The sequence below is a fragment of the Ambystoma mexicanum genome, chromosome 2p (assembly GCF_040938575.1).
Source record: "Ambystoma mexicanum isolate Mex_15411 chromosome 2p, UKY_AmexF1_1, whole genome shotgun sequence".
Classification (NCBI taxonomy): domain Eukaryota; kingdom Metazoa; phylum Chordata; class Amphibia; order Caudata; family Ambystomatidae; genus Ambystoma; species Ambystoma mexicanum.
Window position 1 is genome coordinate 572,491,399 of NC_090923.1, and position 72,089 is coordinate 572,563,487.

A 72,089-nucleotide genomic window follows, 5' to 3' on the forward strand; every position below is an offset into this window, starting at 1 on the left:
AACTCGTTGCTCGGAGAAGCGACTGACCCTGAGCGAGTTGGAGGTGGATGAGCGAAGAGCTCGAGAGGGGAGATATTTAGGAAGAGAGAGTTGAAGGTATTGAGGCCCTAGGGGCCAGAAGGCCTTGTGGACGATGCAGAGGGTTTTGAACTTAAACCTCGCAGCCACTGTCTGTTGTGATATAAATAAAGTAGATCTTTTTGATACAACCTTGACTGGACAATCCCTTTTATCATTGGATAATAGTTGTATTTTCATGTGTTGCAACTAGCAAACAATCTACAACCTTTCGGAGATAAGCCTGCCGTTCCGTCCAGGTTACCAAAATTGGATAAGGAAGTTTATAATTTGCTTGTTTTTCCAATCTGTTCAGATCCCTTCTGGTGTAGAAACCGATATTCAATCCTGGACCGTTGGTGCCCCGGAGGTTTATTCTTCACACAGAGTCATGAATGCTTCTATCCAAATATTGCTTTATCTTGAGGAAGTGCACACAAGAAAGGAGCTGTGGGCCCTTTACTATTCTACCGTGAAATGATATGGGGAAGGGTTAAGGCCACACCAAGAAGAGGATATATGGCAGTGAACTGGGATTCATTTTCAATGCTACTCAGGGATGGAGCAGGAATTAGCCAGATCCATTGAATTGAATAGATTGCAGATCCGGTTACATGTCTTTATAACAAATTATTTTAAAACAAATGAATATAACAAAAATGATATAATGAAAAAACATAACATGTTCCCACAGCGTAAAACCCACCCCAACCGTTTCTCCGCAAGATTTAACCCTTTACCCCACCTCCACATACATTTTTGTTATTTTTTCCATTATATAATATAAATAGTCATTCTTTATTAGATTTTCATTATAAAGACTGTATACCGCAAATGCAAGTGTGTCAGTCTGGTTGTGATCTGGGAGAGAATGACTGGGTGCTTTTGGGGTAGGGGCATTTCGATTCTGGGCTTCCTCTATGATATTTCACAGGCAATGCATTTTGTGAATGTATGTATGTATGTATTGTGATAAATCATTAATGACCCCCCCCAGCAACCACCCCCCCAGAAATCTGGCCTGGGACCCTTCTCATGTGGCCAGGGAAAGGCAGACACTTCCTGATCCCAACACTGGAAACAAACAAACAAACAGTGTGCTGCGGGAGGACCACAGGGGGGGGAAGAGGCCAGGAAGACTGGGAAACCCCCCGTTTAACTTTCCCCATAACCCCACACTTGTAATGGCTATTTGTAGAACAGAAGTAGTTAGAAAGTCTAACTTTGTTGTTGTGGATTGCAAGTCCCATAATCCCATAAGTACTGGGATGTGGAAGAGGGCTGAAGTCATGCTGTAGAAGTAGTCCAGCAACTAAACCTGATAGCCCACACCTGAGGGAAGCCGAGAGGCTTAAAAAGCCCCCTCAGGATCAGAAGGATCTGGAACTGTGACTGGAGTGTATGCTGTAGTAACAGAAGTAGAATGAATCAGGTAGAGTGTTGGCAATCCAGACAGAAGTGGGAGAATCGAAGAGGCGCTGGGACTCTGATGAAGCAGATCTCACCTGCTTGTCCTGTGAGGGTCTAGTTCCCCCAATCTCTGATATGCAGAGACTGCGCAGCAGAAGCCATGCAGGAAGGCTGGCTTTCCCCATGTGAGCCTAATTGCAGAGATTGTGCAGTGGAACGCGTGAAGTGCAAACGCTACAAAAAGCAATTGTTAAACTTTAAACTTTGTAAAACACATGAAGGAGTCATTGTGTGTGCCTAATTAAGAATCTACGAGGAAGAGTGACCTCTGAATCTTTATTAACACAGTCAAAAGTTGATACCAAAGAGAAATCAAGTGTTTAAACATTGTATTTGGAGTCGAAGAGAGCAAACACTGCCCAAGCCAAGTGTGAACAAGGTATTACCCAATTGAGACTGAAAATAGCCTTTCTCAAAGTTAGAGAACAGTCTAAACCGTACAGTGAGTCAAATAGAATGGCAGCATTTACCAAGATGCAAGTGTGCAAGCATTACCTGAAGCTAAGACAGTGGCCACTAAGCTTCTGGGTAAATGTTCTGGATAGCCATTGGTAGAGGGATAAATGCAAGGTTGGGGAAGGGGAACCTGCTACTCAAACATTTGTTTGAAGTTGTCACAACTTACATTGCCAAAGACAGTGGGCGGAAGAGAGAAGTGTGTGTCAAAAGCAGTTCTGGGTTGTTATTGGCAGCAAACAGACAATAAAGGCAACAGTGCTGCCCCTCTGAAGAGGGAGGTTCAGAAGAAGAGTGCCTTGTCTACTTGAAGAGGTTGAAGTACCTGAAGTTAATCTTGTTCTATCTGAAAACTATTACAAAATTACAAAGTACTGAAGCTTTAGTGGTGGCACAAAGTACTGAACTATGGTGGTTTATTTGGTTGTCAGTAGATTTGAGACACCAGTAGCACACGTGAAGGTGGAATACTATAAGGCAAAGGAGTGGGCCCTCATGGTAAACTCTTGTAGAAGTTGAAGTTGTTGAAGTGGAAGTAGATGTGCTGTGAAGTCATCTTGACAAAGATATCTACTCTGACTCATAGTCTTGTAACCACTGTTAACCAAGAACTGTGTTTCATTAACCTTTACAGAAGCTATATTTCCTTTGAACTGTGGTAATTTGTCTCGGACAACTGGAAGTTGTGGAAAAGCATTTTGACTGGAAATGACATTGATGCTATTTTAGTGAAGTGGAAAGTCTCATCACCCAGAGGAGAAGCTTTTCTGTTATTGGAACTTTGGATTATACAACTTTGCTTTGGCATTGAAACAACAAGAACTACTTTGTGTTGAACATTAGACGTGAGTCTACCTTGAATCCCGGGGAAGGGGAGATCATCCAGGTTACTAGGTGGTTGTCCAAAGAGACTGACTGTGAATATCATTGTTTATGTTAATTGAATTGCCATATATTTTCTTTCTGTATTTGATGGCTAAGTGTGAGGGTCAGACATCCTGTATTAGAGTGTTTCCCTTTAGTTTTGATAGGCAGGGGAATCCAAGTCAGGGTTCGGATAGTGAGGCATTTTAAAACATTTTTAATTTAATAACATTTCATATTTTGAACAATTATAGAAGAAAAGTTGTCTGCCTCGCATTGTTGACCCCTCACACTATTTACTAACTGAGTACATTTGTGTGGATAGACAAATGAAGAATTGTGCATGGGTGGGTAGATGAAGAGATTGTGTGCCGACCGTTGAATGGCTGGAAAGATAAAGAGTTCATTTATGGGAGGGCTGGATTAAGGAATAGAGAGCTTGCATGGTGTGTTGATGACTGGTGTTTATTTTGTGGATGGGCAGGTAGTTTGCTCATTTTTAGGTGTTAGATGGATAATGTGTGTGTATGGGTGGGATTATGCATGGTGAGTTTGTGTGTAACAGTGCAGGGATTGGGAGTTTGTATACGTATAGTTAGAGGAGCAGCTTTGTAAAGATTATTTTTAAGTAATTTGACTTACTTTGGAAGCGTACAAAAAAACAAAGCAGTACAGAAGAGTGACGAAACCCCATAGCATGGCAGTGAAGAACATGGTACACATTTCATCCTGTTAAATCTATAATGGCAAATCAATAGCAGTACAATTAGGAGCACCAGAGAAGAACAGACTACATACATGACACATTGATAAGGCGGTCCACAGTGAAAGTCAATATAGAATGAAGTGGATGTAGGCGACTATGATATGAAGCGGCATTTGCAAGGTAGCTTCGGAAACAGGCACAGGAGTACTGGGGATGAAAAGACAGTACAGTCCTTCCTGTTCATACATCACGTGAGGTCTCACTGCCTTTAGACAGTTTTACACTTTGGAGCACATTTTCAAATGAGCCGTAACGTCAATGTAAGACTACGTAAAAGCCATGCGTAATGTATGAATTTGTATTCATTTGCATGGCTGAGAGGAGGGCAGAATACAACTTGCATTTCTGCCGCCTCCCTTCCTCTTTGCCATACAAATGCCCCAGCATTCGCGCTAGCATGTGTTTTCATACCTGCGCAAATGCTGGGAATCCCTATGGAGCCCGCTGGCTTTATATGCCAGCATAAAGCAGACTGACCCTATGGGGATCCATTGTAAACACAGCCTACCATGCTCACATGGCAGGAAGCATTTACAATTAAACGCTGCCTACCAAGCCTGCATGGTAGGCAGAAATGATTTTTAATTGTAAACGCTGCGTGCCATGCGAGCATGGTGGGCAGCGTTTACTCATGGCAAAGTGCAAATGTGCAGGGAAAAAGTGTTTGCCACCTTTTGCCCTGCATATTTGTACTTTACTGTGTAAATGACAAAAATGTGGCTGCAGAGAGCTGCCTACGTGTATGTCTACACGTAATGACTCCCGCAGCCAAATTACGTTTTTGAGCAAAACAAGCTCTTATGAGTCGCTTAGCAACCAAGGAGGCTATTCCTAAAATTCTGCACACAGGTTTGCAGTAGATGAAAGGCATTCAGTAGATTAAAGGCATTCTAAAAGACATCTCGTAGGTAGGGACACTTTTAAGCCTCTTATGATAAGACATTTTCTCCCAAACTAATTGGCAATATTTTTGTATAATCAGGAAAGACTTCCCTAGTAATTGCCCTGCTCATTGTGCCCCCATCCCCACCCAAGTACAGCGAGGGGGTCTGATTTCATGTGGGTAGAGTCACGGTCGTGGAATGATCAGCATGGCCTAGCCATTGCGTTCGCTGCTGTAGTGGAGAGTTGGGCTTGTCTTGATGCAGTATTTTAAGCTTGAACAGGAATAGCATTTGCTGCCTCATTTCTCAAGAGCTTTTTGCAAATCAGCAGGGCCAAAGTTCGAGAAAATCAAGATGCTGGCCTCATCATATACGATGTCCTCCTATCTCTCTAGACACCCTTAGAATGAAATTGCAGTCTATGAGGTTACAAATCCAGGCTATCGTTGGGATAGGGGGATGGCTTTTGGGGACCTAGGGTACAATGGCCGATGAGCTCTCTCCACCAGGAAGAGTTGCAAAAGAAATGGTCTCACATTTTTAATATGACAGGCTACTTATTTTCTTAAGTTTCAATAATGTAATTCTTTTAATCGCTAGGAGTTATTAAATCGTCCCCGATTCGTTTACCAAAACCAACATGTGTAGCTCATACTTAACTGAACCAAGTATCACAAAAACCTTATTTTTATTATACAACACAATCATTTATGAAAAAAGATTTTTTTTACACCTATTCCACAATATAAAAAATATTTCTTAACAATGAAGATTGCCCATGCTGAGAGCCCTGGGCAGTCGTTATTCTATTAAAGATAATGCGTGTGCCCAATTCTATGGCGAGACAGGAGGCGAGCATTATGCTTTCTTACTTTATTACTGCCAATCAGCACTTTCAAATTCAAACACATTTCTTTTTTTTTCTTTTTTTTTTTTACAAACTTAACATTTTGTTCATGTTCCTTTTCTTGAACTAAAAGGGTTGATAGTTTATGCTCTTTCCCAAAAAAAAAATGTCTTTGGACCACTAACTCCCATGCTTCCCTGTTTTCTTGTAGTCTAGCCTGAAACCGTCCGTTGTCCAATCAGGCTCTGTCCTCTGCTATATGACTCTCTTCCATGAGACAATCCTCCTCTTTCTTTGGTGATGAATGTCTAAATAACTTGAACAGCAACTGCCAAATTCAACTGACTGAACTGCAGCCCTTGTCTGAACTTTAACCTTCCAATGGAACTAAACTCGACTTCCAGATCTTGATGATGCAGATCTCTCATGTCTGTTTCTGATCTTCTCCTGTAATCAATAGATAAATAATCATAAGGGTGGGTTCTACATCTTCAAGTCATCCATGTTGCACAGCAATATCCAAACCTTACTTTACGTATCTAATATCAAGTATAACCGGGTGGGATATAATGCTCGTCTCCTTGTCTTTAACAGAATCAAGACTGTCCAGCGCTCTCAGCATGGGCAATCTTCATTGTATTGCGAGACAGGAGGCGAGCATTATGCTTGTTCAAAGCTGTCAATTACTGTATTCGCTATCTGGGAGATAGGTTTGAAATAAAAGGTTTTTGAATGTGGATTCATTAGATCAATCTGCAGCTTTCATAATGGCTTGTAAAGGTACTCCTACTGAGAATGCCCTGGACGCCATCGCGCCTGTCACGGAATGAGCCCCAAACTGCTCTAAATCAATCCCTGCCCAATGCAGGACTTCTCTGACCCACCTAGCTATCGTGGCTGTCGCTACTGCGTGAAATGGTTTCCTACGCACAATTAAGAGCTGAGTAACCCCCGTGGGCCTGTACTGCGCTGTAGCTGCTTCATAATCTTTAATGCATTGCACTACGCATAATTTGGTGTTATCTGGAAAATACGGGTATGATATAATCGATGAGTCTGACTTTATCCCATTTACCACATTAAATGCCACCCCTTCCGGGTAGAATATCCTTCTGTGCACCTCTAAGGCCTTAACGTCTGATACCCGCTTGCAGGATATGAGACACAGAAGCATAGCTAGTTTCCCTGATAGCTGCGATCGGGAGAGTTGATTGTTATGTGGCCATGCCAGGAACAGCGTAAAGACTTTCTGTACATCGCAGGCAACTGTGTACTTGGGACCTGGGGGTTTGCGCATTTTGATACCTTTTAGAAGTCGTAAAATAGTTGGATGCTCACCTATTGGTGCTCCTTCCACTTTATCATGACCTGCTGAAATGGCCGATCTATACACCACAATAGTCCTATATGCTGCCCCTTCCACAAAGCGCTGCGCTAGGAAGTTAATAACCTGTACTATAGGGGCTGAAACAGGATCAATATCAATTCCCTCGCAGAATGCGGACCACCGCTTCCACGTGGCACCATAGCTCCTAATGGTAGACGGTGCCCACGAGTCCCTGATACAGTCGGAAGCAAGTTGCGAAATTTCTGGCAGATGCCATCTCTGCCCGAAACCCTGCAAGCTATCAGACGAAGTGTGTCCCCCATGACTAGTGGATGGAATTGCCCGTTCAGGTCCCGAAGAATGCCCACCCTGCGAGGAATCACTCTCGGGAAATCCATAGAAAGTTCCATCACTTCTGGAAACCACGTCTTGCGATTTCCAGATCGGAACCACTAGAACCAACTCTGCTCGCTCTCTGCGCACTTTCGCCAGAACTCTCATTATCATTGCGAATGGGGGAAAGGCGTAGTGAATCGCTCCTTTCAACTGCTGTAGGAAAGCGTTCGTGCCCGCTGCCGCTGGGTATATCCTCCAACTGAAGAATTTGGGTATCAGACCATTTAGCCTGGATGCAAATAGGTCGGTGTCCAGGGGACCCCATAAGGCTTGAAAACGCTGAAAAACCTCTGTCGGGAGAATCCAGTCGCTGGAGTCTACCAAAAATCGCAAATTCCAGTCCGCTATCGTGTTTTGCACTCCTGGCAAGTACTCTGCTGATACCGAAATTTGTTGCCTCAGGCAATAATGCCAAAAATCGTTCGCCAACTCGGCCAACATCCTGGAGGAGGTCCCTCCCACTTTGTTGATATAACGGACTGCTGATATATTTTCCATTTTCAGAAGTACACATCATTTGGCTCGGTCCTTGGTAAAGGCCTGCACTGCGAAAGAACCTGCCAGAAGTTCCAGGCACTTTATGTGGAGCAATAGTTCCTGGGCGGACCATTTCCCTCCTGTTTGCAAGTAGCCGCATCGCGCCCCCCAACCCGCTCTGCTCGCGTCTGACTCTATGACGATGTCTGGGGTGTCTCCGAAAATGGCCCGGCCATTCCAGGCTTCCATGTTTTGCAACCACCATTGGAGTTCGGTGATGGCCTCCTGGTCTAACTGATGGCATCCTAGCCCTTCTCTGAAGTGTCTTATTTTCAACCTCTGAAGTGCTCTGTAATGCAGCGGACCGGGGAAAATAGCTTGGATGGACGCTGCGAGCAGTCCTACTATCCGGGCTAGGCTGCGAAGAGATACTACTTTCTTCGCTACTGTCGCTCTCAGCTCCTTCTTTGCGATGGGTTTAACTCGGATTTTTCTTCGTTTATGATGAAGCCCAGAGAGGTCATGAGTTCGCACACCCATACTGCCTGCTCTCGCAGGCTGGCGGCGCACTGTCCCAGTATGAGGATGTCATCCATGTATAAGATCATCCTGATCCCCCTCTCGCGGATGGCTGCTGCTACCGGGAGCATGATCTTTGTGAACGCCCATGGTGCTGAAGCTAGGCTGAAGGGTAGGCAGGTAAACCTCCAAATGTCGTCCCCCCATCGGAAACAGAGATATCTCTGGTGCTGAGTTGCTATTGGGATCGAATGATCGGCGTCTTTCAGTCTAGCCTGACTAACCAATCCCCTGTTCTGAGAAGGTCCCGCAGGAGGTGAATCCCCCTCCATTCTGAAGTGTCTGTACACTACCCACTCGTTCAAATTCTTTAGATTGATGGCGGGCCTCACTTTTTCTCCTCTGCACCAGAAACATGTTGCTGAGGAAACCCTTGTTTTGCGATCTTTCTCTTTCTATCGTGCCCTTGTCTGCTAGGCTCTGGAGTTCGCTGCATAGCCGCTGTCACTCTGCTAAGGGCATGTACATCTGCGTAGGTTCTCGCGCTTGTGTGGGGTCGCCTACAAATTCTAGCTGCACGCCTGAAACTGCTTGCAAAACCCATGCATCGCTGGATAATTCTTTCCATGCATTCAAGAACCAACGTGTCCTGCCTCCCATAGGGAAAACAGCTCGCTGGGTACTCACCGCTTGGTGCGTTCGCCTGCCTGTAGGAGCCTCTTTTGTGGTTTCTGGGAAACCTGGATCTAGTAGGAAAGACATTGTCCTGTTGCCGGTTGTCCCAGTATTGGGCTCTGTGCCTTTGAGGTCTTCTGGATTGACCAAAACGACCGGACGCCCGACCTCTTTGCCGTCCGGTCCCAGCAAAAACCCAGCTGGGGAAGATTCGCTTGATTGAATTCTGCGCCTTCTCGAGCGCCGAGTATATCCCAACAAACTGGGACATTTCTTTAGCGAAGGTGTCGCCAAATAGTAGTCCTTTCGCTTCTCCTCCAGCCTCATATGAGGCCAGATCACTCAATTTTCTGTCTATTTTGAGTAGGACACCACTTCTCCTTTCTGCTGACAGGGCGCAGTTAGTGTTACCTAGTAAGCAAACAGCTCTTTGAGCCCAGTTTCCCAGTGCCACATCAACTCCCTGGCTCCTGCCCTAGCTGATTTCTGCAATCACTCCTTCACCACTGGAGTATTCCCACCCCCCCTGAAGCACTCCCTCGTGCACCCTCTTCTTAAGAAACCCTCTGCCGACCCCTCCTGCCCGGCTAACTATCGCCCAATCTCCATCACCCCCTTCCTGGGCAAGCTCCTGGAGAAACTGGCCATCTCCCAGCTCAATCTCCACACTGAATCTGTTGGTTGTCTTCATGACCATCAGTCTGGCTTCAGAGCTGCCAGAAGCACGGAAACTGCTCTCCTGCACATCCGTGAAGACCTGCTCTCCAATCTTGACCCCAACACCCCTTGTTTTCTCATATTACTTGATCTCTCCTCTGTCTTTGACATGTTTAACCATGTCATCCTGCTCAACCGTCTACGTGATAACCTCAGTATCACTGGTCAGGCTCTGGCGTGGCTGACTTCCTCTCAGACCGACCTTCCCAGGTCCAACTTGGGTCTTTCCTCTCCGATATCTTTGTCTCTACCTGTGGTGTCCCCCAGGGATCTAACCTCTCTCCCTGGTTGTTCAACCAATACCTGGTACTCCTTGCCCACCGCATTGCCGCTCTCTGCCCCAACTTTCAGTGCTATGCAGACGATACTCAGCTCATTTTCAGGCTACCCTTGGCCTCCGCCTCTCCTTCCCTCATCTCTGACTGTCTGCCATCCAGGAGTGGTGTGCCGCCAATGACCTCTGCCTTAATGCCAGTAAGACTGAGATTCTGCTCATCGGCACACCCACTCCCTTCTTCCCTGCAGCTCTCTGGTCGGCCTCTCTTGGCCCTCTTCCCGCTCCCACCTGCATGGCTAAAAACCTTGGGGTCATCTTCGATTCCGCACGCTCCTTCTCTCCTCACATCTCTGATGTCTCTAAGAAGTCACATTACCAGCTGCACCTCCTCAGAGGTATTCTTCCCTTCCTCTCCTTCCCCCAGAAGCTCACTGTCTCCAGAGCCCTTGTTCTCTCCAAGCTGGACTATTGTAACAGCCTCTATCTAAATCTGCCTGCCTCTACTCTCCGCCCTCTGCAACTTATCCAGAACAGGACTGCAAGACTTGTCCTTGGCCTCAAACCCAGGGATCGTAGCTCTCCAGGACTGAAATCTCTGCAATGGCTCCCAGTGGCTGCGAGGATTAAGTTCAAAACCCTCTGCATTGTCCACAAGGCCTTCTGGGGCCTGGGGCCGAAATACCTTTGACTCTCTCTTCCTAAATATCTTCCTTCTCGACCTCTCCACTCTTCCTGCTCTAACTCCTTCAGGGTCAGTCGCTTTTCCAAGCAACGAGTTGGTGGTAGATCTCTCTCTTTGGCAGGGGCCTCCCTCTGGAACAGCCTTCCTGCCTCCCTGAAACTTGAGGAGAACCATCTCCGGTTCCCGAAGCACCTCAAAACCTTCCTCTTTGCTTCTGCTTTCACTCCCCCTCTCCCCTGCTGATTCTCCTGACAGTTACTGCACTGGATACCTGGCCTCCCTTCTGATCTTGGGCCCAGGCAAGCCAGTTGCCCACCTGCACTGCCTCCCTGGCAACCCCTGCACTTGGGCACTGTTTTTCTGTATCCTTACAGCCCCCCTACCAGCACTTATGTTCTGCACTTACCATACACTGCCACCTGCGGGCCGTTTTTATTTATCTTATTTATTGTACTATCCCTTGTACTGCACTTCCCCTTCTCCCTTCCCCCGCCGCACGTTTCCCCTTCCCCTTCCCATGCACTTGCGCGATCTGCATGTCACCTGGCCTAGTAGGATCGTTGTCCGTCTTCCCTTTGTTCCCCCTCCCTTGCCTCGTCACGCCTTCAAACACTTGTGTATAGGCGCGTTATAAATGCCATATCATATCTACTGGCTTGCCGGTGTCTGCGGCTTTCTCTGCCAGGTCCATTATTTTAGCGAGCGGGCCTGCCATGTCCAGTAGTCTGTCCTGGCATCCCTGCCACGCTCCGTCTACACCTTTCCTAATACCTTTTGTTGCTTTCATGACGAATGTCACCATCTTTGGATCCAGTTCTGGTGTTTCTGTGACTTTCCCTGGTAACAGTGGCCTGGGACACTCTGCTCTCATCTTCGCCCTTACTTCCTTATCCAGTGCCCTCCTAATGTGTAGTGCCATATATTGCGCCACTCTGGGTGAAGGCACCCACTCAGAGGATCTGGGATGAGCGATCGATTTGGGGTGGAACATCTCTAGCAGCCCCTCGTCTTCCTCCTCTCGCGGTTCTTGTGTGGATGTCGGCTGAGGCATAACAATGTCCTCCTCGCCTTCGTCGTCTGGCGAGTATCCCGCGTCCTTCTCTTCCCCTTCATTGTACACCCCTGGGGTCGGGGGTCGAGAGTCCAGCACTACCGCCCTCATCATGAAGGCTTTTTTAAGCCTACTCATTGGGTCGGCTGACTCTTGAGGTGCTAAACTCACCCCTTCTGAGGTGCTTGGGGGCGTCAAAGAGGGGGTCCTCTTCCGAGCTTTCTTACAGCCCTCAACCTCTTCCTCAGGTTGTCTTGCTGATGTCCCCTCCCCTGGGCTCAGCGCCCTCTTCCTTCTTGGAATCTCTTTATCTGCCTTCTGCTTCTGTAGCATGGCTTCCAAGTGTTCTAGCCTCTGGGCTAGGGGCATCATGCCCTCTGATACTGCCTGAGAAAGAGAGTCTCCTAACACTCTCTTAAACTGAGAGAGAGATCCTCCTCTTCAGCTGCAGGCTGTTCTCCCCATTCTTCCTCTGCACTCCACTCTGGGGAAGTGCTCTGGGAGGCTGTGTGGCTGTGAAAATGTGCCATTATCTATTCAAGCTACAAGTAGCTGCTGGAGGTGACTTCACTTCAGCTAGTGGCAAACATTTTTTTTTCGTGCTCTATAAAGATTGCCACTGGATGGAATGTCTGCCGGTGCTAAAGTCTGAAATATGGCGCTCGCTCACGCGGTGTTTGACGGAACGAAACTGCCTCCTCATGAATTGGTGTCCGTGGGATCCTAGAGACCTCCGCGCACCGTGAGCTCGCTGCGGGGGGGGGAAACACCTTCCCGCGGCGGCGCCTGCAAGGTCCTAGAGGCCTGCGTGGGCCGAGCGCTGACGAGAGGATAAGGAGGTGGGCCGGCTGCCTAATGCGGGTGCGTTCGCCCGCGGCTCCGGCCCCGCCTCCGGTCGCCAAAGGTAAGCGAATACTTGAACGAAATCTTTTTTCTTTTATGTACTACGCGCGCCCATAAGTATGATAACTGCGCTTCGCTAAAGACATTATGATAAAGAAATCATGATAATTCTTCACACACATAGTTATGAAATAATGTTATCAATGGTATCAATTGATAACATTATTTCATAACTATGTGTGTGAAGAATTATCATGATTTCTTTATCATAATGTCTTTAGCGAAGCGCAGTTATCAATGGTACTTAGCTTATATGGCAGCAACAAAGAAAGAGGAGAATTGTCTCATGGAAGGGGGTCATATAGCAGAGGACAGAGCCTGATTGGACAAGGGACGGTTTCAGGCTGGACTACAAGAAAACAGGGAAGCATTGGAGTTAGTAGTCTAAAGACATTTTTTTTTGTGGAAACAGCATAAACTATCAACCCTTTTAGTTCAAGAAAAGGGACATGAACAAAATGTTGATAAGTTTGTAAAAAAAAAAAGTTTAAATTTGAAAGTGCTGATTGGCAGTAACAAAGGAAGAAAACAATGCTTGCCTCCTGTCTCGCCATAGAATTGGGCACACGCATTATATGCACAAGCAATTGATGATCACGGGTCTGCACAATTAATTACAGATCAATAACACACCAAAAACATTAAACAAACAGCATTCTCCCAATAACGATTTCGAACTAGTACCAACAGGCTGATTGTACTTGGGGGACTTGTAGCACTGTTAATTTTCTCGCGAGGTCTCTCTCTAATATTTTATCGTTTTCATCTCTTCCATTTTTTAGTCTGCTCTGTTTTTAAAAACTCCCTTTTAAAATTAATGTTGAAATAAATCCTGTCTCTTTACAAGAAAAACAAAGTTTTATAATCCCTGCAGTGTATTGGGAGAGTGGTTGATTCCCCTTTTGGATAATTAAGGATTTTAGGAGCCAAATTTCCAGAAAGTGTTCGACCCGTCCTCAAACCACTATTTTTGCAAGCCAGCAATTCTTTCGGTATTGCCTTGTGACACAGATTTGAGATCTTCAAATTTCGCTTTGCATTGTTCCATTTTTATGGGGGCCAGTCCTCCATAAAAACTGATCCTCAACTTCTTCTTATCCATCTTTCATTCAACACTCCTATTTTACCACCCACCACCTCTCTGCCCAAATATACAGCAATAAAATGCAGTGAAATTTCCCACTGAAAAATGTGGTGAGTCTGCTGCAGCCAGATGGGGAAACATCTGACAGTATCCATGGACTTGCCCATACATTTCTCATCTTGCCTATGTCACAACAGAGCGGTTTAAACTTGTGCTGTGAGGCATCAACTTTAGAGGCTTGCAAATCCATCTGCTCAGCCACACCATGTATCGCAGTTTTCATTTCCAGGGTTAGGGCACAAAAATCTTTGGCCCTAATTACAAGTTCAGCGGCGCAGGACAATAAAAATTGGTGATAATTCTGTTATTGCCACTTTATTTGTGCGGTAATGGAGTTGCTGCCACTTTTGTCACAACGCCAAACTACAGGTTTGACATTGAAGTGGAGGATTTTCCTCCAGCATCATGCCAGAGATAAATCCACCACTTTGTGGCCAAATATCGGCAGAATTACTGCAGCAGAAATTCACCAAAATCCCCATGGAGTCCTACGGACTCCAAAAATTGGGATAAACAATGCACTTCCACCACTTGTAATTATTGTAATCCTGTGGTAAACCCACGGAAGCAACTGGTGGGAAAATAGTTTGAAGTTAACCTAAAAATACATCATTTATTTATTTGTATTTGTAAAGCGTGCAACAGCCCATAGGCATCGTGGCGCTGGTTACAGAGAGTTGGCAAAACTTAGTCACATGACAGAGCATTATACAGTTTTTACATTTTATCATTTTCAATACATTTCAAGAGTTTACACAATTACATTTACAATAGGGCAGTGGTGGGAGACATTGGGAGGCAAGAGGTACGCAATGTAAAGGGTAGGTGTCAGTTAAAAAGGGAAGTTTTCAGATTTTTTCGAAAGGCAAGGAGGGAGGTTTCAGCTCTAAGGGTAATAGGGAGTTCCAGAGTTTGGGTGCAATGTACGGGAAGCCTAACCTGCCTGCTTTAGCCCTGTTGATGTGCAGGGTGATGAGTTGATTGGTGTAGCGAGTCCTTGTCGGCAAGAGGAAGTTTATCTGGATAAAGTTTCTGATAGATATGACGGGGCAGTGAAGTTGAGGCATTTGTGAGTGATGGTGAGGATTTTAAAAGTAATGCAGTCTTTGACAGGGAGCCAGTGAGCTGCCTGTCTGGCTTGTGTGATGTGGTTCCTTCTGGGGATGCTCAAGGCTGCTCTTAGAGGATTGGTTTGGGTGATTTGGAGTCTATTTAGGTTTTTCATGGAGGTACCTGCTAAGAGGGCATTGCAGTAGTCTAGCTTGGCGCCTATGGGTGCTCTGGCTATCGAGAGACTATTAAGCTTGGTGAGATAAGGTTTTATAGCCTTAATGAGCTTCGTGCTGTGCGCAGATGCTGAGGCAATGGCATTGACTTGCCTATTCATTGATAGAGTAGTATCAATGTGGACACCTAGAGTCTTGACGGACAAGGAAACGGGGATGATGGAATTATCAATGTTAAAGTTGGTGTAGAGGGGGTCTGGTTTGGCTAGCGTGGCTTTTTGGCCAAGGATTAGGAGCTCAGTCTTATCCTCATTGAGGCATAGGTAATTTGCCGCTAAACAGGCTTGGATTGTGGCGTAAAGTTGGAGTAGAGCCTTGGCATCTTGGTCATAGGATCCGGATAGTGGTAGGAGTACTTGGGTGTCGTCAGCGTAGTTTGTATAAGCTATTCCAAGTGCATCAAGCAAATCGAAGAGAGGCTTCGTGAACAGATTAGACAAAGTAAGGGTTGACCATGAGCCTTGCGGGACTCCACAATGGATAGTGGTGGGGGCTGCATTCGCAATGTTTGATTAACAAGCGAATCATCTACATTCACCCTTTCTTTACAGTCGAAAACTGTGCTCTCCTGTATACAGCATTGAAAAATTCCAGACTCGACTATTGTAATAGTCTACTGTCTGGCACTACTGTCGCCAACATTCAATCTTTACAGGTGGCTTAGACCAACGCTGTGCGCACCATCTTCAATCAATCTCATCACACTCATATTTCCACCTTCAGAAAGAAGCTACATTGGCTTCCCGTAAAAATTGCATAACACAAAGTGTTAACGACAACACACAAGTACTTGTCCTTCAGCAATCCCACCCATCTGTCTGAGCATCAAGTCCACTGAAAGAAATCTTCGCTCTTCCACTGCTACTTTTCTTGATCCCCTTAGATTTAAGACAGCTAAATTTGGGGTCACCACCCTTGATGTGGAGGGCCCCCTCCTCTGGAACGCCCTACCGGCTTGGATACGACAGATTCAAAACTATCCCCTCTTTAAGCAAGCCATAAAGACTCACCTTTTCAATCTGGAGTAACCCTCAGTGGTTATGAGCCGATAATTGTTTGGCTGGGTTGTGTCAAGTGTAGGTTTTTTCAGGAGGGGGCGTACCCAGGCTTCTTTGAGGCTGCCGGGAACTATCCCCGTTTTAAAAGAAGAGTTAATGAATGTCGTTAGAAGAGGGGCAAATGCCTCAGCACAATCCTTGATGATCTTAGGTGGGCATGTGTCGCCTTTGCAGAGGGATGGTTTGAGTTTGACAAGGCAAGTGCTGGGTTGGTAGTGCCTTGTAAGGGTCTTGATTTTTTTTTTTGGAGGAGTACTATTTTATTAAGCATTGCTGATTGTATGCTTGCGCACCAAGTTTCGTCTTTAATGATCTCGTCTGGGCTGGTAGGCCGTGTGATGAGCTCATAAAAGATTGTGAACATTTCCTTGGTTTGGCTTTTGGCATTAGATATTCGATCGTTGAATGTGTTAGATTTGGCTGCGATGATGGCCACTTTATACAGAAGCGTGGTCCGATTGAAGCTATATTTGGTAGAGTCATTGTCTTTAGCCTGCCAATTTTTTAGGGCCTGTCGTTTGTTCAAGCAAAGAGCCTGAAGCTCTTCTGTGAACCAGGAGTTGCTGTGTAAAGACCTTATTTCTTTCTTACTTTCGAGTGGAGCTATGGCTTTTACAGCATTGGTGAGTGTGGCTGATAAAATTGTGGTAGGAGGTGGGCCTGATGGATAAGGTATTCTTGTAAATTAGGGCTACTCCCCCGCCTAGTCTGGGGGATCTGTCCTGCCTGAGCATGGTGTAACCGGAGGGCAGTGAAAGGGTGATAGCAGGGCCAGAAGTCTTATGTAGTCATGTTTCGGTGATGCCAGGTAAGTCTAGGTTTTGGCTAGATAAGAGGTCATTTATTACAAGAGCATGGGTGGGAAGGGAGAGCACATTAAGCAGCGCACATTTGAGGAGTGGTGAAGGGGTGTTTTTATCTGCTTGTGGACTTCATGGCTTAGTTTTGGGTAGAATACTCTGAAGCTTGATGAGTGTATAAGAATACTCTGAAGCTTGATGAGTGTATGTGCAGGCTTTTTGTTGTGTGCTGGGAGAGGTGTTTCTTTTAGTGCGTAAGAGGGAGAGGTGTGGGTGGAAGGTGTCAGGAGGGACATACGTGTGCCCAGCCTGAGATTTCTAGATGAGCCAGGGAGTGTAGTTTATCGGGCTGGGTAGAGTGCGGGATCTGAGTCTGGAACTTCTGCTGACTTGATTAGGATGGTGGGACAGTGAGTGGACCATGTCCATGTATCCCGGGAGAGATCCCACTGTCTCAGTGATGAGAGCTGCGGGGGGCTTCAAAGTAGGATATGAGTTGCCATGAGATGCGATGACCTGAGAAAGGTGTTGGTAGGCACGTGGGTATGTGGATGAGTGAGTGAGTCATGGCAATGGCAGAATAGAAGGTGATTATCAGTGTAATGATGGTCGAACACTTATCATTCAGTTTATGTGAGACCTTAAGTGGCATGGCAGTCTGGTCTCTGGTGTTCGTAACAGGGTTAAGGGACTGGTGGGTAAGAGGCATTATAGGAACCTTTGTGGTAAAACAAATAACATTGTGCACAGATACATACAATGGCAGATGGAGTATACCTCATTGGAACAATTGTGCATGCATATATATAGTCTGCCGGGCAGTCCTTGTATTAGTGCCTGACACAGTGTAGACAACCAGAGTGTGCATTAATAATTAATAGGAGTTGACCTCTAAGCAATGCCAGCCCTAACAGTCCTGCTGATAATACAGCTCAGCCAACACGTGCAGCGTGGCTAATGCAAAGCAGTTAAAACTTGAGTGGACACAGTGCATTTCTAGGCATGAAGGACCATCGCTATGCAAGACATATAGAGTGAAAGTGGTGGACCAATTTACCAGTTTATCAGTGAGAGAGGACTGAAATGAGAGTAGCGTGGGGAAGTGACCTCTAGAACAGAGCAGTGGAAAGTTAACACAGTGCAATTAGTATATGGTGCTTCACATTATAGCAGGACAGAGGCCGTATCTGGCGGTGGGATTTACAGTAGCGTGTGATGTGCAGCAGAGCTCCCAAGCGTAGGCACAAGGGTTAAAAAGTGTAGATAGCGCACGTTATCATCATCATGTAGTGGTTCGAAAAAAGAAGTCAGACACTTTGCAGACATTTTTGTATTCTCTTTATTAAACTAAAACACTAAGACTTTTCCCTCCCCATGACAACAGGGAATATCCTACCTATCTAAAGAAACTAAAAGTGCTTGTCAGATGTCGGGAAGTCCAAAGTAACTCTGACCGCCATCCAAGTTAAGCCTCTCTAACCTTACGATTAAACAGAGACGTTTTTATGGGAGGACAAAAGGGGCACTTGCCCAGGGACCCCACCTTGGAGGGGGCCCCACAAGGCTAGCTGATCTGACGAAGTAAGATCCCATTGTTCACAGGTCTTCAATAGCACACTTCATGATATTTTATGGGGTGCTGCTGAGGCTCTAAATCCATTGCCTCTGCTTTGGCAAGTACATTCTGCCTTGATCAATTCATCATGTATTGCTTTCTGTGTTCACTGTGATATACATAGTTTGTGTGTTCCTTATGGCACCACTCTGTAGCATTGTTTCCTTCCTGTGGGAATTAGGTTGCTCATGTGCAATAGGCAATGGTGAAATGCATATTGATAAAGTGTGGGCCACAATGGTTCAGAAGTTAGCTCAGTGTGTGAAGCACCCATTGCAGAGATGTGTGTTCATATGCAAAATTGGAATATCACATTCCAACAAGGCTGGCTGAACTTTTCCTGTGTCTGAAGTTTATAAACCTGCCTGCATATGTACTTGGTTTTGCAGAACATCTGCATTTATCAGCAATGTACCTGTAGCAGATAGGGGTTGCTATAAAAACTAACGTATCATCCGTATGGTGAAGGTCTAGAAATTGGTTTGTTCAGATGGGGTGTTGTAAAACCTAGGCAATCGCCTCCAATGATGGCATACACTGTTAGTCCAAGAGGTGTATAAGTATCCAAATTAAAGACTATGGAACAACAGCGTTCATGTTTGTATCCTGGATTTGCCAGCAAATGATACAGTGATCCTGGTCGAATCATCTAATATATCTTACATCGCTGTGCTGTTTTCTGTGAGGTTTGCCTTCTTGCATGCTGCTGGTATCGTTAAGCCCAGTACATGATCTTTCTTCTTATGTAGGCCATTTGGGTGGAAGGGTTGGTAGGCAGAAGGGAGCGGACCATATGTTGCAGGCCTCAGGCAAGCATATTTAAGGTCTGCTTGTTTGACACAAAAAACGGTTTGCTTTTTGGTAAAAGTCAAAGGTTTTTATGCACGTTTATAAATGAAAATGTCACAAGCCATTGTTTTGGAAGTATTTAAAGATTTAAACTACAAAAGACAACCCCAGATTAAATTTGTTAAATCACATTGATTGGTATGCTGGTACTTATATTCTTCTTTTGATGATGGAGAGAATGAAGCTAGAATCGTTCCCATTTTGCATAACACCCTTCTGTAATATTTTGTTTAAATAGTATCATGTTTGGTAATGTGATTTGTGTACTTTCCAAGTCCGTTTTTTTATAAAATGAGATTGTTTTAGTTCATGGTAAGAACTGGAAAAGAAAGTGTTAAAATGCAGAAATTGCAGATTTGGCACAAATCCCAGCTTCACCCCTTAATCCTGGGCATCTCATTTAATCTTTAATCTTTCAAAATTATCAGCCCTTCCAAGGGATTTCCTTCTCATGGTATAATCTTCATAAAAGCCTTATTCATGGTTTCACTGTGTTAATAGTGAGCATATTTATATCGCACACCACAGGCATTTGTTCCTTTGATGGCCAATGGCAACACTATCTGAAAACCATATCCCACTTCTAATCTCAGTCTGTCTGGATAAAGACACCTACCTGGTAGCTTCTAAACTGCCTCCACTATCTATGCTACGGTATGTGTAGCATTCTCCTTCCTTCCAAATGGTGTGCTCTATCCATGCATGAGCCCTTTTGCATTCTGTGAGGTAGCTAATGGGAGTTCTCTGACTATTATGGGTTACATGTACCTTTTCATACAGTCCTGTATTAATACTACATCTACCTTCCTGGATGTTATTGATAAAAAGTATCCTGTACGTGCTACAACAGTAACCCCTTTTTAGACTGCTAATGTTGGTCTTCAAATGCTACTTGTTCATCATTCGGATTAGAGCAAGAATGAAGCAGGCGAGGGGACTTAAAGTGAGTAAACATGCTTATTATTTTGCGAGACAGCATATCAACCTATAGTTAGTGAGCACAATGGGTGGAGGGGCACAACCAGTATTCTTGATCTCTTAATTCCTTTGGTTTGGTGGAGGGGGGCCCCAAAGAGGTCTGTGCCCATGGGCCCAAAAGTTCTTAAGATGTCCCTGCCATGAAATAGAACTAATCAAAAGTAAGGCCAAGCGAATGTCTTCTCTTCCCTTTACCCAAGTTTCTTGTTACAGAATACATTTCTTAGTACAGTTCATTATGATGGTCTTTCTTATTAGGTGCTATAGTTTTTGACCTTTCTATGGTCCTCTCTTGGTAGTAGTTTTCCCTAAAATTATTTATCCTCTTCGTTATGCCGCATATACGTTCTTCACAATCTTTCTGTTTATGTTTTTGAAAAGTATCATTACTTGTATATCATTGTAGGCTTTTTCAATTGTTCTCTCTGGGACTTAGGGTTCTTTTATCTGCTTCAATGGTGAGCCTTATGTTAGTTCTCCAGTCTCTTAGTTCCCCACCTGGGTTGTTGAAATGTCCGTCTTATCACTTGGGGCTCACTTCCTTTCTTATATGGGCTCTTCCACAATATTTTGTTCTCGTTACTGGGACAAGTGGCTCTTTTCATATAATCCTGAACTTTTTTTACCAGATTATTTATTATGTGTGCCCTTCGATTTTCACAGTTTCAACCATGCAGCTTGGTTATGTTTTCGTTTTTAAGACTGGGATGAGTTGTTTCACGTAAATAATGATTCCCATGTGGCCTCCCACTGTTCCCTATTCCCCTGGTACCTCTCATGATGTGGGAGAAGGGTTGCAGTGCTTGGCCCTCGCTCGGCTACTGCTTCTCGCTGTCTTCTTCGGTCTGTTCTCGGCTCGGCATTGGACGTCTACTCTCTGCATACACTGGGGCTCCAAAGGCATTCAGCTGTCCCATTGGGGTAGTCTTGGCACTATTCTTTGGGCATCCTGCCCACCACTCTGCATGCATGGTCTCGCTACTACGAAGTACATTCTCCTTCTCTTCTGGTTCATACTACTTTACTTCTGGGTCCTGGACACCGGGATCTCAGTGTCTTGAAATCTGCTAGCGAGATTCTTGAAACCTGCAGGCTCTACAATGTACCTTGACTACGCCTCCAGAAGGCATGATGAGGTCAGGGGGCTTCCCCTGCATATCAGGCTCTCCTCTCCTCCTCCTGCTCCGACTCGTCACAGTTAAATATCCATGTTGAGATAAAGAGATATTTTCCTTATTTTCTTCAGATAGATTTCTCCCTGCATTGCCTTCAGCTAAACATGAAGCCTCCATAGTATTCTCCATGGAAGACAGTTCCATATATACAGCTATGGTAGTTCATTCAGGGAGTTCCTCATAGGAACAGGAGTTCTTGTTCCCAAAGGGGGAGTGTCTCCCGGTAAGGTCCCACTTGCCTTTACCCCAAGGGAGGGTCTGGTGGAGCAGGCCCACCTCACTAGCCTCACAGGGTGCGTTTACCCTAAGAAGGGGACAATACCTGTGATTTGTCACAGCTCCTGTTGATTATCCAAAACCATGAAAAAAAATGTGAAAAGAAAATGGCAAAGAAGGCTTAAAACAGCCCCCATTAGTGAAGTTCTAGTAAATAAACCACTACAAAATTGGAACAGACTGTTCAAAAGTCTACAGAATCTACCTGTTTTCGGCTCGCTCTTATGGTTTAGGTCCATTCAAAAGTGCTTTGAGGAACTGGACTTGACTAGCCTGTGGGCTAACCAAGAGGGGCTATTACCTAGCTTCAAGATGATGGCTAAGACAAAAGTGCTGTGATGCCACTGTACAAGAGGGCGCACAGTCTTCTGACGGGCCCATAGGTCAGAGCACACCCTCTAGTACCTGAAAAACAAGATAGCTGCACCTTGAGGAGGTTGGGGTGCAGGATTCACATACTCCAACACAATTCAATAAGGACAGCTCAAAAAATGTGGCAAAGAGACTGTTAAGTTCATAAAGGTTTATTTCATTTCCCTGCCGACACAGAACAGCCCTATCTGCTGTGGTCAAGTTCCCTGCCTCAAAAGAACCCCCTCCCGCATTACACAGAGCTCATTTCTATAGCCAAATATGAGGGAGCAAATCTGCCCCCAACTTTTCCTGCACAGTCTTAGACAACTTCATCGTTAAACATTAGCTCATTGGGCAATTCATTTTAATTGGACTAACCCTTCAGGAAGAAATACGCTCTAGCATGCATGTCTGACTTGTCCTCCGGTATTCTGTTCGATTTATAGTTGCTGCAGCTGGACTCCTCAGATAAGGGTTTTTACCAGGCCCAATTTAATGTCTGGTTTCGGCTCATTAGTCAAGTTTCTGAAAGCATGGTGTCCTTGAACGTCTCAGCTTTAAAATGATCTCATCTTTACACACTTCGAGCACTACTCAGATTCTTCTTATTTTAGCCACATTTTGGTTACATATATTTCCATTAAAGGCATTTTAGCCAGAACGATTTTCTGTCTGTGTATAGAATATCTCATTGTCCATTATGTGCCTTACCACCTTATTACATCATGGTAATGCCATTTTCGACATTATGAACACAATTCCTTTTGAATACTAGTATATTGTAACATTATAAATACCATTTTCGCATAATTGCAACACCACATGAGTCCCTTCAAATTTCTCTGTTTAGGTTTAAGTGGGGGGGGCTCCACTTCATTCAGTTGTTGATTCAATAAACATATAAGTCGGGACCTTCATTACACTCCCCCGTCTTGAAAGTTCAGTTGTTTGTAAAACAACAACTTTAAACCATATTCTATTTCCATTCTCCTTAACATTTATCTAAACATTTCTTAACACAATCTTATAACTTGGCATATACTAACGTATTGTCATACTCAAAACAAACATATGTGTGTCATCTCCTTCCATGTAAGCCCTACTTCCTGTAATTGTGTGCCTTTAATCTAACTGTATGCCTTGGACGATTCACAGCCATTGTGAGACTCAAGAGGTTTGGTCAATCTTTGAGGTAACCCATTAGCCCATTGTCTCTTCGTATGTCACACCTTGTCTGCAACTCCCACCCCAACAAAGTACAATCCCTCCTTGACCATCTTCTCCTGCCCATGAATATCATTTCACTTCGTCCTTCCCTCTTGTCCACATTATTTCCTTTTCTGTATCTTCCGTTGTAGTTGTCATGAGTTTGGCGTTAGTGGACCTTCGTCGCCTTTTCCTTTCCACTGTGCTGTTTTCACAGTCGGTCTCCCAGGTTTCTCTGATGCTTAGACCAGAAGTCCATTGTTTATTTCCTAACCACATGAGTTTCAGTGTTTTTTCCAGAGTGTCTGTCTTTCAAAAGGGTTAATTGTTCAATGAGTCCACAAGAGGGGACGGTTCAGCATGGGGATGCAGGGTTGGGGGAGTCTTTTTCTGACATAATTCAACCTCGGGCTCTCCCTGGGTTTCTCTACGACCTCACTCTCTCCTCACACGGTTTAATGTCAATTTTCCAAGGCATACAGGTCCCTTGACGTATACCTGTAATATAAAACGGAATGAGTTTCTTTTGTAAAATAAAGAGGTCTCTACTTATCTAACACATTTCCTACCAACCTATTTCCTTAAAACCTCTTTTCGCATTTGCTCTCTACCCTATTCCCTAGAAATCGAGACATTCCCTCTTATTTGACACTCCTGCCTCCTAGACAAGCTACAAAACATTTCCTTTTAAACATTTCCCTTTGTGGGTCATTTTCACAACATAACTAAAATACCTCCCATTCCTAGCTCTGTGCCAGCTGGCTTAGAAAATGATTTTTGTTTTCAATACCACTCAATACATCACATCCTTCATGGGACACATTTTCCCTTCCAGGTGCCACATGCAACCCTAAGGAGACAAAACAATTGAAGAAAGAGGTCTTCTTCTTTCCTAGTCTTCTAGGCACGTCTGTAGTAGATGACGGCAACATCTTTGGGGATCCCCCTTGTCTGTAGAAAGTCAAAATAAAGGCAAAAGTCATTCTGGCATGTGTAAGGGGTCGGGTTTTCTTCACGACTTTAACCCCCTTCCTCCCTTTCTGCTATCAAAAAATACTCTCTGGGTCATTCTCCCCTGGTGCACATAAACAATTATTTCCCAACCACCCCGCAGGGATACTAAGTTTCGGCTGGGTTCTTTGCTCAGCTTAGCTGTATTCTTCCAGGTTAGCAGTAAATTCATGCTGGTTAGCAGCACATACTTCTTCAGTTTAGCAGTAAATTCTTCCTGGTTAGCTGCACATACTTCTTCAGCTTAGCAGCCATTTTTCCTATTCTTTTTTTCTAGTTGGACCATGGTCTATGTTTGTGCTTTGTGTTCATCCTAGGGAGATAAAACAGAGGCTTTTCACTGCACACCCTCCCTGTCTAACTTGATCTAGCCTACCCCTGTCTTCTAAGACTATGGCACCAAATCTTACTACGTGCCTCCACCTTTATTTTTCCCATTAATGTTTTGCCTATTCTAATGCTTGCATACCTCTATCAAAACAATCCTTTTGACATTATGAACACAAAAATAATGACTCACCTTCAATTTTACTTCCGTTTTCTGTGGTTGTCTGGAATGGCCATGCTGTTTATTTCTCTACTCTTTCCACACCTGATTATACCTATCTTGGGAAAAACAGCTAACTTGTGAAGACCTTGTGTCTCTTGCTACCTTTTCCTGTTACTCACCTGGATCTCTTACCTTTAGTGTTGATCAATTGCATGTTCACACCCTTTAGGCATGAACTAGTACTTACCTTTTTCTCTTTTCTCCCTAATTTAAGGCCATGCAGACAATTTCTTGTGCTTCCACGCAAGAGTTCCATAGCTTGTCTGTAAAATAAATCAAAATTGTTACTGACATTCACAAGTTGTTTTGCTTACTTCACCATATTTACTTAAAATGGCTTGTGCGAGTTTCCTTCGTTTAACTGACCCAATTTTATCAGCCATACTCCTTTTCTTGGTCTTCATGGTCTCCTGATGTTTTTTATTGCCCAATGCTTCTTTTTTTCTGTTAGCCAGGAAACCTCATAAGTGCTATTTTTTTTCCACCTTTTGCTCTTTTTTTCCATTATGCTTTTGAGTGCATCCCTTATCCTTTTATTCATTTTTTATTCAATATAACCACTCATTTATTTCTGTGACCAATCCTTTTGCGCTTCCTCACCTCTTCTCTGACCCTATCTTCTTCATTTTTTCTTTATCTCTATGTTCATTTTTCCTTTGAACTTCCTCATCCCTTCTTTCACGTACCTTTTGCTTTTCTTCTAACCTTTGCTGTTTCTGTCTGTCACGTTCATAGGCTGCTCTCTGGTTTGCGATCGAGCTGCTTTTCTTGCTCTTCGCAATAAAGCTGTTCTCGCCTTAGCCTAACTTTCCTTCTTATCCTTCCGTCCCTTAAATCCTTCTCTTCCTTCCTCCTCTGTGCCTCATCTAACTTCTCTTTAGGCCTCCCACCATCACTGCCTTTCCCATTGGGTTTCAATGAGATTTGTCCTCCCATCCATTCATCCTTTGTAAATGCTATCTCATCAGTTCTGTCTTCACGTTCTTTCCTCTTCTTTCCCTCTCTCCCCTTGTCGAGAGATGCACTTGTCTGTGGCTGAACTCCTTCTTTATTAACGCATCATTGCATCTCCCCTTGTCCCTTGGCTAGGGATGTGAGATTCTTGTCCTTAACCTTCCCTTGATTTTTGCTACTACTTTATGAAGGCGACTCATAAGCGGGGTTGCTATAACCTGTGGCTGCTTTTAGCTCTCTTTAATAGGCAAAGTCCCTTAAGCTTACTTCCCTCAGTTCCTGTTTCAGGCGGGGCAGGCGTTGCTGCAGGTGTCTCTGCCCCCCCCCCTCAGTGCATATTTTATTTTTTCAACCAAGCTGCTGGAAGCTCTTCCTCCTTTCCTTGCTCTTATATTTGTACAATTTGAGAACAGCATAGCGTTTTCTAACCTCTCTTTTTTTTCTTTATGCGGCATGCAAGTAAATTGCCATGCGTTGTAAAATGGCTTTAGATGAAGACTCAATTTATGGCCACGGCATAAACATCTTGTGGGCGGCACCTTTAGCCCACTCCTCTAATTGGAGTAATGTATTCCGGGCTTAACTCTATTTCTATTGATATCCTTATGTGAGTCCAAAACTCCCATTACAATGAGCGAGCATCAAATGCAGCAAGCTCCAATCCAGTCCCTTCCCGCCAAATTATTTATACCGTCAATTTACTCAAGAACATCAATCTATGTGCGATTCCTTCTCAACTGTAGAATCGCATTAAACTTTTACTTTATTTCAACCAACAAGGAGACACAATTCCTTACATTTGACATACAACAGGACATGTATAACAGACACTTGACAGACTAGACAAACACCAGCTGGACACACATATACCTGCCTTCTAATCAATACCCCGACATGGGGTGTAAACGAAACCCATTTGTGCTGTCTTTAATCGTCACGTAGCCTAGTCGTTCCCTATTATGTGGGCTCTGGGTTCACGTTTCTTCTGACCACTCTTTAAAGCTCAGGAACAAGGTGAATCCTTACATTTTTTCCTCAGGTGCCCCCCTGGTAATCCTTACATTTTTTCTCAGGTGCCCCCCCAGAATTCTTATGTTTTTCTCTCGGGTGCCCCCCCGGAATTCTTACGTTTTTTTCTCGGGTGCCCCCCCGGAATTCTTACTTGAACCACTACTGTCCTTCATGATTCTTATTTCATTCTGCTTGCTCTTTTATCAACTGCCATATTTCCCTATTTTATGGCTGCCTTCATTTTCCTGGAGGTCATCCGTTTCACCTCGTGTTTGCAAATGTTCATAATTCGCAGCCTGCGTCTGAATTTCTAAAATCCATCTCCTTTATTTGTTATTTCTTCACCAGGTTATACAGCTGGCTATATTCATCACACTGCACACATACTAAAATCTTTTACTCCTCACTCACCCAATCTCATTTGCCTTCTGCCACGTTCATGCCTTCAAAATTGCTTGTGTTTAACTAAGGCATGCCCTAAATAATCATGCTTTCCTTGGTACCCTCAACACTGTCATCATGCTTTACGCTTTGTCATTCAAGTCTTTCCTCGTTCATCTAATTCCTACGATACCAGAATCTCAAAAGCTCGTCTCAAACCAAAAGTTTTTCTCCATTTGATAAAAATTTTCTCCACTCTGGCTGACAAGGCCTCAAAATTGTAAACTACCACCCCTGTTATGACTCCATGCAGACTGTCCTACCAGTCACGGTGGAGTTCCTAGAAAAAGCCTTTAGGAGCACCCAAAAACCCCCTTCACTACATGTGTGCTATCCCCAAAATTCCCCAAAAGCAGGTCACAGATGATCCAGTAACCTCTTTTAATTTCAGGGGGCATTCTTAGTAAAAAATGATAGAACGCATGAATGGCAATGGACCATTCAGCTACAGGGCAGTGCCTGCTCCTGCCTGCATGTAAAATCACTTGCTCCTCATCTCATGAAGTTTATCACTACCTTTTTTAATTCTAACACTACTTCTGTAGCTGTAAAATAACCCTTGCTCTTGCCATGCCGGGTTACATGCTACACTGTTTGTTGCACTTTATCGTTACAGTGCCATTGCAGGAACGTCATTTGGGGGTCGCCAGGGGTTGTGGCTGCACCCCCGGAGGTATCCTGTGTTGCCCCACGGTCCCCTTTGCTACCCTAGAAATTGAAAAAATGTTTAAAACTTTAACTATAGTGGTATCATCAGAGGTCAAGGGTCATGAGATGTCACTTCCGCTACCTCTATCATTTTGGTGAGTGACGTCCCTGTGTCATTTCTTCCCTTTCACCATCTCATTTGCTAATGCCTCCGGCCCTTTCCTTTTCCTGCCATACTTACACCACCTGCTCATTAATTTCTCGTCATTATCAGTGTTAAATTGTATTACTACACTGCCATTCTTGCAGGCATCTTACAAAATCTTCACAAGCTCTAAAAGTGTGGAGTGCTGCTGTGCGCAACTCTCAGTATTCATTGAAAGAATACACATGACTTCGCGCCAGATGAGGTGCTCACTGGCTATCCATGGAGGAAAGGCTACTTTTTTAAAGTCACAAATGTAAGTCTTACACAGCGCTGGTATATTTAACTGATGCTGCTGCTAGGGTCAGTTCAGCCCAGTGGCGGCTGGTGACTATGGAAGTTGGTGAGGCGTACATATCTTGGTAGGAATTTGGGAGCGAGCTAGGCCACCTCACACCACTCAGTGTGCCCGTGGCTTCTCCCTCTGCAAGACATTTTGGGAAAAATGGCTTCCAAGATGTGCAATTTCCTGTCCAAGCCCACAGAAATATGACATCACAAATCCTGGCCTAATTATGAGTCTAAACAGCCTGGATTCCACTGAAATATGGGCAATGGTTTTTTCCCAGCTCACGGACGTCTGGACTGGACTCATGTGAAGGCATTAACAAATAATGCATACAAATACAATTTTCTAAAATAAAGCACCTCTCAACACCCCCAAAGGCAGTTCACAGAAAACTGGGAACACTGTGCCGCTGCCATACAAAGCACATACACAAAAAACATAACTAAAAGTCCACATATCAGAAATACAAAGCAATATATGAGCCAAGGTGTCTGCAACCAAAGGGTATGAAAGGCACGTGTCCAAACAGCACACCATTGAGTGACATGTATTAGGCTGGTGGCATTCACAGATATGCACAGACACAGACTCTGCCCTTTAAAGGATCTCTGCTAGCCCAGAAAGGGGCTGAGAGCGAGGAGAGAGCTACATTAGACTATAACCTCCATTCTCTAGCTCCTTCAGAGACACCCATACTATAAAAAGCAACATTCATACACTGACTGCCATATTCCATTTGGCTAAGTTGCTGGCAGTCCTGCATGTATGTGCCACTGGGACTGCTGGCGCACTGACCCAGCCAATATCTTCTGTGATGCTCAGCCAGGGTCAGGTTGCCTACCTGCACCAGGCTGCTTGCCACCCCACAATCTAAAAAAATAGAAATGGGGCTAAGACCCGTTTCATTATCATCAATGGTTCCCTATTGGGTGCGCAGGGTGGTCATACCCAGCTTTGAATTCCCCTCCTCATGCACGGATTAAAATCCCAGGTTAACAAGTCGATTAGGCGCGCTCAGCCTGCAACCTTAGTGTTAAAATTCACCACTACTTCTAGCATTCTGTTTCCATACAGCACTTAACAATACATAAACACATCCATACACGTCGCAGCAGGGCCTACCTAGGTGAGAAGCTTTTTCGGCATGCAATACGAGGGGCAAGCACTGCTTAAATCCTGAGCTATCCCCCAGTGCTCATGTTCATGGACTCTGTCACCAGCTGCTGTTTCCATTAACCAAAGGAGCTAATCCCGCAGGGCTAAGCTCCCCCGTCCTGTCCCCGAATCATGGAATGCTTTTTCCAGTGAACTTGGCGCAGATCCAACCCTCCTCATTTCTCGCAAAATTCTCAACCCTGCTTTGGTTACCTGCTTCTGTCAGTTCCCCCAGCAGTATCTGTACTTATCCCCCTTTTGCTAATTTAACCACTATGCTGTGTTTTACTTAATGTACTCTATCCAGTGTGAGCTTAACATGCAGCTCATTCATAGTAACTACAATATATCTATTTGTCCTATAACCACAGGTGATGCATGCTTCATCCCACAGCCCCTAGTGTATGCCTTCTTATTGTAATCTACAAGCCCCTTCCTTGTAATAGCACCACAATGCCTACGGGCTTCTGCATGCTCCATGCTACTAGGAATCGCTCATTCCTTGCCAGACGTCAGTAGACCCCAGAGATGTTTTTGTTGGCAGGCCCATGGGGTGGCTAACTAGGGCCCCCCACATTAGGCTTAAATAGCACATGCCAGGAAAATTTGATTGCATGCTGGTGCGGCTCCAAACCCATTGCCTGTCGAGTTTGACAAGTACATTCTGCCTTGTTCAATTAAAACATGCAATGCCTTTCATTTTCATTGTGGAATACATAGTTTGGGTAACACAACCTTTGTAGCGTTACTTCTCCTCTGTGGGAATGTTGCTGATCGTGTGCATTAGCCAAAGTTGAAATCCATATTCATCCACGAAGGTTCAGAAGTTGTCTCAGTGGGTTAGGCACTTATTGTAGGGATATGTGTTCCTGTGAGGGATCAGAAGGCACATCCCAGTGAGGCTGGCTGAACCGTTTTAAATCTGAAGTTCACAAATATACCTGCACAATTACTTGGGTTTTCAGCACAAGCAGCGCGATTAGCAGCACTGATCCTGCACCATAAAAATTACTTTAAAAAAAAAAATCAGTTTGCTCAGCTGGGCATTCTTAAACCCTAAGCAATCCCTTAAAAGATATGCATAGAATATCTGTCCAAGGGGCATACAAGTATGCAAATTCGAGACTGTGCAGCAAAAGTGTTCATGCTTATATCCTGGCTATGCCAGCAGACGGCAGTGATCCTGGTCAAATCATATAGGATCCCTTGCATTACTGTGCTGTTTTCTGCAAGGTTTTACCTATTTGCATGCGGGAACTTCCCTTTATAATTGAGAACTGACACTAAAAATCATTCCTATGTTGTGCAGCCCCCGTCTGTAATATTTTGGGTTTTAGAATGGTCAGGTTTGGAAATATGGGTTGTGTACTCTTGCAAGTCAGTTTTATAACATTACATTGTTTTAGTTCATGTTGAGAGCTGGAAGAGAAAGTGCTCAATTCCTTGGAATTGCAATATTTGCACAAATCCCAGCTTAATCCCTTAAACGCTGTGTGACCCTGGGCATCTCATTTAATCTTTTATACATTTTAAATGCTTTTCTTAAATGCTGCACGGCCGCATAGCATGTCTTCACAGAGAGTAAGGCCTCTAGGCAATACTGAATGTTCCCACACAGATGCCTCTCGTAAGCCAGGTGAGATGCGCACAGGCTATCAGAAACCTAATGCATTTCTTTGCCAAAACTCATTGGCACCACGCAAAAGATGTCTTTTCGTCCGCGCTCATTCATCCTTATCGGAATTAATCACTCTTGTTAGTTCCCCAGATCCTCCAGGTCACCACAATAATGTATGCCTATTCTTGAAACTCCACAATGGGGCCTAGCTTTAGTCATCCGGCTCCTAAGAGCTGGGATGTCCGCTCACCAGTACTAAAATGAAAGAATCTTGCAGTGCTTTCCACAACAGGCCGGACGCATTAATATGCAATCAAGTCCTTTTCCTACAATTGCTGGGGCTGCTCTTCCATGAGGCACATTCATTCTGCATGCAATGCACTCTGTTTTAGAAATTAAATGCAATGTATAACACACATGCACTCAAAACATTCTATAGATCACTGAAACAACCTCACAATTACATCGGCTGTTAGCCTGTCTCTTTTTCCATACAGTTTTGCAAGGCAGGGTCATTTGCCGGGCAGTGTTTTATCTCAAAACTGTCTTTGCACATTCCTTTCTTGACAAATCACTGCCCAGTTTCGTGGGCCATAAAGCAAGCATGTTTTTATTTCTCTTGTCGCGCTCTTAACGCATGAGAACAGCACTTCCCTAAATCACTACAACTCAGCCATTTCAATGCAAAAATCCATCGTTCTTAGCACGATTTATCAGTTATCTTGCCTGCTAAAAGGAAATACAACTTTAACTCCATAGCTGCTGGTTAGAAACACAACGTGTTTACTTACAGTGCTCCAGCATTTTTGCACTTTTGACAGGTTGTCTAACTCTTTTTTGGGCTGCAATCACCATGAATTTGTGTGCTTTAAACTATAATATCTGACCACTTATTTTAATGCACTTTTTTGCAATTTCAAAACCTTGGCTTGACGCCAATTTTTTTATTCAGCTTAAAATATCATTTTTATACTAGTTCCAATGTTTTAACAGCACACGCAGACAGTTATGCCACGAAGTGAGCCACATGAACTGCCACAACATACAAATTTAGACACATACATAGCGTGACATGTAACAAATCAGACAAACTCCGACCACCTTCATGCATTTCCCTCATTAATATTTTACTCTTGTTATTGATTTTTGAATATAGTTAATGGTTTTGGTTTGTTCCCAAATCTGGACTGCCATTATTCTTTTTCCCCCGTGTCCCTGTCCCTATCGGCTAGGGCAGTTTTCACTCACCTTTTTTGTTCTCCCGACCCTCTCGATCACTGCCTTCTTCAGGTTTTCGTCTGGTCCGTCGCCCGTAAAGATGGGAAGAGATAACCCGGGTCCCTTCAAGCTCCGAATGCAGTCTTAATTATACTACTATTGTCTATGGGGAGCTTCACAGTCTACTCAGCCCAAATTGGCGAAGGACTGGTGATATTGCCGAAGACCTAGAGTTACTTTGTGTCAACAGCCATTAGGTGACTTGTTTTAATCAATAATTGATGGTCAAAAACTGTCCTCTGCTGCCATGTGTACAAGAGGGTGCACAGTCTTTTGATGGGCCCATAGGTCAGAGCACACCCTCTAGTGCCTGTAAAACAAGATAGCTGCACCTTGAGGAGGTTGGGGTGCAGGATTCACATACTCCAACACAATTCAATAAGGACAGCAAAAAAAATGTGGCAAAGAGACTGTTAAGTTCATAAAGGTTTATTGCATTTCCCTGCCAACACAGAACAGCCCTATCTGCTGTGGTCAAGTTCCCTGCCTCAAAAGAACTCCCTTCCGCATTACACAGAGCTCATTTGTATAGCCAAATATGAGGGAGAAAATCTGCCCCCACCTTTTCCTGCACAGTCTTAGGCAACTTCATTGTTAAACATTAGCTCATTGGGCAATTCATTTTAATTGGACCAACCCTTCAGGATGAAATATGCTCTAGCATGCATGTCTGACTTGTCCTCCGGTATTCTGTTCGATTTATAGTTGCTGCAGCTGGACTCCTCAGATAAGGGTTTCGATCAGGCCCAATTTAATGTCTGGTTTCTACTCATAAGTCAAGTTTCTGAAAGCATGGTGTCCTTGAACGTCTCAGCTTTAAAATGATCTCATCTTTACACACGCCGAGCACTATTCAGTTTCTTCTTATTTTAGCCACATTTTGGTTACATGCATTTCCATTAAAGGCATTTTAGCCAGAACGATTTTCTGTCTGTGTATAGATTATCTCATTGTCCATTATGTGCCTTGCCACCTTATTACATCATGGTGATGCCATTTTCGACATTATAAACACAATGCCTTTTGAATACTAGTATAATGTAACACTATAAATACCATTTTCGCATAATTGCAACACCAATATATATATATATATATATATAAGTCGGGACCTTCATTACACCACTAATATAAAAATGAAGAGGCTGTGTGCTGAACTAAGGACGGGTACCCTATACATAATGTCTAAGCAACTAGATGGCTTTGAGCCCTATTTGGATTGTGTGGCCCCCCGGCATATGTCTGATCCTTATTTGTTCAACTGTGCAATAATACCCTTAAGGTGGCAGTTTTTACAGCAAGATGGTCAAACCCAACAGATGATATGATAGTTTATTTATATAGCTCCTATACACAATGTGTTTCAAAGTGCTTCAAGGCAAGGGAGGGAACATGGGAATAATACAATGACATTCTTACATGCCATGAACAATAAGAATGGGAAATGAACTATCATACTCGGCCTGGCGACATTTCAGATAGTGCAAGAGCTAAGACACAAATCAGGGAGGGGTGGGTGAATGGGAAAGAAAGGGGAACAGACAGGCGACTACTGTACTAGGCCAAATGACATTTCTGGTAGAGCCAGAGAATGACAAGACAAAGGGAGGAGGGGAGTAGAAAAGAGCGAGAGGAACAAAACAAGTAACTATCGTACTAGGCCTGATGACATTTCACATACTGCCGGATGGGGGGGAAATAGGGCGAGGCAGAGGAGACAAACATATTGCTATCATACCAGGTCCTAGGACAATTCTGATAGAGTAAGTTCAAAGGGGGAGGGAGGAAGAGGAGAAGGGAGAAAGGAGAGAAGAGAGCAAGAACAGTTGCATAAGTCAACACAGATATTGCTAGAGAACAGCAATGCAAACAAGGATTCAAGATGACTATGGACAAGAAATGCTTAAGGGCCACCCAGAGTTCGAGATGCAGGGGAAGTCCAGCACGAGAATAGAAGTCTAGCAGGGTGAAGCACTGTGAACCACTGAGTCTATAAAGTCAAATCCAAGGAATTGGTCACAGGTTGGTGATGGAAAACCAAATAGTGTCACGACAAACTCCTGCAACGGTTAGATATAGGGGGCAGGTGGTAGTAGGAGAGGGTTGACAAAGGCAGCCAAAGGGGAGGGGCACATGGAACATAAAGCAACAAGGGGAGCAAGGGGATGGGAAGGGGAAACAAGAACATCACGTGCAGCAAGGGGGGTGAGAGGGAGAACAAGAACATCATGGGCAGCAGGGGGAGTTAGGGGGGCACACAAACTCAAAGGGGGAGGGAGGGGGCACATGCTCATCAAAAGCAGCAAAAGGGGTAGTAGGGGGGCACACACACATCACAGGCAGCAAAGGGGGTGGGAGGGGGGGACGCATGATCATCACGGGCAGCAAGGGGGTGAGAGGGGGCACACAAGCATCACAGGCAGCAAAGGGGGTCTAAGGGGGCACAAGAACATCACGGGCAACAAATGGGTGGGAGGGGGGCACAAGAACATCACGGGCAGCAAGGTGGGTGAGGGGGGGCACAGGAATATCATGGGCAGCAAAGGGAGTGGAGGTGGCACAAGAACATCATGGACAGCAAAGGGTTGTTTGAGGGGGGCACAAGAACATCACGGGCAGCAAGGGGGGGTGAGAGAGGCACACAAACATCACAGGCAGCAAATGGGGTGGGAGGGGGCACACAAACATCACGGGCAGCAAGTGGGGGTGAGGGGGCATACGAACATCACAGGCAGCTAGGGGATGGAAGGGGGGCACAAGAACATCCTGGGCAGCAAATGGGGTGAGAGGGGGCACAAGAACGTCACAGGCAGCAAAGGGGGAGTGAGGGGCACACAAACATCACGGGCAGCAAGGGGGTTAGAGGGGGGCACAAGAACATCACGGGCAGCAAAGTGGGTGGGAGAGGGGCACAAGAACAGGCAGCAAAGGGGGGGCAAAAAAACATCACAGGCAGCAAGGGGGGTGAGAGGGGAGCACAAGGACATCACAGGCAGAAAAGGGGGCGAGAGGGGCAGACAAACATCACAGGCAGCAAGGGGGTGATAGTGGGGCACAGAAACATCATGGAAAGCAAAGGGGGTGGGGGGGCACAAGAACATCACGGGCAGCAAGATGGGTTGGAGGGGGGCACATGAACATCACAGGCAGCAAGGGGGGGTGGGAGGGAGCACACAGACATCATGGGCAGCAAAGAGTGGGACAGAGCACACTAACATCACGGGCAGCAAAGGGGATGGGAGGGGGCACACAAACATCACGGGCAGCAAGGAGGGTGAGAGGGGACACAAGAACATCATGGGCAGCAAAGTGAGTGGGAGGGGGGCACACAAACATCACAGGCAGCAAAGTGGGGGGGCACATGAACATCACGGGCAGTGGACAGGGGCCTTACCTCGCGGGCCATTATAGGCACACTGGCATTTGCCCAGCGCCTCGCCCGATTGGTGCAAAAGAAACAGGTGAGCACCAATCAGACGCAGCCAGGCGAGGGGCAAGTGTGACAAACGCACAGCAAACAAGAAAAAAACTGCAGCCATGATGGAAGTGGCGGCCTGGGCCCAACAGCGTGGGGGATTGCACCCTGGAACTCCAGTGCTGCAGATCGTGTGACCAAAGCACTAAATAGTGCATTATTCTTGATGCTGTGTGAGTGCACACATTCCTGGACGGCTTCGTATCACAATGTCGTATCCCCCATGAAACATCCCAGAGGGTTTACCTTCTTTCCAGGTGGTGGGTGGGAGGTGGGTTTTCCATGGCCTCCAGGTCACTAGACAGCAGTGGGACCGGCAGTGATGTACAATGTACAGTGTGTGAGAACCTGGAGGAATCTATAAAACACTGTTATTTTATCCATTGTATACCAAACTGAGGTAATATTACTTGCTGCCACCCTTCCGCTTCAGAGATATTAGATCCACTGAACCGGCAGTTACATTTTGTGAAAGTACTGCATATGTAAATTCAGTTTATTTTGTTTTTTAAGTATTTCCACAGAGCCCGGCACCAAAGAGCAAAAGTAAAAAGTTAAAGCTTGTTTAGAAATCATGTTATCACTAATGAATTATAGTGTGAAATAATGATGTATTTACAATTTTAAGTTTCAAATATTTCTATTTTGTCAGTACAGGAAAAGAGCGGGGCTCTATAAGAAATTAATTTATGGATTATTGGTGTTAATAGGTTTTATATTGATTGTAATGCTAAAATGCTTTTATGTTTCTAAGCTGAATAAAGTTATGTTACAATAACATTAAAATAGCTGTCTCTCTTACCAAAGTCAGTCATGAATCCAATACAGCTATCTGGCTCAAGGCTGCCTATCAGCTTTGCTATCATACATGGTGTCTGTTCACCAGGAATCACAGGAAATGTATGTTACCTCTGCTGGGGAGCTTATTTTATAGGCTCAAATCAGGTTTTTCTAAACCCCACCTATTCCCTATCAGCCAGTCATTAACTAGTTTCGCCAATCTCTAGCTTGATCTGTTAAAGCTGCCAGGAAATCTGTCTTCCATTGACTTACATTGGATTCAATCATTAACAATTAAGACGTCAATAATGGTCTGTAATCCGGATCTCCTCGCCAAAACTGTAATCTTGGCCCCTGCCAAAAAATGAGCCAGCCCAAGAGCAAAACCTGAAAACTACTAGGTCTGTTTCTCACATACTTCTTATTGATTCGAAATACTGAAAAGTGTAAATGGCAGTCATAATAACGTAAACATCGAATCTAGAAGAATTCACAAAACCATAGCCAATTGGTAGCCTGCTTCATTAGATTAACATGTGTAAATCAGTCTGTTTTTTTCTCTGTATTTTTGAATTTCTAATAATTCAAAAATAACCGTTAATTGTTTAAGGGCACGCACTCCAAGAAATAAGAACAAATGATTCTATGATTTATACACAAAGGGTCATCAGAATGCATTTGATTGCATTCTAAGGTAGACATATTTGTGCTTTTACACTTAAATTATTTGTTCACATTCGAGCAGTGGTATTCAAACCTTTTTATACTGAGCCCCCGACCCCCCTTGAGTGAAAATATTGTTTCTGTGCTGTGAGAAACCTGAGGGTATTCTCCCAAAAAAAACTCAAAAATTCCTTATTCAGGTGGCCAGGGAAGGGCTGGTGCTCTCAGATCCCAACCCTGGACGCGGACGAGCGAGGGAGGATCACCTCGGTAGGGGAGCCCAGGGCTGTGCTTGGTGAAATACCCCAGGTGAGACGCGGTACTATACCAGGGATGAAGGCTTTTGTAGGCTGTATCAGATCTACCTCCCTTCCACCCAAAGAATCTCCCTTATCTAAATCCAACCACTCCTCCATATCTGGTCAATCCCGTAAGAGCCCAAACCCTGTTGCACTTGAAAACCACATCTCCCAGAATCCCTGTTTTCCTGTTTTCCTGTTTTCAACCCGAATACTCCCAGTCCTTCCTCTCCACGTCCCTCTGATTATCATTTCCTGAACTCCTAGTTTACCTTGATAGAACACTACTGTTACCACAATCCCCCCTGTTCATTTCTCGTCAATAACCCTGGTTATTCCGGTTTGTTTTACCAACCCTACAAATATCACCCTTCTGAGTTTATCAAAAACCCTAGTATGAGGGCTATAATTACATATAGCACTTTTTTCCCCATCCTAACCTGTAGGATATTTAGAAGCTGTACCCACACTTTTCCCATATGAACACATTCTTACACAGTAACAGAAAATGGACTAACACCAGAGCTGTTTACCTGACATGTCCCAACACTCGAGTCAGGCAGCGCTAGGCAATCAACAATAATCACGCACACCTGACGACCCTTTACCGTCCCCACAGGGACAACAGGCAGCGCACGAAAGCACACTTTGAGAAAGGTCGAATGCACAAGGGGACAGCTACACCAAACCAGCAGTACAAAAGTAGGAGAAAAGCGGTGAGACCTGGAAGGACGACGAATGGGATTGCCCATGCCCTTTTCAACTCAGACACATGAAGCCTCCGAAAAGGGAAATCATAAAACCAGGAGTTACAGCTGGCTTGTGGATCAGCATATGTCAATGGTACACGGGGGCCTCTCACATTGATAACGCAGGCAGAGGCAAGCTTGCTACCGTGGTACCATCATTGACTCCAGAGAACAAAGAAGCCAACGGGTTCAGCACAGTCCGTGAGTCTGAGGAAACTGGTAGAAAACCATGTTAAGCCCAAGGATGCAAGTAGCTACATTTTTGAATGCAAGTAATTTACAAGAAGAATTTTTTATATGTTTGAACTTTAAAGAAAGCCCAGTTGAGGTCTAGGTGGAGAGCGGTCCGGTGCCATGTGGGCGCTCATTAGAAAGTCACTGACTGGGACCTGTTTTTGAAACTAGAAGAAAAGGGTGGCGTAAGGCGTCAGAGTAGTCCTACAGCAATCAAGTCAAAATCCTTGTACAATCGAAAGTATCTGACCCATTGCCACAGGAAAGATGGGGGAAGGGAACCCTGCTTTCCACTACGATTGTGAACTGTGATAATTGGCAAGTGTGAACCCGACAGAGGGATGCCGAAAGAAAGCTAGGAGAAGGAAAACCCAGCTTTCTGATGAACTGAGCAATTCATGAAATGTGATAAATGAAGGCCGTAGTGAACCCGACAGAGGGAAGCCAAAGTTGCATGAAGGATCCAAGCCCTGTAGAGGGAGATCCTAGGGGTGAAGAGAAAACACTCAAAGGCCATAGTGAATCCGACAGAGGGAGGCCCAAGTTGCAAGAAAGATCCAAGCCCGGCAGAGGGAGATCCCAAGGGCGAAGAGCAATTGACCAAAGAACTTTTGATATTTATTTGTGTTGTGCTAGTAACCACACCGGCACAGTTCCTTGAAGTGGGTTTATTAGCATAGATTAAGAGATACAGACAAGACCCCCAACCTGTTCAGCAGCCTCCATCAACTGACAACTTTGAGGCATAACAAACAGCCTGGAAGTTCTAATAAGAATGCTCTGACACACCAAGCTAAGCATGATCCATAACGTTCTACACATTGTAATAAAAGACATTGAGAATGCAATACATCCTATAATAAGCATATACATAACAGTTTGCCTTTTTTACGAAAAGGGGTGAAGAATAATACACTCGAGAATAGTGCGATGCGGGTTAACTCGGTAGAGGGTTGCGCACCTTGTTGTTTGTCTAAACAGACATTAAAGCTCATAACAATTACGGGCGATATCTGGGAGGCCATAGTGAACACAACAAATGAGGCCCGGTTTTTGCTTGGAGGATCCAAGTCTGGCAGAGGGAGATCCTAGGGATGAAGAGCAATCACCCAAGGTGCAAGATCACAGAGAGAACCTTTGTTATTTTGAATCACCAAACCTTCTAAGGCAACAGACTTTTTCAGGAAAGAGACTTAGCCTCTGAAGGGGTTTTGATATTGTTGAACTGAACTCTGAACCTCGTGCTGTCGAGGCCCAGGAGAGTGCTGTGTTCAAGAGTCCAACCATCCTGACTTATAATTTTGTGAACACTCCTTTCTTTCCTGGTGAACATTATCTCACAATCTTTTAGTAATTTAGTAGTAAGGATTGGCAATATTTTTTTTTTTAAGTATAGGCCCTTTTTATTTGACAAGACGCCACTAGGACTACCTTATTTTTATTTGATGGTCGTAGCTTGCTCCCATCTTAGATTTAGGTTTAGATTAGGTGTTTATTTCCTCCATTATAAAGTTCAATAAACATCCTTTAACCGTGATCACTTGTCTCGGTTTTTACTGTTGCCACCATGAGTTCCTTACCGTGCCCAAAGGCTGTCTGTGTGGCAAGCTTTTTAAAGAAGGATTACGTTGACTGCTTTTAATAGAAAATATAAGCAGTACAAAATCTGTTTATATTTCATATGAAAAACAGTCATCTTAATCCTTCGAGTCACTGATCCCGCTCTATGGGCAAGATTTGAAGACCGCTGCATTTGGGTGACATGAATAGTTTTATGTCCCTGATATACAGTAACATGCCACCATTCTGGGCAAGAAAACAGACAGCGATTTCTCAAAACTCGAAATTTATTTAAAGAAAATTAAAATCCAATTCAAACAAAGGTCGGCCTCAGCTTTATAACAAGGACATTACTACAATGTCAAAGGCTCAAACAGTTGGTCAGTAACAGAGGATTTTACTTGCTTACATGAATCTCATCAATATCAATTCACACAGGAATTAATTTCCATAATCAATTCTTGATATATATATATATATATATATATATATATAATCCTCAAGGATACCAGGCATTTTAAAAACATATGTTGCTTGTCATCCCTAACCTCACAACAGCATTTTAATATGAGTCATAACATTACTGTTAAATTGAATCAAATCACAGGGCCTCATTATAAGTCTGTCGGTCCAGTTACAACGGTACTGGTAAGCTTACCGGTACCGTTGTTCCCGGACCGACAAACTACGGGGTCTGCGAGCGGGTGCCTTTTCGCCGGCCAGTTCTGACCTAGCGGGCAGACCCGCACCCACGAGCAGACCATATCAGATGCACCGGCACCATTCACGAATGGTGCAGGTGCATCCGGCCTCCCCATTCCCATTGAGTCCAATGGGACTCATATAGGAATGGGGTGTAATATTTTCTGGCGCCTGGGAATGGCCAATTACCGGGTCCCCCAGGGCTGTAATGCCCCGGTAATTGCCCATTCCCAGGTGCCAGAAAGAAAATGAGGCCCATTGTCTTCATTTTCCCCAATGACACCCTGCATTTACAGATCAAAATGCTTTCTCTACATTACATTACAGGTGGCACAGGGGTTCTTACATGTGTAATCTCTTCTGAATATGTATGTGCAGCTTTCAATGAACATGTCTATGCAACTTTCAATCTACATATGTGTGTAAAGCTTCCAATCTATATGTGTGTGTCGTTTTCTATCTTTTCCTATTCAATTACATTCAGCTCTACAGGTTTGGGCTTCAGGTTTATCATTCCCCTACTAAAGGACACATGTTCAAGCACCCTTGCCTTTTCACATATGTCTACCAGTGCATTTTTAGGACTAAGGATAACATGAGTTTTTACACTTTGCATGATTTTCTGTTAATAGGAGGAATTCTCTGTGCTCATTTCTGTTGCACAAATCGATAATTTATTGTGAGAAAAAGCGGGCTTGTCAGAGCCCAGCAGGGCTAATTTTGGGCTGCGGGACGCAGAAAACTACAGTTCTCATGATTACATGTTGTGTGCAGTGATTTTGGCATTTGCAGGTACGGGTTGGAGGAGAGCAGGATGGTAAACTGGAGAAACCGGGCTCAAGCGGTGAAGAGGGGTGAGGGGCAGAGCGGACAGAGCAAGCTGTTCCTTTCCTCTCCCTCATGGAGGCTCGGCAGCATTTCAGGAGACCACGGGATCGCCCACGCAACGCAGGAGCTAATTTGCCTGGGGAAGTGCCATGGGCCCCTCCAGGGCTCAGTTAAGTGCACAGAGGCTTTGGTTGTCAAGGGGCGGGGAATGGGAAAATGGTGGCGCAGCTCTGGAATGCATGTGTGAGGAGCACCACCGCTTACGATGAACTCCAATTAGTGAAAGCTGTGTGGGAAGCAGAGGATGTTTCCAAGAGCGTTCTGGGTGTCAACTTGAGTTTTCAGGGCACACAATGTTTTGTCTGTTGTTGCTTGCTTATGTCTGCTCATTGGAAAGATATGCAGACCTTGTGCTAGTCAATCTACACAAACGGTGAAAGTAATCACTGGTGGACAGCATTACGGAGTCCAGGGGAAGAGGGGAGTGTGCTGTCAGTCTATGCAACTACTCATGTCATGATTTGCAATGTTCAATGTCTAATGTTATGTGCTAATGCCTGTTCAGGAGTTCCCTGGACGACATGTGCTCATGTTAGTTGCTCTTACTAGGGAATTCATGGTCTGAGGTATAGTTTCTAAGAGGATATCTTCCTAATCAAGAAGGATGATGTTTTGCTAGCAGGAAAGAGGGGTCAGGAGGCATATTAACCCAATCCAAGAGGCTGATTAGCATTGCTTATGTTTCATGTTGTGTGTGTTTGAAAGCTTGACAGAAGGGGCTCTTCCATCAGAGTCCCATTATTTCAAAGGTGGTAGGGAATGCCAGGCCTAAACTTATGAAGTAACATTTCCTTTCTATAGTGTAACTTTAGATGTGAATGCACAAGTGTAATACAATAAACATCATTAGATCTTGGACATCAGAACACACAATTGAAGAATTTGAATGTCCCTGTGCAATGCGTATTCACAGAGTTATTTGTCCTGGTTTTGACTTTTCATTCTCATTACACACCAGGCAGTTTTTATATAGGTAACAAGATATATTTTTTACCAACAAAATGCAATTCGTTTTAAGGTGGTAGGAACTTCCATAATGGAGATATGAGTTTTCAAATGATTACATTTTTTATTTTAAATGCACACAAAGAGTTTTTTCATCAGTTTCCCAAGAATTAGAAGACAAATAAATGCCAATTCCGGCTTGCTTTTGTCACTGGTGGTGCATGGGAAATGTGAACATTTCCATTTACTGATATAGAAATCTCAACATGACTGATTCAAAGTTAATAAGGTCTTATAACTAGGGCCTGAAAAAACTGTTTTGAACAAGCCTTGCTAGGTATACTTACTTCATGTAAATAAAGTTTTAACTCCTGATCAGAGTTCAAATAACACAAATTCGTACGTTGGGGCTGCTACTTCAAGCTGACTCAAATTGTTACATTTTAAGTTACATGTAATTGCAGGGTCATTCACAATTAAATTAAATGTAGAGCAAGATACAGTAAAATGAAGACAATATTATTTTCTATTAGACTTCATAAATGCACCTTCTGCCAACAATATTAGGAACATAGTACTGTGAGAAACCGCAGGGTGTCTCACCCGCTAGTCCCCGGGGATCTCTCTATCAGGTGGCCAGGGCACGGCCATCGCCTTTAGATCCAGATCCTGGGTCTGAACCAGTGTGGGAGGATCACCTGAGTGAGGGGTCTTCGGGGAGTTGGGGTGAGACAGCAGATGGTGAGACACAGGTTTCCCCCCTTTATTCATCTACCCCATCCTATTTTGTAGGATTCTCTGAAGTCCCAAACCCCCTTTTTACACAAAAACTGGGCCGAGGAAGAGCGTGACAGATTAACCAGACTAGCTCTCTCACATCGTCCTGGATATGTCCCATTAAATCAGGCAGGCAAAGTCAAGCCCGTTACACTAAGTGCATACACCTGATACCAGTTAGCTCTCCTCACAAGAATAAAAGGCAACACCTAAAGACACATTCTGAGCAAGGCGGAACACGAGTATGAGCAGAACTTCCAGGACGAAGGCACACCTACTGGAGCAGAGCAACAGACCAAGAGATGAGAGGAGTGGGTTGAAAGCCCCAAGGGTTCCCTAATGGAGGTTGTTGTCTCTGATAGACCTCAAAAGAAACTTGGAGAAGGCCAGATCCCACAAGTGAAGATTGCATTGTGTTTCAAGGATGCCAACGACCCTCCTCTCCTGGGTTAACAGCAGAGTAAGGGAGGTGAAGCCTAGCCTGTGGTAGTAACCTTGACTCGTGAATTGGAAATAGCAAAACAAGAAAGAAGTGCACACAGCCGGTGAGTTGGCAAGCGACCTGAGAGACTGGTGTGTTAAAGCGAAATGAAGCAGCAACATTATATCACAAGTGAAGACTGCAAATGTGTGGATGAGACACGAAGAAAAGCAGACCTGTGATTGAACTTTAAAGAACAATGCAGCTGTGAGATCAGCGATACGGTGAAAGGAAGTAGCCTATTCGAGGATTTCTGTGAAAGGTACATTGTTTGAAGTTATAAAGCGAACAAATGCCAAAAGTGAATTAAGCAAGAATAAATGTGAACTTTGAGTCAAAGTGGTCCTGCGGCGGTCTGCAAAGAGAGCCACTCATTCAAAAGTCAAGGGGTGCGAGCCCGATCGAGGGAGACCTGAAGTACACTAAGCTTGGGGAAGGAGGCCCCGTTATGTTTGTGTTGAACTGTGATGAGAGGTTGAGACTGCTCCCATCTTAGTTATAGGGCAAAATAGGAGTTTCTCCGACCCCAACATTTTCAAGAAAGGTTTCACAAATTATATCCATTGTGTCAGTGTCATACTTGTGATACCATGCCTTCCCTACATATGGTGTCAGAGTGGGATACGACTCAATTGAGACTAAGTAGGGAACCTAAAATTCCAGAAACCTAGTCACAGTGCCTTCGACCCCTCTACCGACACACAAAAGAATCGATAGGCTTGGATATATGTAGCATCAGAGAAGCTACTATCCCCATTCGGAGAAGAGGGATGATTCCCACAGACTTAGCCCAATACCCCCTGCAGGTTGGTATACACGATTATCCCAAAAATCCGACCTAGCCTCGAAGTTTGGTTTAGATGTCCTAGGAGGTGTCATAAATCCAGACTTTTGGGGAGACAAAGTTTCTCCTACAGATCTATGGCGAAACACCATTCAAAATACACTGTGGGTACAAAATTGCACAGGGAATTCTTGAGAAGGCTCTATTCACCCGTTTTAAGGAAGAAAGTGAACCAGAGGAAACAGAGCAGTAGTTAGGCTTTGGCGAGGCTGATGAAACACCTATCGCTGAGGCAAAATGGGAGGAAGACCCATTTTTAATAAAGGTTTTACAAATTGTATCCATTTCATCAGTGCCATACTTGTGATTCCATGCCTTCCCTACAGTACTGTGATGAAATCTTCAGAGTGTTCATATTTAATTGCATTTTCACATGAGTTCCCCATTGAAAGGATAGGAACACATTAAATTGACAGATATGTTATCTACACAAGGCAAACAAACTATAGGAATATTCCTTTTAAGCCTCAGGTCTGCAAAAAATACCTTTTCTGGGACCCAGTCTGAGTTCTTTTGCTTATGATCACACTCCTAATGCTTGGGCCCCAATATCTTTCGACATGTTGCAGAAGTTTCAACTTCTATATGCATTTCTCTGCAGGTCCTTAGTATTTGATGCCAATTGAAGGCGCGTGAGCGCAGGCCCGTGTGCCCGGTTTGCCCTAGCTAATTTCAGTATAAATATAGTAGTGTGGTGTGCACCACTGTAGATTTAACAATATTTGAGGCCATTAGCAGGCACAGTGAAAGAGGGCGCATGTGCCCGGTTTGACCCGGTTTCAATCCGGGAAGCACTGGGAATCTGGCTCTATGATGCATCATCACAACTGATGCCACAGTAAGCCCTCTGTACTGCTCTCTCGAAGGACTACTGAATGTACCAACATGACCGCGACTCTTGAAAGGAATAGGCAGAAACTAAAGGAATTGGTAGCCTGCTACCTCAACATTGACTTGGGATGTGCCCATGTGGATCCTGGGACACCAAATACCAAGTCTCTCACTCATACCAACGGTTTTTCACCCACTGTCTCTCTGTGCGTACTTGACTGATTCTTCACAGTATCCCTGGTGCATTCCCCTGCCAGAAATACTGTTTCTTCTCCAGAGGGCCCTTGACCCTGTTGTTAGGATTTCTTATCCTTGGGTCCCATGTGCCTTTGCATTGGTTTCTCTTTCTCAGGTATTCTATCCCTTCACACTGGCTTCTGAAGTACCCTTGCGGTGCCCAGGCCACCCGTACCTTCTGTATGGGCTCCCAGTATCTCACATTGGTCCGGCTTCCTTGTGTCTTGCAACAGTTCTTCTGTGCTATTTCCTGGTAGCGTGTTGCCATACGCAGGTCCCAAGCACTTCCTGGGACCCTCTGGATCATCTTCTTCGGCGCTTTTCCGTGTCGGGAGCCAAAACCTCTTCGGGCCTCCGGTCCTCGGTCCTCTCCCAAGCAGGTAGGGAGGCTGTCTTTTCTTACGCCATGTCCCGGACACGTGCCTTGCACACAGTGCCTCCGGGGAGGGACTTACTCCCTCCGAGTCTCTCTTCCTTTTCTATTCTACTTGGACCAATGGGTAACCAGTAACCACTAGAATGGTAATCGTGGTTCTTAGGAGGATTCATCATGGTTCTGCACCTCCTGGCCCCAGTGCCTATCATAGGAATCTCGCTTGGGTAGTTCAAGTTCTTCTTCGTCCCAGTACTAGGTATATTCTTTTGGTATGTTTCAAGTAGGTAGTCCCGACCCTCTTCTCAGCATATTGAAGTGATAGTTCAGTGGAGTCAGCCCTAATCTTTCTCATCCCAGTATTAGTATTACTTTAACAAATACATGGGTGAACTTCCATTATAAGAGGAAGGTAAAGAAAGTGATGGGAGAAAGGTGGGTGATGGTGGATTATGCCACCTTGTCCCATGACTCCCTTTATCCCAGAGGGGGAATCCTTTCCCACGAGATCCACCCGTTGTGTACCATGCTGAGTACCAACCCCCGGGGGCTCTATCAGGTAGTGACCTCACCTACCTGGACTCCTAGAAATGGTCTCCCCCTCGGGGAGAAGGGATGACATCATAGGATTTGTCACAGGGCGCGCACAGTCATTTGTACATCACATTTGACAGGAACCCCAACTTTTTCATCATGGCAGCAAGTAAGATGTTGTGAATGGTACCTCTCTCGCTCTTTCAGAAAAACCTTTTTGTTGTCAGTGCACTTTAAGAAAACTATCTGTGCTACATTATCTTCCACACTATTCACAAATACTTTGTGTTCCATGAAAAATGGTTTAACTTGATTTCTGAATATAAAACTATTTAATGATGCGCAATAGGGTCAGACAAATTTAAATTAGAAATATATAATGTGAAATGATAATGGCCTGAAAAATGTACAAGATGATCTGTACACCCAACATGTACTCGGCAGTGGTACATGCAGGGTAAGGGTGAACGAGCAAAACAAAATGAAAAACACACACAAATTGTGTTCAGTGAAACACACAGGATGATCGGCTGTATACCGGAAATTGTGAGTCCACAATAGCAGCACAGTTAATTCAATGATCCCTATGCGGCTCAATGGGAATGGGGATGTACCGGGCCCGGCACCCCTGAAAAGGGCAATTACTGGGTCCGGCTGGGCCGGAATAGCCTGGTAATTGCTCATTCGCGGGTGCCGGACCCGGATGCGAGTTTGGAGGTAGCCTTGCCGGTACCTCCAACCTCGTAATGAGGCCCAATGTCTCTTACCACAGGGCCAAGCAAATGCATTAAGATTCCCCTTCGACAGCGTTCTTCTCGGATCCCTATCACATCAATATATATCTGCAGATCTTTAAGCCATCTGACCCAAATGGGCGCCAAGCTACTGCCACAACCACTAGACCAACTTCGCTACAACCAGAGCATCCACTGGCATGCTGCTCCCATTCTTCTACTACGGAGCCATCACATAGGAAGGCTGTGAGCAGTGCAGGGCCAAGAGAGACCCTCAAGAAGCAAAGGAAGGGGGTATGGACGCTGTCTTGGCGCCTTTGGCACCAAGCTCATGGTTGGACTAGTGAATGAACCACTTCCTGTTCCCCCAAACATGGCTGACTCACTAGTTCCTGGGTTTCCATTCATGTGCTCTAGTGTTTTGAGGTGTTTGGGTGTGGCTGCCTATATAAGCCACACCCTACACCTGGAGCCTTGTTTTGCGTCATTCTGCAGTAGCAACATGATGCTCACCGTGACCTGTGGAAAGAAACATTGTTAGACCTGACATCCAGAGCACGCGGCTTACCTGAATCAAGCCTTCAGCATCCTTGATCTGCTACCGAGTCCACAGCATCTTGAACAAACTATCCGGTGACGAACCACTGTGAGTAACGGACTCGAGGGCCGCATCGTGCATCAAGAGCAGCGCAAGTATACAGACCTGGATATTTTCAGGACCGCATCAGCGCGGACGGAAACCTGTGGAGGGAAGAAGAGATGAGGCATTAAGCATTGAAGTAAGCATAACACAGCCATACCGTGCAGAGGAAGCAGCGCTAGCATACTTACCTGAGCAGTTTTAACGCCACATCCATGCAAACAGAAAACCTGCAGAAGGGAAAGTAAGAGACAATTAATAATCGAATCGGCATTCAAAACAGCATGAATCCATGAGCGCTAAGCATTAATCATGGCATAAGGGAGATACTTACAGTCGCATCGCCGCAGCAGTATGATCCCACGGCATCTCTTCATAAACACAGCGGTATCTGCAAACAGACAAGAAAACAGTGAGTGAACGAAGATAGGGAAGAACGTCGCGCAATAAGGCGGCACAAAGGTTGTGACTCAACCACGACAAGAACTGCAACATTCAACATGCCAGCGCTGCAGTGGGACTGGGTGTGGCCATTATTTTCGAGTCAGTGAAGTAACTAGATTCGGACACAAGACAAGCACAGACATTGCGACCCTGCCGAAGAGCAGGACAGAGAGCCCACCTACTAATACTATCAGGTGAGCAGCAGTCAATGGGGAAAAGGAGGAAGGGGGAAGTTATCAGGGAGAAGAGGCTGAGAGAGACCCAGCTACCCTCTAATTCCTCTTCCCTTGCTGTAGGATTTGTTCCACGAAAAGCGAGTCTGGGAGGAGTGGAGGCGGTGCAGCACACATCCAAGCGCCCCTGTATCGAGGCTCCGGGCGCCCCTGCAGAGACAAGGTGAGCATAACAGCTACTGGTGTCCGAAATGTCCAAGTGTTGCATGGCCTGCAGTTGTAGTGAATCGGTGCCGCCCTCTTCTCTGAACGCGGGGCCACAGGGAAAGGAGCTGGACTGGGGGCTTTGTGGCATGATGTCTTCCTCATTACTTGACATGGTGGCAAAGGCCTTGTGTGTGGCACAGGCCTTTGAACTTCTCACCTTGGCAGGCTGCGGTAGATTGCCTTTGATGCTTGTTACTGCTGTAAACTGGAAACCTCAAGAAAGCAGAGGGGTCTTACCAACACGTGTTATTTGATTTGGTGCTTGCAGTTAAATGAAAACACACTGTCAGAATGGTATCGCTATTTGAAATGCTTTTCTCCTTTGGAGGAGTGCCAGGCGTTTAAATGTGCCACGTTATTGCTAAGGAGCAGTTTCCTCTGTGATGTTGCTTGCAGGTATTTATTTGCTGAAAGCCACATGCTGTGGCAGCTGTTATACATGTCATGCATATGCTTTTCTCATTTCATGCACGTTTCGGGCATCATACGCGTCGCGTTTCTTCCTTCTCACGTGCTGGGCGCGTGCGACTTTCCTTCGTGGCGGTGCAATATTCTTCTGCTCCGTGATGCGTGTCCTCTGATACACCATCCGGGGAAGGACAAAAACCCGGCAGACTTCTTGTCCAGGTACCGGCTTCCAGCTCGCGATGAGCGCCAGTCCATCAAAGCGAACCAATACATACATTACCTAATAAACAATGCAGTACCCAAATCGATCACGAGTGCTCAACTGGCAGAAGCCTGGAAGGAGGACCATCTACTCCTAAAATACAAGAATGCCCGAGATCAGGTCAGTGACACGTCAAAACCAATCATGGACAACCCCTGTCTCCAACTGAAGAGACACTTCCACTCCTTCAAACTCATTAGACACACACTATCCAGGTCTCCGCAAGGGCTCTTGCTGAAAGAAAATAGAATCGTCTTCCCTGCAAGTCTGCAAGATCAAGTGTTTGCACTAGCACCCTTAGGACATAGGGGAATTTAATTGATGAAATGAAAGCTTAGAACCAATGTATGGTTGCCCCAAATGGACAAAAAAGTAGAGCAGCTACAAGGCATCGTGTGCAAGTCAGTCCCCCCACGCTCTTTTCCTCAGCCTCTCAAGATGTCAGCAATGCCAGTGCAAGTATGGGACAAAGTGGCTATTGACATGTTCAGTCCGCTGTCCAACGGCAAGTATGTGTTGGTGATCATCGACGAGGTGTCCAGATTCCCAGAGGTGCACCTCATTCACTCCACCAGTGCTCAAGCAGTAATACTGGCCTTAGACAAGACATTTGCAGACAATGGCATTCCGTCCATAGTGAAATCAGACAATGGTCCACCCTTCAGCGGACATGATTTTGCCATGTTTGCGGAACATCTTGGTTTTCAACATGGCAAGATTACGCCACTGTGACCACAGGCCAATGGAACGGTGGAGAGATTCATGTGTCGACACAGCACGAACAAAGGTCAAGGAGAGCAAAACAAGGATGAAGGAATATGCCAATCTAAGAAGGAAGGCAAAACCCAGCAACATCCAGATAGGAGACCAGGTGCTGGTAAGACAAACCCAAGATGCCAAAGATGTCCCTGCATTTAAGCCTGAACCACTGTGACCCACATACAAAAGGTACATGATAACCGCTGCAAGCCCACAAGGCACCATCACACAGAATTCATCATTCTTCCCAACTTTCGAAGGTGACCGAGGCCAGGAAGTCACCAACCCCACTGAAGAAGAGGGCTCTTCTGATCTGGACTCTGAACACAGAGAAGAGGACAGAGACGCTGCTAATGGCAGCGCTAGTGACTGCACGGTGAGTGATGCTCCACCCGTACACAGCCCCTCGCAAAGAGTGGTACGTAAACCCTCAAGGTGGATAGAAGAAATTAACTAGTGAACCCCAGGTTTTGTGTTAAGGAAGGGGAGATGTAATGTCCTATTTCTATCATTCTGGAAAGGAGCCGTGTCTCCTTTCTATTGTTACGTTTGTGGGTTGCAACCAACATAGTTGATGTGGTTGGGGCTTCCGCCCTGGGGGCCAGTTCATGCCTGTTTAGTAAAGCGACAACACCTGAATCATTGGCTTCCGTGCTTTATTGTATCCTCACTTTATTACTGCATGCCAAAATTGCAGGTTTAGAGGAACAACATAAAATGAAGAAAAAAAATAATAAAATCTGCAAAATGCATAAGATGTTCTGCTGCACATAATACTAGCGGAGTGGTCATATATGAGCAGTATGACTGGAGGGCCAAAACAAAATAAAAGATATACCTTAAAATGTAAAATATTCTGCCAAACACACCGATTGAGTGATGATCAGTAGAGTCACAAAGACAGAAATAAATTCAAGACATGTAGTGGAATGAAAAGAAAATCCATGAAATGCACAAGATGATCAGGTGTCGCCAGCACGGTTTAGGGCTGCCAAACATATGCAGTAGAGTCAAAGCTACAAAACGCGATGACAAATATGCTATTAAACACAATATGATCAGACACACCAGACAGACACACCAGACAGACAGACAGACACACACACACACACACACACACACACCCCCATTCTCATCCTTGCAGACATTTGGATTCCTCCTACAAGCTCTTTCCTTCACAGCTTCAAGTTCTCCTTATTTCTCTGCTGCTCCTCCCTTTACTTTTCATGGGACACAAGTACCTCCTTGCTGACATGCCTGCCAGTGGGTGTTCCTAAGGATCAGTCCCAGGCACGCTACTCTTTACGCTATACACCTCCTCCATCGGAAACTTTATTTTCTCCTTTAACCATCACCTCTTTGCTGGAGATACTCAGAACTTCTCCTTCTGCTGATTCACCAAGCTGCTACCCAGCACTGGATGGCTCTATACTGCACATGCGCATCTCCTCAAAGATGGAAGGCATCTTTCTCCCTGCCTCCAATGCAAGCTCACGCTCATCAATCCCATCTCCTTTCCAACTGAGGCACCTCACCAATGGCTCGCAAAGTTGGAGTTCTCTTTTACAGCAAGCTAAAACTCTTCCATGTCATCATGGAAACTTCCATAACAGCAAAAGTTCCAAGCATCAAAAGAATCCAGAAAGACCAAAACATACCACTCAACTAAAATACTTATTTCAACTCTTGTGCTGCACAAACTGGATTACTACTCAACCTACTTCTTGGTCTAACCCTCTACTCTTTTGCTCCCCTCAGAAAAACCATGAACCTTACGATGTGCACCTTTATGAACTACCTAGATCCTTCACCACCTCTACCTACCATCACCACTATGGATGGCTTCCCATGCAAAATGTTTCTGTTTAAATTCCTGCTGCTCATCTATCAATATGCCCATGGTATTGCACCCCAGTAGCTTGCTGAGTGCATCTCATTGTATTCTCCACTCCTCATCTCTCCACAACATTTAGACTTGTATCCCAATGCCTCCTCTAGCTTTTGTTTCTTCCCCCACTACACTAGAATGATCACCACCAGGTCATCGATGCCACCCCTTCAGAGGATCTTTTCAAAACACATCACAAAAGACTGCTAGTGATAAAAGGAGCACCTCCAAACCCTTACACATGCCAATCAAAACTAACCGGCCAAGCCACCTCGCGTGCAAGTTCCCTTCAGGCCCACTCAATAGAATTTGTACATATGTAAATCCTGGCATCAGGCTGCCAATGTTAGAACATATTTATGTCCCTCAGTCCATGACCCTGATATATGCTCCCACAGTTATCCTTCATCGGCACATGCCACTCAAACAATGCTCTCCTATACATGCACTGTACCCTAGGTACTGCCTCCCGCCACTCCCTGTTATTGTGTATATTTTAAGACATTTCTGTTTGAAATTGCGCTATGTTCTTCAATAAATACAAATAAAATATATGCGCAGAAGGGTTGGTGGTGGAACAAATTAAAATGAAAAAAATGCAATAAAGTTACAAATGTTCCGCACAAGGCACGTGATGATCGGTTGCATCCTAATCGGCTGTGAGGCCAATGCACATGCGCAGCAGACATGGAGGGTCAAATCAGAATGAAAAATATGCTACAAAATGCACAGAAACATCTGCAACCTCCAACACACACATCTCTATTCAGTGATGCGCTGAAGGGTCAGAGTGTCATAAGAGAATGGATAATATACCGTGAAATTAAAAATATTCTGCAACACGCCCAAGGTTATCTGCCACACACAGCATGAAGTAGGGAGTCGTACATACACAGTAGGGACGGAGGTACAAAAGAAACAATACTGCAAAATCAAAAAAAATCTTCCTTGAAATGCACAAGAATATTGGTTGCACCCAAACACTAACCATAAAATAAAACCCAAATTGTTGGAAGTGTAGCTCACCCTCACAAATAAGTCAAAAGATCAGCACATATCTATGATTAAATACCAAATATATACCAGGATACACGGCAAACATGCATTTTAAAAATACAGATTACAATTTTATGAAGTCCGAATATACCCATAAAATTATATAACAGAGACATGCATCCACACTTTCACAAATAACTACCTTATAGTACATTTCATACTAAAAGATAACTAAGTCACATGCCATGATCAAACACACACTCATTCAACACCAATATACATTGTTGTTAATGTGATAATAGTGGTTTGTGTTTTGTCTGAAGGTTATGTCAAAACAAAAAGGTGATGGCTGGAATGTTTAGAATTAATCGCAACCTCTGGCACTGCTCTGGGCAACCCTCCAAACCATCATTCTTTAGCCAGCCAAGCCATTACAGGAAAGGGAAAGACAATATGCAAACCAGGCTTGGTCTCACCCCAAAAGAAGCAGTTCAGACCGAACTGAAAAGGTTGCATCCCTTCTGTAAGAGACCACAAGCATCTCCAGACATGTTTAAGCCTTATTGGGTATCATCAGTTGGGAATAGCTTCTGTCTCTAGGCCCAGCATGCTCGGGACCTACGTCTGGGTAGATCCGTCCCAGTCGGGGTGACTATAGCAAAACAAAAGGTGTTGGCTGGAAGGTTTAGAATTAATCTCAACCTCTGGTCTTTCCCTTTTGTAATGGCTTAGCAGGCTAAGAACGATGGCCTGCAGGGTTGCCCAGAGCAATGCCAGTGGTTAAGATTAATTGAAAACCTTCCACCCATCATCTTTTTTTGTTTTGCTAATGAAAGTTATGTAACATGTTTAATAGGAAAATATTTACTTATGTTTGTTCTCATCTATTTTAAAATGCAACTCATCTGACCCCGTATGAATACTCATGCCAAATTTGATTAAGTTTCAAAATCGTTTTAATGGGCAAAATGATTGATGAAAAAAAATTTTTTTGCATTGAGCTGTCCATAGAGGCTGGAAAATCATGCTTTAGCTCGCTCGCCATAGCTCCAAGTTCACGGCTACAATTTATGAGCAACTTGGACAGGCCTACGCCTTTGACTGATGTTGAGCGCACATTTCACATTTTGGAAATCCAAACAGCTAAATCTGAGTTAATTACTTACTAGACACCAAAAATGTACCAACATTTCTGTCCATGTGCAGGAGTTGCAGATGGCTAAACAAAACGTGGTATATACAAGCCCAGCACACACAATAATTCTTAACAAGCAGGCATGGATGCATGCTTTGGTGCATGCATCCATATAGTGCAGCCCTCAACCTTTACTATACTTCTAGAGGAAAACATCTATTGATTAAATCACAACATTAAAAATAGGAAACAATATTAGTTGGTTACAACGTGAATACATACTACATTCATACGTCAATAAAACCTTGGTTCTATGTCATTTCATCGACAGTCGTTATGTCAATGGGTTTTTAACGAATATTTTTTTAACAAAAAGACTCTTTGAAATAGATTTTCTTTTCTTTTTGAGGGGTTCCCCACAAACCCCCAATCCCCTATTGTTTTTTAACTATCCTCCACCTCCCACCACCACTTATATACACTTTCTCAACCCCTCTTTATATTCTGATGAGTTTTTCCATAACAAAATGTTTTGTAAAAAAACCCATCGAAATAACGACTGTCGATGAAAGGACGTTGTACCCAAAACTTCATCCTCTTTCACTGTATGTGATATTAACTGTATACACATTGATAATTTCGAAAATAATCAGCACATACCAGCAAAGCAACACGCAAGCATCGGAGTGCAAAAATATGCACATATTGATATCATGGTATCACAAAAGTATGACACTGACACAAGAGCTACAAGTTTCAAAATCTTTATTAAATTCTTGGGGGTTAGAAAAACTCATACTCTGCCCTGTAGCTATGATGGGAGTGGTCTCTATCATCAAATAATATAGAAAACACAGTCGTAGTCCGTCTATGTCAAATCAAAATGGCATATACTAACAAAACCTAATGCCTGCTCTACCTCTTATATAAAAATGGTGAAAAGGGGAATGTGTATGCAAAGTGCAAAGGAGAGTCCGTGTTATAACAAAGGATCAAGGTGGCAGAGTCAGATCTTCTCCCCACAATGGACAGCACGGAGTAATGCGGCCCCCGTAGACAGGATGACACACTCTGGCTCAGGTTATCCAGAAAAAAGGCAGTTCAAAATGTGGGTAGAGGCCCGCTTGACCTTCGACGTTAAAGTCACTTAATGCCAGTTCACCATGATTCTTTCACAGTTCAACAAAAGTTCACGTAGGTCTCCCTCAGTCGGGCTTGTACCTCTCAACATAAAGTACCTGATTCAACATAGATCTCCTTCAGCCAGGGTCGGCCTTCGCAATCACAGCACTTGCAGGGGCTCCCTTACCCAAGCTTCATTCACATTCGTTAGGGGTTCCCTTCCACTAACTTATTTCCTGCTCCCTGTCTCCCTCAGTTGGGCTTGGATCTTTTCACTGATGTCGAAGACTTTCGAATGTGCAAGGCCATTTCCGTAGACCTCCGCAGGACCACTTCGATTTTCACTTCAGCTCTCCCTTATGTTATTTGCCCCAGTATCTCTTGGTCTTGGTAGTTCCATAACACAATCAGAACAGTTCAAAAGACATCTCCCTCCTAAAGCAATCACCTTTTAACTTGAGCTGTCGACAGGATTAATCTTGACCATTGTGCATTTTAGAGTTCATTCAATTTGTTGCTTTATAACAAGACATCAAACATTTTGTGGAGACTTTCGAGTGGGTTATTTCCATTCGCCAGGCCACTCCACTACTCTGTATCACTGGCTTCACAATTATTGGTAACTTTAAAGTTCACTACTCGTTTTCTTTCTTTTGCGTTTCATCAGCATGCAGGCATCCTTCAATCCTGAGCTGCACTATTGCGGCTTTAATCATTCCTTGACACAAACCGGTCTTTCATGTCTTTTGCTAACGCACCGGTTGTGTGCATTCCTTTCTTGTCTCTGCGGCTTTGATTCATGATTCAAGGTTAATACCACAAGCTTGGCCTCTCCTCCCCAACTCTGCTGTTCAACCGGGAGAGTCGCTGGCATCCTTGAAACTCAATGCAGGCTTATTCTTGTCTGGGATTTGGCCTTCGCCACATATCCTTCATGGTTTCCTGGATGCAACGACCTCCTGCAGGGATCTTCTGAGTTTCCCTACCCTTCGCTCTGGTCCCTCGATCGGTCGTCCTGCTCCAGTGGTTCGTCTTCGCCCCGCAAAATCTGCTCCTTCTCATGTCTCACCTTGCACAGAGTGCGTCTCCATGTTCCGCCTTTTATCCGTGTGGGGGGAGCTAATGGGTATCAGATGTATGTGATTAAGTTCAAGTGCCTGACTTTGCTTGACCTTATTAACGGGACATGTCCAATGAGATGTGCAAGTGTTAGCCTCTTTACTCTCAGTCCTCCTCTTCCCTGGCCCAGTGTTTGTTTAAAAATGGAGGGATTGGAATGTTGGAGAATCCTATAAAATAGGATGGTGTATGGGCACGGGAAGGGTAGGGATACCGCATCTCACCATTGGCTGCCTCAGTCCCACTCCCCGAAGATCCCCCACCCAGATGATCCTCCTGCACTAGTCCACTCCCAGGGTCTGTATCCAAAGCTGATGGCCGTGCCCTGGCCACCTGAGAGAGAGATCCCCGGGGACTAGCAAGTGAGATACCCTTTGGTATCTCACACTTGCCACTCCAAGCACATCTCTTAACATAATGCACGTCCAGTTTTTACAGTGCTCCCCATAGAAAAATGAGGTAATCACCTGTTTACCATCTATAAAAAGTTACAATAATACAAATGGGAATGCCAATGTTAAGATTAAACATATAACTGTACCATCAACATAACATCACATAAAACCAACATTGTTGTGAAATTAATCTCACAAATTAAAACAAGTAACATCAACACATTTGTATATCATCACATATCACATATAGCAACAACAAAAGAACATATAGTGCAGCATATTCTAAATAAAATATTTATTTATGGAAATAACAGGGAAAGCAATGCATTTTTGGCATTTACAGACCAGTGCTGTTAACAGTGGGTGAAGGGGTGTGGTTATAGGACCAGATGGTGCAGGGGAGGCGGAAACGTGAACCAGGGGCGAACACAGTAGACCAGGATATAGAAATGGAATAAAATGTTTTTCCCAGACATCTGCACTTCTTCTTCTAAGCAGAGCCATTGTGAACAACAGCATGGCAACGGCTCTCCGTCCATGTCCGAGAATCTAGCTCCACTTATAGTTGTGACAAACTGCCAAAAATATAAAGCAGGAAAGTGCTGTGGATAGGAGCATCTGTGTGTTTGGGCAGTAGAGGAAGCAGCCTTCCCCCTCAGCACCACACTTGCTGCTGACTGTTGAGCCTCAGCGGGTCCTTTGGCACTGGCATAGTCCCGTGAAGCACAGCGCCGATAGTTGTTATGCCGCCAGGAAAGGGAATAAGGAGAATGCAGCAAGGCTTTGTCAAAGCCGACCCACGTTTGGCCACTTTCCTTGTGGCACTCGCCTACCCATAGGTATTGCATGAATGGGGCCAATCAGAACAGTGGGCAGGTGTTGATGGCACTAAGGAAATGCGACAGACCGTATTCAACAAGGCTGGGTGCTCCTTATATTAGGGTTACTTTGGTGACCGAGGCGGGATGATTGGAAGTAATAATACCAGGAAAGTGGTCATTGAGCAGCTACAATGAGTCCCTAATGTGTACATCAGGCCATGAAAGATGTTTGTACTTAAATAAGTGAATTGCTACATTGCACTACTACTCTTCCTAGAACACATGGAGAACAAGAGGGATAACAAGGCGGATGAAAGGGAGCTGTGGTCACCCCATTGTGTAATGGGCTAATGTGATGCAGAAAAAAGGTCACAGGTTAAGCAAATGGAGAAAAGTTTCAAGAGGTGAAGACAGTATGGTCTGGTGGGGTTTCGTTTGTGGCAGCTGATGCCAATGGTGTCTTGAGCAGGGAGTTTTACAGAGTGGTGAGTGAGAGGAATACTGAGAGGAAATCATAAGGAGGAAAGTTGTTGCGGAGTGGAGGAGGCTGGAAAAAGCAAACATTATCAACAAGGGGTGAAGAGTGGTTGCAGAGTGAAGGAGGTCCACCATCAGCGACAGGAGGAGAGTCAGGGAGAGGCTGAAGGAAGTAGAAAAAGGAGCGTTGAGGGAGACATTTCCATCAAGGAGAGGGGAGTCACTCTCTGGTGAAGGAGAGCCTGGAGGAGCTTGGAGAGGAGTTGTGACCAGCAAGAAAGAGCTAGAATGGGGACATTGGAGAAGAAGAATCCAAGAACCCTTCAGGCAGGAAGGAGGAGGAGCTAAAGCCCAATCAGTGGATGGAAGAGGAGCACTTGTGGTGTATATTTACAGGGCAACAATGCAGGGAGTTTGTTCCCCCACCCCTATCAAAGTGCCACACCCATCTACCGGTGGATATAATTCAATCGAGCCCCGTCTGTGAACCATATGACACCACTTCTGTCTCTCAACCTTTAGCAACAGTCAAGAATCAGGGCGATGTGTAGAAAGAATATATATTTATTAAGAAATAGGAAAAGGTGGACAACGGGAGAGGTCTGGGAGGCAACGGCCCCTCGGATTTGCCTCCAACCCAGGTGAGGCCCCTTCTTTGGGATCCGGGCCAGCGCGGAGGAGCGTTCGGCCCCCTGCCCTCTCGACCCTTTTGGGATCCAAACAGCAAGGGGCTTGGGCCCACACCAATCAGCAGCACTTAACAGCACTGTGGTCCTCCAGCCGGGCCCTACTGCCACCTCGGGCCGACGCGGGAGCGTGCCCGGGGACCCCCGCACACCCCCATTTCTCCCCCACAGTGCGGCGGGGTTCCGTGGAAGCGACATCCACCCACAGCCCCGCACACGAGGTGGAGGAAAGTCGCAGAGGGCGCACGCCGAGCTGCGGCTGCACTGGGGAGCGGAACGCGGCCCGCCAACATATAAAAGGTAGGAACCAGCGCCACAGGGAGAAAGCCAGCACGAATAGCGACAGTGTCTCTCACATTCTCATAATACGTGGGAGGATACAGTCCATCCAGGAGAGGGCCAGAAAACTGTCGACAACTTGAAACCCCATCTATTGACGTTGGATGAGGAATACTGGTGGAACAGCCCAACAGCACATGATATCACGAGGGGCCTATAACTTTACATACTTGGGCCTGCACTCGGCTATAATTCAAGCCTGCATGTGGGTGGAACACGCGGATTACAGGAGCAATTCTGGCCCACAGCACCACCAACTGCCGCACCTTCAACATCCCTGGCCCGAAAATACACCGTCCCTGTCTTACAGGATCACACATCTCCAGATAAACCTGTGATTAACCCTGAAGACTGGGGACATTTGTGCTTGGACCACGAGAGGTCCCAACGAGAGAGGGGATCATAGCTCCTCCACCACCACTGTTTGCTTTGGTGTGCTAGAAGGCCACAAGACAACTTACCCTTGCAAATAAGCTGCAACTAAACGAGGGCCTGCCTCCCAAAAGCTATCAACATTGTCCTCGGCCCATGGCAGGGGTCCGACCCACGTGAAGGCGAATCATACGCGACTCAGACGGAGCCATCCCCTAGTGGAGACCCACGAAAACAAGTGTCAGGAGACCCACACAGAGTCTCAACGAGAAATGAACCTGATGCCCGGGATTAAAGGGAAAACTCCCCACGCAAGAACCAAAACACCAGCGAAAAACCAAACTCGCTTGCTAGAAAGCTGCTGGAACACAACACAACAAAGTGCCCCTCAAGAACCTCCGGAACAGGGAGAATCAACGACGCCTAACAATTCTGAAATGGGTATATATAAGGAAGAACTACTTGACTGCCTTAGGGGCATGGAATCTAGGATAACAAACACGCTCCAGAACCAACTAGAAAAAATGAAAGAAGAGCTGAAGATGTCCCTGAAAGAGGTACTGATTAATCAAAAAGGGCACCTGGTTGATGCCTTACTCTGCCCAGGTGGGTAACATGGTAAAAAGCACACAATTGAGCAAGCACATAAGTGTTTCACTGTTGAGTGCTTAGATGAACACAATCCTCAGAGAAAGCCACCTGTAGGTGGTGGAGTTTATACTAAGATGAATAGTTGTAACAAATATTTTGATGAGACGATTCAGTGCGCTGCAATAGGGTTTTAATTAGATTACAGCGGGTGTTTTCAATACACGTAATCATAAGCAAAAGATACATCAGCCGGTGTACATTTTTGAGGATAATTAACCAGTTAGTCGGGTACAAATGCTGGATATTTGTGGTCTCAATCAGTTGCTTCTACGTCTACTAGGGTGTCCTTGGGAAGGAAACCAGCAGACTTAGTGATGTGATAGCATATGAGTAATATAAATAATCAGAAATATGTAAGGTTGAACAACAACAACGCATAACAATACAGAAGGTCAACACAACAGTGTTTCGGCCAGGAAGTGAGTTTAAGTGAGCTCTGGTGGGACGGCCTTCATCAGGACAAGAGGATTCCAAAGGCGGAGGTATCTTAAGAGGCCTGTTGAGGTAAACAGACAGGGATGTTTTAGGAGTGTGTCAAAAAAGGCAAATCTAGCAGTAAATGAGTGACATAAATCACAGAGGAGAAGAGCCGGTGCTTACCGGGTCTGGGGAGCGCAGTGGCTTGGAAGAAAACAGTGTCCAAATACACTGTTTAGAATTTACAAGGTCTTTTGATCCTGTGGACAAGACAAAAGGCATTTAGTTGTCCGTCTCTCTTAGAATAGAGTAAGTATCGCCAGATGGGTAGGAACTTACCTATAGGTACCCTGACGTAGGGTGTTTCATCAGGTTGGCGTCGGGTGACGCTGTGTCAATCCGCCAAGGGATGACTGGATAAAATGAACATAAGGTTCGGGTCAGGACATGTGTCAGGGTCTCGTGATGGTCTAGGTGCCCATGTGACAGAGTGGTGAGATAGACGTGACATGTGTGGAGAGGCCTGCATACCACCATGTTCTCCCATCAGTAGCAGATATGATACAATGATGCGTGTACCTGTGCGGATTGGAATGCTGCTGAGTGAGGGGTGCAGTGTAGCACAATGATGTTGCGTGGACTAGGTCGTGAGAATTAAGTCAAAGACAGAACGTTTGTGCATCAACCTGCTTAGTTGTTGTGGGATGTGCTGTTATATACGGTATAAGGACAAATCTAATGCTAGAAGCATTAGGCCCTAGGTGTGGCAGATTCACCAGTGGTAGCCAAAATACACAAAGTGATCGCATAATGCGGCACAAAGCGGTCGCATGTGGTAACTAGTGGCATCTAGAGGCGACTAGATTGGCTCTATCACAATGTGTGTGTTTAAAAGCACAAAGGAGTGCTGTACGTGGCCATGCGTGCGGTCGGGTGAGAGCAATCATAATCGTTACATGCGAGGAAGGCCTGGCGTTACTACAAATTGAGGAAGAACAAAGCCAAACCGGAACTAGCCCACAAAATAGCACACCCAGCAGCCAAAACAACCAATGGGAATGGTCATCAGAAAGAAAAAGAAGACATAACAGAAAAGAAACTGGCAGGCCCCTTCAAATATCACGAACGAAACACCCTGAAGAAGACACTAAATAAAGAAGCGACTGGGGGAGAGACGGAGGAAACACCTCACCACGGCAGGTGGGCCATTTCAAACTAACCCAAAACAAAACACACTAAGAGACAGAAGCAACAAACATATCCGGTACAAAAATGGCAGAGACACTGATCGTCTCACTAAATGTACAAGGGCTGAACTCCCCCGGGAAACAACGAGCGATTCTCAACAGGCTCGATAAGTTGCCTGCAAAGTTAGCTATCCTGCAAGAGACCCACCTCCTGAAAAAGGATGAAAAAAGAATGCGTAACAAGGCATTCCCACAACAATACTTTGCCTCCAGCTGCTCGAAAACAAAAGGGGTCGCAATACTGTTGGCCAAGGGACTGAATTTCCGAAAACAACAGATAATTAGTGATACTGAAGGGCGATACCTGGGAATCAAGGGAACTATCAAAGGGAAGACCTACACGATCCTGGCGATATACGCCCCTAACGACAAACAAGACCGATACATCACAGATCTCTTACTGAAAATAGGGAGTTGGTGCGAAGGCCAAACGATCATAGGAGGGGACTTCAACTGCATAATGGACCCTAGCCTCGATAAAACCCTGCCCCCTACAGTTGCCGACCAGAGAAACAGACAGGCGTTGGGAAAGTTCCTCAGAGAGCTAGAAGTTATCGAGACCTGGCGCTTCTTCCAAGGAGACACGAGAGAATACACTCACTATTCTGCAGTACACAGAGGATACTCCAGAATAGACATGATCCTGGTCTCAGCAACTCTAATCCCCCAAGTGACTAAGGTGGAAATAGGAACACAAATTTCGGACCACGCCCCAGTACTGGTTAGCCTGGAAATAGACAGAGGGGAAAACAGACAACGCCCGCCGTGGAGACTCAACAACCTGATCCTGCGCGACCTAGCGCTTAGGGCACACATGGAGGAAACTATAAACAACTATTTTGAAGAGAAAGACAACGGCGAGGTTGACTGGAAAACAGTCTGGGATGCGGGGAAAGCTGTAATTCGAGAATTCATGGCCCAGGCAGTGATATACTGTAGGGAACGGGCGATACTAACCCGGAGGATGGAACTAGCCCTAAAAGAGGCAGAGAAAAACCACAAGTCCCGACAAACGCAGAAATCCTGGCGAGAATTAAAGAAGGTTCATGTCCAAATAGAAGGCCACACTGCAGATGCGGTAGCACAGACGTTGCTTAACACTAAATAATCCTATTACGTCCACGGAGGCAAGGCAAATAAATTCCTGGCGGCCAAATTAAACAAACAGAAATCCCGTAACTATATAGCCGCCCTAAGAAATGAAAAAGGGGACAAGATCACAAAAGAGGAAGAGAAACTTGAAATAATGGTACGGTTCCATGAAGAACTACTACAGGGAGCAAACCTAAATGCGACAGACCAAAAATCTTATCTACTGGCTACCCATCTACCCCAAATCTCGGACAAGGACACAGAAATCCTGGGAGGCCATTCACAGCTCAAGAAATCAACGAAGCTATCTCTTCATTACCAAGGAACAAGACCCCAGGCCCAGATGGCTTCGGAAATGCGTACTACAAAACATTCCGAACACAACTACTAGGCCCCCTCACCCGACTTTTCAACACAATCAGAGAGACTGGATCGATCTCCACAGATATGGCAAGATCATCAACAATCCTTCTGCTGAAACCAAACAAGGATCCCGCCGAATGTTCAAGTTACCGCCCGATAGCACTCCTAAACACAGATGCAAAGCTATACACAAAGATACTAGCGAATAGACTATCGCTGATCCTCCCAGATATCATCCACGAAGATCAAGCAGGTTTTGTTAGCGGACGCCACACCCAAGATAATGTTAGAAGAGCCATAAATGTAATTGAATGGGAGAGACGTACAAATCAGAAATTTGCAATAACGGCCCTAGACGCTTCACACGCTTTTGACAGCGTGGACTGGGAATACCTTCGGATGATCCTGCAGAAATTCGGATGCGGGACACAATTCAGCAGAATGATCCTGGCAAACTTTCAACGCCCATCTACATCATTCTGGATAAACATCCGCGACTCAAAACAAGTGAAGATACGGAGGGGTACATGCCAGGGCTGCCCCCTTTCCCCACTAATATTTGCAATGGCTATGGAGCCACTAGCAGCGCGGTACAGAGGAGACCCCGCTATAAAAGGAGTGCAAATCAAGGAGACCCCGCAGAAAATAGCATTATACGCTGACGATGTGATGCTCTATATGGGAGACACTAAGAACACACTACCGAGAGCCGTTGGAACACTGGAGGAATTTGCCACCATATCCGGATTCACAATCAACTACAATAAATCAAAGGCATTAAACATAACGGAGGACGCAAATACAATAAACGGCATGAAGCAGAGATTCCCCCTGAGATGGGAGGAAGACACTCTAGAATACCTGGGAGTTCACCTGGAAAAGAAATTTGAGGACTTATATAAATCAAACTTCCCCCCTCTTTGGAAACAACTACAGGCGGACCTGCTGAGATGGGATAACCAGGAACTGTCGTGGTTTGCCAGAATAGCAGCGGTAAAGATGACCCTTCTCCCCCGCCTAATATATGTGACCAGTTCAATACCTGCAGAGATCCCGCCACAGATGATCAAAGAACTTCAAAACGCAGTATTTAGATTCACATGGGCAAAAAAGAGACCCAGAATACAGAGACGTATACTGACCAGTCCTCCCCTCCTGGGAGGCCTGGGAGTTCCAGACTTGGGCAGATTCATCATGGCAGCGCACTTGGCCCCCATACTACAGTGAGCTAACCCAGCCAACACCAAAGGATGGAGAGCCATAGAACAAGCATCCACACATATCCCGATAACAGCGCTCCTAGCACTGAACCCCAAGGCCCGCGAAAGAGAAGGAAAACTACTAGGAGCCACTAAAACAGCCCTGAGTAACTGGGACAGAGCCATGCAAATGAAAAAGATCAAACGAGGGTTGGGCCCATTATCCCCAATAGCACATAACATTGATTTCACCCCAGGCTTGAAGAAGAATTTCTGGGTAGGTTGGAAAGGCACCGACACCCTAAAACTGCAGGACATGTACCAAAACGGTGACCCAATCCCTTTCTTAGAATGCAAAAAGAAATTCGATCTGGGGGAAAATGAAAGGTTCAGATACATGCAAATACGACACTGGATCTCCCACCCATCAGTGAAAAGAGCGGGTACAAGAACACTAACAGGCATGGAACTAACAATGCAAGAGGGGAAACCAGAGAGAAGGAGATCTAGAATTTACAGGCTACTCGATGGAGCACAACCAACGGACAACCTAAGATATAAAGAGAATTGGGAAAAAGATGTAGGAGAGCAGATAACGGAAAGAGAGTGGGACCAGATATGGACGAGAGCTCATAGATCCTCCAAATGTACAGCAATTAAAGAAGCTGCATATAAATTATGCTGCAGATGGTACATGTCCCCCCACAGACTACACAAAATAAACTCAGAATATCCCCCAAACTGTTGGAGACAATGTGGAGGGAGAGGAGACCTGTTCCACATGTGGTGGACATGCCCCAAGGCGATTACCTATTGGAAGGAGATACTGGGACACATCAAAGAATTACTGGCAGAGAATTACCACTATTACCTAAAGTGACCCTGCTGGGAGCGGAGGCAGAGGGTATATATGCGGCATCGGGGCATATATCCACTCTAATAACACACTTACTATCGGCGGCACAAATTACATTGGCACAAAGGTGGAAAACGCTAGAGGGCCCAACAACACCATGGTGGTGGGTGAAAATATGGGGAGTAATGGCAATGGAGAAGGTAACTGCCATACGAACAGAGACTTACCAGAGATACTTATCCATATGGTCCCCGTTTAGAGACTTTGTCAGAGACAGGGAAGCCCATTTCTATAAACCACGCAACCTCAGAAATATATTGATCACCTAACAAACCAGAGCGAAGAAAGAGCGAAAGAATCCGCATGACGAGAAAAAAAGAACAAGGCGAAAAGTAAAGTGGGGGGAGGGAGTTAACTGTCTAAGTGATACACTCAAGAACCTATGTATGAAAGAAATGATCACTGCAGAGACTTTAGCCTACTAGCTCCCCCTCACGAATCTTTGTCGAAAAAAAAAGGGAAGCCTATTTCTTCAAACCTCAGATTCTCAAAACGTTTATACCCCCTGACAGCCAGGAACACAAAAGAAGTGGAATCCTCATATGGGGACGGATTAACGGAAAGGTCAAAAGACTCTGGAACCTAGAGATAAAAGGACCTGGGTGGGAGGGTGAGGAAATAAAATTAAGAATGAATCGATAAAACTGAAAATTTCTGTTGTATAGCAGCAGACTACGAAGTTATGACGCGGACTCTTATCGTCAAAAGCTATACTCTTGAACATTTGTTGAAAGTAAAATAATAATTTATAGTTTAAAAATTGGAGGCAATTTACACATCGGGTGACATTAACCCTGAATGAAAAGTTGGTTTTATGCATTGTGTTAACAAATTATAATGATTATATGTTGTAATTGACTATGCTTCTATCGAAAAATAAAAATGGTTATAAAAAAGAAATAGGAAAAGGTATATTTGCTCAAAATCACAAGCGAACTTACTCCATGGCACAAAATAAAGCTTCAATACAAATAAGTAGAACACTATTCACTATTTGATAATATAATTCACAAATATTCAACTCTACATGTTTATTTTCAATCTTGCTTTCATGTAATAAGACACAGGTCGAATAAGCACTTTAGGTGATAGGGTCACTCACAATAAACTTAATGTAAAAATTAAGCAGCACATTGAAACATGGCCGAATCATATGCTTGGCAATATACTTTACATGAAGTTTGATTTCAATAACATGCAACACTTCTCTAATGGTTGAAGACATTTCACACATGCAGCGCTCTTTATTTTGATCTCCTTGCACACTTGGCAATGCCGGAAATGTTGGAACACAGCAAACCTTTAAGAACAAAACACCTTTTATATAGATGGAACCCTTTTTCCTTAATCACCATGCAATGAAGAATCTCTCTTCTACCAGGAGTCACTTTCCCACTCTTTATAGAGAGTGTGCTTTAAATAATTCTATTTAATCAAACACAGATATTAAGTTTACTATGGAAATCCTGCTGCTTTAAGGCAGGATCCAGGGAATGGGGAGCAGGAGGGAATTTTGTTTTCTTTTATACACTCCGCCACTTTAGGGAATTTTGGAGTTGGCCACAATAAGGTAAGGCATACCCACTTATTTTAAATGACTATACCTCTAATCAACGCTATAAGAGAGATCATAGGTTTCAAACTCCCCCAAGCTCACCCCATGTTCTTTGACTATATGGGAGTCAAATAAATGATTATTTAGTAAAAATGCTAAGGATCTACTTGGTCTTCCCATTCAATCAATAAGGGGAAGGTATTCAATCAAAGAGATCCCCACAAGAATTTGTTCTGTCGGACAAGTTTACTTACACTGAACAGGTCTGGGTTTTGTGCTCAGGAAAAGCCATCAAGGCTTCTGGATACTCCTGGGAAATATAGGGACTTGGTTAGACACCCTATCTAGGTTCAGTTATGGAGACCTCCAGAATCCATCCCTTTATTTGCCTCTCCAGGTTCCCTCTAGATTGTAGTCTACCTCCTGGTCTAATCCACCTCCCAAGCAATGTTGGTTCTCCAGCAATATTTCCAGCAGTTCCCACTCCGAATATTTCAGACAGCCCCCCCTTTTCCCCATCATGCGCCCCCTTACAAAATATAAAACGATTCCACAAAATAGCTAAATTATCAGGGGCCAGCTTATTGCCTCTTGATTTGGATTGGACCTCTACTGTCCTCCCCTTTTTTTCTGATTGGTCCCTTTTAGTTACTAGGCTCCATTCTTGGGAATTTATGACTCCACCCCCTTGAATCATGTTTCAGAACAATTTTACAGTTGCAGCTAAAATCTACAACATGGCTTTTGTTTTACAATTTACAAATAAGCATCATAAAATATAGATATCTCAATTGGTCTGACCATACCGTACTCAATGAAATGTGTCCGGCATTGGCAAGATGTTACAGGGTTCTATGGCAGAGTTTTGTAATTTATAAAAAATATATAACAGTTTCTATACCGATATCTAATTCAACGATCCATTATCTCCCTGAATCTCTGCTTCATAACATTTTCTGGGAAGCCATCATCACATTTCAGCTTACAACTTTAGTTCTCAAGGTCAAAGGGATCTCATCAGATAGATATCCGTGTATGTTTTTCAAGCATATTGGAGTCATTTTTGTGCGCATTCTGGCTCCTGAGAATCAACAAAATATCATCCTCCATAAACCTATGGCCTTCCTTAATAACATGCATGATTTTAACTTTCATTATCTTCACTTTGCTTCTCCTCAAACTTAACATTAAGTTTAGGCCATCTGCTCCTTTTTTGACATGGCCTGCTATTCATTCATTAGCTCCTTAATGGCCAGGCCATGGGTCTGCTTATCTTATCTGAACAGAGGAAGAAATCTCCACCCACTCTCTCATGGGTCATTCTATGGTACATGTCAATTTTTAGTCAGATTCTGGACCTCACCAGCAGGGGTGTTATTTGGGGGTCATCAGGGGTCGCACCTGCGATCCTTGAGTCTCCCTTGCTACCCCTGTGGTCTCCCAGCTACCCCTTACTAGCGCCATGTGGATCTTTGTTTCTGAAGTGGAAGGCTTTCTTGTTCAGGCTTCTTTAAACAGGGGGTTCCACAAGTGTAACACTTTGAGCAGTGATCCTAAATAAGAAAGAATAGCAATAACAAATCATTTGTCTTTCTGGAATTCAATACAATAATTGCTAGACTCAGAGGTTTATTTCAGGCACACTTCAGGAGGTGAGTCACTAATTTAGTCTTTTTTCAAACACCTCAAATTCACAATGAAGACAAGAACTTCCAAAAAGTGTTTAGAGTAGAATAAGCATCCATTTCGGACTATGTATTTTGCTTTCCGCAAGTTGCAGTTATAGCATGTTTTTTTCTGCCGTTGTCTCTGCTACGATCATCACAAGACATTCCATCTCATGGTCCTCGGTCACTTGAAAAAAATAATTGTGCCTAAAAGCTTGTGTACAGTGTATAAATGTTTGACCAAAGCAAATAAAGTGGCCCTTGATTTTATTGTGCCACAATTAATGCTTTATTGTAATGTGTCTATATTTCCTTTTTCCATGGCATGCTCTTCAGGATGTTTGCTTGTATAAGTTAACGAGTGACCAGAGTATGGGATACTGTGCGAGTGCGCTGCTTTCCCTGCGCTACTCTAAATTCTTTAATACATAGTTATTAACCCTCGCAATGATATGTATTTTGCCAACCTCTGAAGCCTGAAAAATAGATCCATCCAGGCTTGACATGTGGCCAACTTTGCACCAGATCTGCAGATGAACTGGCCTGCTGGTAAAACTCAGTTACCAGTTTAATGGTATCCACTACAGAGTGTAATTATCCTTCTGACTTTGAGGACATTCAGACATGTAATTTCTCATTTTACTATAGCCGGTAAGATAATTATAGCTGGTAAGATAGCTCAGTGGGTTGAGCGCTCACTGCTGCGATGTGTGATTGTGATCTACAGGTTGCAGGTTCAAATCCCTGCAAGGCCAACTCAGCCTTTCATCCTTCGGTGGTTAATAAATGAGTACAAACACAGGTTGGGTGATATTGTATGTATATTTGTTCTATATAAATTGCTTAAGCATAAGTGCTATATAGTAACACATGATTATCATTTGGCCTTGGACATCTGCTTGCATTCACAGTAATTTGGCAATATGGACCTATACACACTGATAATGACACAAGTGGTGATCCATTCTTGTATGAAATGTATATCACATTACAATGATATTGTAACCATATTTTTTGTAGTGTACTTAGGACCAATCCTATGTGATGCCACGTCCTGTTTTGTCAAGGGGTGAAAGGTCGTGTTCCATCACTTCTCGAGATGTCACTTCAGGGTGTGGTCAAATGACATCACTTCATATAATTTCATCAAGGGTCATATTATGTCACTTCTGCTACCCCTGGCATTTTGGTGAAATGACTTCCCTGCTCACCAGGAATTGAATTATAATTCTATGCATGTATTCACATTCATTAGCTGGCTCTATGTTTTCACAGTGATCATCTGCTCATCTCATAAAACGTCAGCCCGGCACAAGCAATGTCCCTTTCTTGGCTCTGTGAGCTTCAAAGAGATTTTTAGATCAAGAAATAAGGCAGGACTTGACCTTTTGGCTTGCTGTGGAAAAATCACTGAGCTCAGCACAGCTCTTTGTTCAGTTCCTATGAACAGCAAATAAATGATGTTTTCACAATCAGACTTTTCTGCATGGGACTTGCACCAATGTCTTGAAATACAATTTTGTTCTTTCCCATCTTCATTCTCGCAGTTTCTTTTTAAAACAGCTTTGACAAGCCACCAGTTTCTGTAATCGGTACCTTTAAATTTACTTCTGGCAACTCGAGCTTCATTTCCCATGTGTTCCTTTCCTAATAAGTTACAGAATGCACACATTTCTCCTTGCAGCCCTGTGAAAGTATTTCTGCACTTCTTACGCCTCAGTCAGCCAGACACAGTTTCCTTTCATCTTGGGCCATACTTAACTGACACACTAAAGGGAGAGATACACCTAGGGGACCAGAGGATGTGGGAAGTTGGGGTGAACAGGTATCCATCCAAAGGAAGATTTAGATGTTTTTTGTCGAGAGACAGATGAATGCATCATTCATGGGGTAGGCCCCTCCCCTTCCTCTATATCGTTAGAAATAGAGAGTGCGTTACCTATGGTGTCTGCCCCTTCCCCAAATCTAAACCACAAGTCCGGGAGATGCTATTAACTAAAACAACCCTACCAACCTTATCCTGGTACAATCGAAGAAGAGATGAATCTGCAAGCTCAAGAAGAACTGAACATGCTGTAACTGAAGATGACGCACTGACACAGATAGATACACTAGACATGAAGCAAATATGCACTCACCATGACGAAAAGACAGGCATTAGGTCCAAAAGGTGCATTTAGATATGAATAATATTATCTGCACCAATAGATTTTACTAACATATTATAATCAATGCATACGCTGAGATGCAAGATGAACAAAATACATATAAAGCTTACTAAACGTAGAAATGCAAAAGGTGATGAGTGGCAATGTTGGACAAAATGGATGGCAAAACCATGTTAGAGTGAATGGGATGCATCGAAGAAGCCTCGAACCTGCAGGTAGATTCTACTTGCTGAATTAGCTGAAAATACAGACCTTTGCAAGCCAGACAGTAGCTGCACAGCCCCCTCTAAGGTTACTCGTAACAGGGAGGTTTGGATTGCTCACATGTGAATAGAAGATAATAATGCCCAAGTGTTAGATATATTTTTCTTAGATTATGAAAAAGAGTAAACAACCTCTCAATGGCAGGTGCCCATTAATTAGACGCTTAGTACTGGAAGAAAGATAGCTCAAACAAGTCTCCACTGGCCAAAGAGTGCAAAGACCAATATTAATATGAGCTAAAAGCCTAATAAAAGCCAAGCAGAATAATCAAAACACGTTCTCCTCACGTGACTTAAAATTGGAGAACAGTGTCTATTCATCAACTCCAGACATAGATAGGACCATGCCTTCACTCCCATCGAGTTCTCAGAACAAAGATGCCATATAAGGCCAGGTTCAAAGCTAGTAGCACGGGATTGTTGCCTAGGAAATCAGGGATGGTGTCTTATTCAATTGGAAAGAAGCAGCACCTTACTACTATTTTTTGCTCGTGTGCTGATCACCTACCAAGAATTCCAAGAATTCAAGGATGGGAAGACCAATGCCAGGCAAACAACTCTCAAAATGATGCCGCTTGTAACTTTTGCAGTAGCCAATTGTTTACTGTTATGATGATGCCTTTTCTACTCTTATCATTTTAGGGCTGGATGAAAAGAGTAACATCTATGTATCATATATGTAGACAATTCCCCTAACCAATCCCAGATCCCTGTAGGTTTTTGTAGCCAAGGTTGTGATGTTGCGTCAGCTATGGTGCATTTCTCATTTATAAACCATTGATTTGTATTATGATTTTGAGAGCATTGGAAACTTGAGTGCTTTTCTGCTGTGCTTGTTTTATATGGATTGTTCATAAAGCAGAACTTTGCCAT